The following is a 52,426-nucleotide window of genomic DNA, read 5'->3' as shown; positions in this document are numbered from 1 at the left end:
TGCACACACTAAACTTAATTTACTCTAACTATTAAAGATCAGAAAATTCTACTGCTTAAACGCAGACAAGCTTTGCACGCCCGTGCACACAAGTCGTCTCACGGGCAGAGTCACAGAGTACACGATAAGGATACATACAAGTAGAAAATGGGTAGGTGCGGGCTCCGTCACGCCCGGCATGATCGGAAAAATTTGCAAAGCTCTCTTCCTGAGCAAACTCCTGCCGCTGGCCAGCGGGCTACTAAGGAGAGTCTCTTGAGCTACTCGGAAGGTAAGTACCGATACTCCTTTCTTGGGGATCTAGCTACTATTCCCCTTCTCCCCTCCTTCACCGTCCGTCGCTATAACACTACGCATCAGGAGAGTCTCGTCACGTCTCTCCGCCTCCCCGGTGTAGCGGGTTACGAGCAGCACTACGGACTACCTCCAAGTAGTCTACTACGTAGCCTGCACCGCTCCATCCGGGCTACTCGAGCACCCGGCTCCAAGCAGTACTAACGGGCTATCCTAGCACCCGGCTTCCCAGAGTACTAACCGCGGTGCACGCACTCTAACTCACAAACATGTTTTCCTCGCACTCACAACACGGCCTAGTGATTTTTACCCCAGCAGAGTTTCGTTTCGCTGAGCCAAAGCGACAAGCGAGGCAGACCCTATCGTTCGGGAGCTGACCCATAACAAGAGTGTTCTCGAAAGGCCCACAGCAGCCGGACCGGCGGCAGCAGGTAGATCAGCATCCTCCATACGGTTTCTCCATGGCGCCATTGGAGAATCCTGCAAGCAGCTAAGGGCCACTGAGTTTCTCACTCAAAGGAGTTCTTATTCTCTAGATCGGAATTCCTGCTTGACTGCGTGTCGGCTGATTAGGAGTGTCTTCGTCACTTCATCGGAAACTACTCGATAGCTTCAGAAGAGGGGGTATGGCCGGTGCACACATTCTCAATCTAGACGCACTGCAACTCGGGCTCGGCTTTTGTTCAGCCCGGCTGGTAAGAAAAACGCTCTCTTCTGCGATTCTATCCTCCGCTCATGTACTTGTCACTTGTGATGGCTTTTCCTCGGTTTTGTTCAGAGGTCGGCTGGAGCAGGCCACATTCCCGACTGTTGACTCCTGCCGACAAAGTGATGTTTCATACCGCGACAGTCCCGCCGCGCATCCCGTCAATAAGCGGAGCTGGGTTTCCCCTGCAAACTGAAGGCTTGTAAACTCACGGGCACTCCACGCTGCGGGCTCATTGAATGCTGAGCGATTAGCGGCCACGCCACCGAAACGAAAAGAATGACGGACAAGACAGAGCAGTCAGACAACCAGCCCACGGGGTGCACGTATTCGGGACAGACGAAAAGAGAGTGTTTCCTGGCATGTGCTTCATTTAGGCGAAAGATGACTCATCGGACGTGTTTTTCGTCCGCTTCCGTGGGACACGCGATTGCGGTAGGAGCATTTCGACTATACTCTCACGAAAACAGTTGTCGACGTACCGCCACCAGACGAAAGAATCGAGCTTAGTAACCTCTCCATTAGCGCACTAACCTCCACTGACCCGAGAGGCAGCAACCGGAGTTCCAGAGTGCGTCACGAAGAGCCCGGTGTATATCATTCGTCTCTCTTTCTAGGAGAGAAGTTCCAAAACACGCCTCAGCCGCATTTGCTCTTGCAGAGCAACGTCTTTATCTAGCTGATAGAACGGTTCACTGTCCTTCAGCGGGCTCTCCGTTACCATGGCGGTTAGCACTCGTTTTACCTGCTCCTTTGCCGCAGGTACTTGAACGAGAGAATGATTAGCTGTCACTAAGTCAACAAACAAATCCGCTGAAGCCTCAATTTCCTGCTTGTCTTCCCTCAGAGGGAACCTGTGGGTAGAAGTCAACAAGAAACGACATCAAAGCAAAGCGAGTGGTTCAGTGGGCTCAAAACGACGCTTGCCTGGTAGATACTGAGCATAAGCTCGAGAACAACAATGAATGCCCTGCCTCCGCGAAAGTAATTCTCCGAAGGCAGTTGGCACCCGCCAGTTTCCGGCCACTGCCACATGATTCTTTCTCTGTATCAAGCTTCCCAACACATACTCCACTCTATATATGGACAGCTAGATCGCATTCAGGAGAGACTCTCTTATGTCGCACACCGGGAGAAACTAGGACAGCGCTCAGGCTACCCCCACAAACGTGGCTGATTATGTATGCACTACGAGACAGCTCCTGTCCAAAGTAGCACGTGGCTGTTTTCTGGGAATTCATGTAAAAACGATGCCGACTAGAGAGCGCTATGTTAACTCCTCCCACGACTACCTTCTGAATGTGATTCATGACTCCGAGGAGTCGGTTCGTCGGTGGAAATGCAGCGGAGCGCATTCTACCTCTATAGGTTTAAGATGCCCCTGCAGATCTAACTTTGCCGCTGTTGCGTTCCCACCATGACCGTGTCTGACACCATCAAAGCGTCTCTAACTCAGGATAACCGAAAACACTTGGTGTGCGAAAACAGAGGCAAGTCCTCAGCCCTGTCCCTTGTCCTTCAGATGTGGAAATCCAGAGATATCCTGGATGAGGATTTTTCGACGTCTAGGCATGTGTCTACTACCAGCACATTGTGGTCCCTACGGGCTTCGCCGCCCTTATTCTTACCACGTCAACAAAAGCTCTGTAAAGATAGACGGGGTATCAGCTCCGGCCCCTTGGATTTCTTGGGTGTAGAAAACCAAAACCTTCAACAAAGCGCACGCTGCGCAATCAGCTGCCGCTCTCCCTTCCTCTGTTTGGAGTACCGGAGACTTCAACGCTCTCGACAAAGCTTCTTGGGCCCCAGCGAGACGTGATAAGAAGCATGTTCTATTCCTTACAGCCACCACACCTGCAAACAATACAAGGATCATGACAAATGGCGTACGTATGTTTTTCCCTGGACTCTGAACAGATGAAAGTGTCAACAACACAATTCTCAAGATTTCAAGCGCTGTCTCCTCATGAAAAGAAAAGATCATTCGAAATGCATTGGGCTCCACTTGGTACTGAACAGGTTGGAAACTTGAGAGTCAAAAAGCAGAGCAGGAACGAGACACCGCCACGAAACAATGCACTCGCATATATGAGCAGTCACAGCACGTTCTTTTCACCTTCATACCGTGGAGACAGACATTCACGCACACAAAACCGAGACTCTGCTCGAGAAGATGACGTTGTTACCAATGCCGTAGGCAGCTCCGGAGACCGCGAAAAGGTCGTCCTCGGTCAGAACGTCCTCAGGAGGACAGACGGCTAGTAGAGCAGCAGGCAAGTATATAGAGCTGTACATTTCTCCTGCTTCCTCTCCGCAGAAGTTTATCACATCAGCGAAGATGCACAGCGCTGCCACCTATACAGACAAAGAGAACGAAGAAAATCGAAACATCAGGATCTCAAGACGAACGCACGCAATACTACCGTCTGGTGTAATAGAACCCCGGATGCAACCAACAAAGTAGCGAATGCAACTCGCGTGGAGACAGGTACACGCGCACAGGGAACCGGACCAGTCACATAGAGAAGTACGCTAAGTCCAAAGAAAGAAGACCTCCACTCGAGCCAGCTAGAAAGGAGACTGAAGACAGAGACACAGCCCCAGAGAGAAACCGACAGAAACAGGCTGCTCGCAACAGAAGTCCGATAAACGAGGTTCAATACGAGTGCGCCTGAAGCAATGGTGATCACCACAGTCTTTACTTGAGGCGTGTACACTTGCTATAGTATCGTACATCGGAGAGTAATCCGACAACAAAAAAGGGAGCTCTCAATAACTCCTTTCTGATGCCACGGACCAGTCCGTCCGACACGAAGCTTGGGGTGTGTAAGAAGTGGACTGGCTGGTCAGAGCGGTGTAAGAAGTGGCTGACAACGAAGGAGTCACATATACACGTCTGCGTGTACCACCTGAAGAACGAACAAAGGACCTGCAGAGCCCTCAGGGGGACAGCGAAAAGTATGTATAGATAAGGGTATATACATACAATCAGACTCGCTTGTGTCTCCGCCGTCTGCAGCACCGGAGCGCCTGAAAACCGTTTGAACGGAGAGGTAGAAACGGGTGTACGTAGTAGATGCATGCACAGGTTTGACTGTACGGGAGCGTTCCCTTCCTTAACAGCACATCTATGACGACAGGGTGTGAGGAACACCTCCAAGGAGAAGTATAGGGGGGAGGGTAGACAAGAAAGCATTTAGACTCCCACTATATATCCATTGTCCACCTACTTTCCCTCCGGGATTAGCTTGCTCATGAGCAAGAAGCGCTCCGAAAGGTGTTTTTAAGTGAGCGTGGAAATGTCTTAGACACTCGGCTCCATACACCTGCATATCCAAGACAACAAAACTCGTGCAGAAACAAGATTCTTCGGCTAGTGGGAAGTTTGATATCAAGAACGCTGAAGCTTCCTCATCTCATACTGGCAAACATAGCGCACAAAAGTACCCCAGAGTACATATCGCTGATACTCACTAGTCAAAAGATTCTTCAACGAAAACGGCGTGCTAGTCCTTGGCATATAGAAGGGACAGTCTCGCGAGAATAGACTATACATGCGTGTTGGCTGATCACATAAGCAGTACGCCTCTCTCTGACGCCTTTTCTCAGAATACAATGAACTCCTCTGGTTCTCGGACAGGCAATCTCTCAAGCCGGATAGCAGCACACACCGCTTGTGGAGCCTCTATCATATACAAGGCTCGAGAAAGCAAGGCTCAAACTCATTACGGTTGCTGGCGTTATGCTCGTTCGAGCAGGGTGTTCCCTTTCTTCTCGGCCTTCATTCTCTCTTGACTTTTCCTACCTTGAACAAGACACCAGCGCACTGCATGGCTGCATCATACGCTTCTGACGCTGCCTCTTGTTCTTCTTCTTCATCTTCATCGACGTTCTGACAAATAAACTCACCGGGAAGGTAACACCTATCTCGTAAGTTTCTCTCTTGCCTTGCATGCATACATGTATTCTTTCGATGCGTGCTCTCATGTTTACACGTGGAATGATCTGTTACTGCAGGTACGTGTACTGAGATCTTCTTCAATGAAGAGAAAGGAACGCGGAGACCTTGCGAGACGACGTCTGTAGCTCTTCTTCCACTCAGAGAGCTTATCCGACAGACACTCTGGCCAGTCATAGCCCTTCATCTTTCTTCACTGGCGCAAGTAACAATATGCAGTGTAAACCCACATACCTACATCTATGTAGACAGATATGTATACATACACATAGGCGAATATATAAGATATATATATATTTATATATATATATATATGTATCCGTACACTGAAAGTATGACTACTCGGACTCAGGTAGGTGGCTAACACATACAAGAGAAGATGAACCTTCTTGACGCAGGGCACCCACAGGTGACTCACAGGGTGCGTCCCTTCTAGAAGGGAAGAGTACGAGCACGCACTTGAGCCGCTTGGCATAAGACGTCAGCATAGGAGAGCTTTCTGTACTCTCTCACTCACACTAGGCCTGTTCCTCCTACACAAGCATTTTCATCGGCACGGAAACCAGCATACGTATGACTTAGTATCATATTGCATACCGGGAGCAGTCCCAAGTACCTACTCAAGAGAAAGTACCTTACCTCCCACTCATCCTCTTCAACTTCCTTCTTTGCTAAAGACTCAAACTCTTTCCCTGCAATCCTGTAGTCGGAAGAAGAAACATGGCAGCTGTTCTTCCTCACCCTCCTGTCCAGCCTTCTCTTGGCTACGCTCCGCAGTGTAGAGCTGAGGTGCAGCTTTACATGTCCTGTGTGTGAAGGCATTACCAGCTACACATGCGGAAGTATGTAGAGCACGGGTACAGACGCAAAGGCAAAGTGCCCTTGGAATTACCCCTAAGCGGATACAGTATAACGCTCCCACACAGCTTCAACAACCTGATCTAAATACATGCATATGCACATGTACACCGTTTAGATGGGGGTCCTGATCTAAATACATGCATATGCACACGTACACCGTTTAGATGAATATATCCCGAGAGACATATACAAACAGAGCCGAGGAGAAAGCGGGCTGCACGATACACGCAAGTGCATCCACGTTCGTGAACCTTTCGCCCAGCATGAAAAGAAAGAAAGGACGAAAGAACGAAGGAAGAAAAATAGCAAGAAAGAAAGAAGGGTTTGATAAGATGACTGCTGTGTTTCAGTTGTCCGGTATCCTTACGGTAGAATGAATTTTCCGAGTCCTGCGAAGAGTTTCCCGAGAAACTCAGATCTCTCTTCTCCTTCTTGAAAGACAAGAGAGGCGGCTACCGGCTGTACAACAACTTGATTGATCGTTTGTGAAGACAAAGCTTTCTTTCTTTTCTGATCCTGAAGGAGATTCTCTACGAGCCGCGTCGTACAGGGAAGAAGAAAACTAGTGACATGGCGAGGATTCGGACTTTCGTCTAGAACCTCACAACACATCACTAAAGCATCCCGTGTACACAGGACGAACTGCTGGAAATCCGATCCAGTGAGGGACCCTATGATCGAGGGCAACGCCTGAAACCCACGGCACAGAACAAAGAAACCTGGAGGGTAGGTAAATAGCGAGAGAGAAAGGCTCGAAGCGAGGTCTCAAGTATTCATCCAGAGAAGACACATGGCTAGTTTTTACTTGGGTCGATAGAATGATACTCTTGATGATTATCGGTCGTACCGATGACAGCATAACTATTATTTCATAGCACACTATCTGCCTGCCTGTCTATTCATCTAGCTACCCAAGTATATCTCCAAGACAAACAAGACGTATGCAAAGCGAAGGCTTTAGGTAGGCGTAGACACACATAGCACCTTGTGCGGCTGTCCTGACATCTCGAACATAGGCGTAGACACGTCTGAGCAAACCACGTGTTCTTCATGTATGGAGATGCATTGAAAGCGGCGGAAAGAAAAGCTAAGGTACGGAAAAAAGGTACTTCGTTCTGAAAGCGTCCAATCCAAGGATAATGGAGATCACTCCGTTAACAACACTCAGAGACAAGATTACCCAGCAATCTTTGGATCAATTCCCCATGTGAATGTACCTGCGTCTCCTCACCCCAGCCTCCGCGCGGTCACCTCAAGATGTAGGCGAGAGGAACTGACAGTCTACACGGAAACAGTCTACAACACGAAGAATCGAAGGAAGTCACAACATACGGGCCCTGCGTATAGATTTACACGTACGTACACTTGAGTATGTAAATATCTACGACAGTATATAGAAGAGTCTAAGCTCTCACAAGACATGTCACCAAGAAGAAACTGACACTGGCCAGAGGCACGGACAGAAGAGAGGAGAAAAGAAAGAGATGAAAGAGACTTACCCCGTAGGCTTCTTTTCTGATCATAGTAAACTGAGCTTTACACTCTGCGAGAACGACAGACGTCCACTCCAATCCAAGAGCTGCGGGAAGATTTGGTCCTACGCTCTCTGCTAGATTACCTAGCAAATGTAAGGCTGCGACCTTCTCCTCTACAGCTGCCTAGAGTAGTAGTCGCATCCATCACAGCACAACACTTGCCATCAGACCTCTTCATATTCTTAGCATACACTACGCTCAGACACATACGTATGTGCGTACGAAGGATAAAGTAACTCATATGTTCGGAGAGAGAGAAGCACGGAAGACAGCAATTCAAGACAGGATACATAGAAGCCCACACTCAGGAGGAAGGCTACTGGAGGATAAATGCACCCCTTATGTGACCGATAAAAAGACAAGCTCTCGACTGTTCGCTACAATGGAGAATTGTTCGCCGACTGAAGATCCTTCAGGAAGACACATGGAATTTCAAAAGCAAAAACGTTTCAGAAGAGAGAAGAAAGCAGATGAACCTGACGCTGTAGTTATGTATAGGCGTTTTACGTACGTACACCTATGTACGTAGACATACAATGTACAGCTTGAATCATGACAAGTGACGAAGTTACTCTCCGCCTTGACTTACTCAGATCGAAGAGATACCTTCCTTTTCTATGCACTCGTGAAGAGGAGAGCCTCTGTCTTCTTTGCACTGCTCAGCAGCCAAGTCTTCCTCCTCGATGTATCGACACTCTCTCTCCTACTTACGGAATACGCCTACGTGTCACTGTGTACGCACTGGAGAGAGTACTACACACAGGCTCACACTTACGAAGCTCCATACATGGACGGGTCCTATGTTATACCCTAACAAAAAGATATACTCACGTAATACATTTACATGCACGTGTGACATAAGCAGACGCAAACACACAAGTGTACGGAATGATTACAGGAAGAATGGCCGATAAGAAAATCTACTGCATCCTGTACGTATGTTATCGATAGGCACAGTAAGCACTGCGGTAGGATGAAAGGAATCATGAGGAGTCCGCAGAGGAGAAGCACCTGCATGTACCACTGAACAAATATACATGAATATATATATATATATGTCTTCACATATACACCAAGAAGAATCAAAGTAGAGATAGGAAGCATCGCCCTGTTTACTTCAGAGATTTTTTTCTCACCGTATTGATGGAGATAAGAGTTTGCATCCCACTCTTATCCGTAATATTGACCGTAGAGATACGTCCTTCTTCACTGACTGTCGCTCCCGCATCTTCTCCACCGGTCGCTGATATAGCCTCTTGGTATGAGCACTGGAAAGAAAGGATTGAATACACAAGCATTTTTCCGTTTCGTCGCCTATGTTGTCGATCTTCTCTTTTGAGTCCCAGTGGGAGAAAGCTCTTTGTTTCTTCTCGAGAAGACAGAAAGACTTAGTCAGAAAAGAACAGATAAGCATCCCCGGTGAGGCAGGAAAAAAGAAAGGAGGAAATCGAAATGTCTCATCACACCAGACTGAAGAGAGAAAAGGAGACCAGATTCCATGACAAAATCGTAAGTAAACAGTGAAAGCTTCGGTAGAGTATGATGTAGCTACTCAGGTACTCCCTTCATGTAGGAATCCCGATGGTCGGCATGTAGACCAAGTTCGTCTCTTGTGAGTGGCGACGGCGAACATGTAGAAAAAGAGATCTCTATATAGCAATCTCACGCGTACGTGGCATCTGTATAATATGTATGTACACCTTAAATGTACTTCGTGTAAAAGAGAGGTGAGGTAAGCGGACCGGACTCTCAGCAGCGTTCCACAGATAAGCATTCATCATAAGGTGGGTTCGTGGTAAACACTTTACATGGGTGAGATCGATCGTGTATCGTGAATACTGAGACGAGCGAGGCTTGCACACATGTAAGTATATATATATGCCAAGGGAAACACATGTTTTCTACGCGGGTATTAGCCTTGTCAGCTACCCACTGATACATGCGTACGGATTGCAGCACGAAACCATACAAACAAACATACTTACATCAACATGCTGTCGAGCCCTAGCGATGACAATAGGCGATATAGAGCTGAGATACGGCACAGACTGCGCTCTCATAACTCTAACAACCTCTCCAATAGCTTCCATGGCAGTCGACTGGAGTGACGCTCCGGCCGTCGTCGCTTCCATCGAGCACACTCTTTGAAGTTCTACTAATCTCTCTAATAGCCATGGGGCCTCCTGTATTCAAAGAAAGAAACATATACCAGACCTACATATATGCATAGAATTTGTTGGACTAGGGGAATAGGAAAATGAGGAAAGAGAAAACAGCAGGCCATGTGCAACAACAAGAACGCATGCTTCCCCTTGCGTCGAAGTCTTAGCCCCGCGACTAGGGCACGAGAAAACGGGCCGACGTGAATACACATCTGGTAAGCTGGGCCCGTATCCACCTGCCCGTAGACAGAGAGACAGATAGATATACATATTCATCCTTACACGTGAGTCACACATCTCTAAACGATCTGTCGCCTGTTTTAGAGCACAGCCCCACAATCCATCAGTGAGTGAACTGACTGACGACAGCAGACGGTACCCAGATAGTTGAATGAAGTTAACTCGGCTATGGATGCAAACTTCGGTACATGCGCTTCTATTCCACTGGAGTAGCTAAAGGAATGAACCGGAGAACCACAGGCCAAAGCAAACCGGTACGTCCAGCATTCGTTTCAGAAGCCGGCCACTGGCAAACTGATGTAATTCTCATAGATATGGCAAGCAAAGTCTTTGGCATCATTCCGCAAAAAAGTAGATCACACTCCTACGCGACCTCCAGATATGGGTACAGCTACGTACATGTCTATACACATGTAGTCGTACAGCACCTGCCGCATTCTAAAGACTCACGTGGAAGAAGACAGTGAGAATACATCAACGGATGCCCCGCTGTGTGTACTATCCAGTCGGGAAAAAGAGTGAAGAAACATCAAGATATATTCATATGTATATGCATATATCCCTGACGAGAAATCTTAGCATCACAAGGAGGCTTAAGCCCACTCGCTGTGTATGAAGCCTTTCAGTGCTATATAAAACACGCAGGCCGACAACGTCATGAAACTTCCTCATTCCTCAAGGAACCACCACCACCTCGAGGACGGGGATCTACAAGAATGTACACTTTGCCCGAGCTCTCATGACTCACAGGAGCAAAGACCTCCATTCCAACAGCGGCCGCTAGAGCACCTGCAAATTCGACAACTGTCTCTAAGAAGCACATCATGTGTCTCTTCTTATCCTGTTGAAGTGCCTGAGCAAAGTCCATCGATAGCTGGTTTCGTACAGCACCCATGAAGAAAGAGAAAAATTTCGTGAAGTGACGCCCGCTGACCTGGGACACCGAGATCACAGAAATCCAGAAAAAAGCCATGAAGATAGAGAGATCTCCGAGGCGCACAAGCAAGGAAGGAAGAGCCAACCCACATAACCAGCGAGAGGATGTCTCCGTACAATTCTTACGGGTTACACGGAGAGAGTCTTTGTAAAGAAAGAAAGAGAAAGAAAAGGATAACCTGGAGGCTGGCCTATACACGGACTAGCTGCGGTCATTGAAGGATATTTATATCGGCGTCCAGTAACTCTATATGATTGCATATATACATGCATATATGACTATATGCAGTTTAGAGATACGTGTTGTCAGAGAAGAAGACACGAGCAACCCAAGTGAAAGAACGCTCAATCCAACAAGCTTGTGAGAAACGTGGAAAAAGAGACTGCCCCTTTACACTCCGCATATCTATCCTGGGCACCTAATAAGCACGCGGAACCACCTTACGGCGGAAAAGAGGATAAGGTGACCCCAATAATACTGAGACCGGCAGAGGATGCTCCTACCTCCCACTCTGCTTCGTGTAACGAGAAAAAACTTCCTGGGTTCACGCCCCCAAGTCCGCTGCTCCCCTCGATCCTCATTCCGGACTCACTTGAGCGAGGACCGAAGCGACGGCAAGTGCAAGCTCTTGGGTCTGTGCATCCGGGCTATCACAGAGGGGGATAACGGCTGAACGGAGAGAGAAAGGACACAAAACAGTGGCAAAGGAGAAGTTTTGGGACGAAGAGAAAAAGAGAAGAAAGAGACACCTATGCATAAGGCAAAAGACCTCTTGCGCCCTGACTCAGGGTTGATCAGAACAGCCGAGGACGGAGAATTCATGGACAAGAGAGAAATCCGTCTTAAGGGACAAAAATAACTGTCGGACACATGCTACACCAACCGTGTATGCATGAATATGCATGTGCGTGTGCATCTATTTATGTTATATATACATATAAATAAAACAAAAATAGATGCATCTATATATATACAGATATATACGTAGGTACGAATAGAGGCGCATCGACTGACCACGGCTATAGAGCATTGTTTCCGTTCATAAGGTGGGTGTAAGGAAGAGAAGAAAGAAAGAACGACGATCTTTCTTTTTATAGCCACGTACCTTTCTGGAGCACTTCGTCGATATATGGAGAGAGCTGGAGATACACAACGATAAACAGTAAATGAACAACATTACCCATATTCTCTAATTCGATGCAATATGTCTTCTTTTAACCTTAAACAAATTTTCCTCTCACACTCAGTCATAGCAAACGAAAGAGAAAAGAAACGAAAAAAAAACCTCAGCCCCTGACAAAACGCCTGCTCAGTATCGAAAAGAAGAGCAAACTGGAGACCCAGCGAGAAGAGGGGAAGCAAACCTCCTTCGAACAAGAGCAAGAAAAAGAGCCGAAACCCAACGTCGAATCGACAAAAACTCGCCTTAGGAATCGTGTGTAGAGGCCGGCCGTTATGCACCTCGAACCCAAAAATGTATACAAAATGTTGCTCGTACTCTAGAAGTATGCTCCTTCAAAAGAAGATATATGGTTTCGCTATGTTCGTGCTCCGCTCAGCATGTGAGCTGCTCTGCACTACTAGTATGTATGCCCGGCGCATGAGGGGTATTAATATACATATATATGCGATTTTTGTATGTATGGGCAGTGACGAATTTCTGAGGGAGGAGAAGAAACGTCGTTTCTCAGGGTTCGAACGGTTCCGAAGTGTAGGCAGAGGGAGAACAAGAGAGTGTAAGGAAGAGAGAACAAGAGCAGAAGAAAGAACAGAACGACAAACAATCAGAATGCTGCAGCAAACAAACCCGATATAGGGATCTGTGTTTGCCACGGCATTCCAACCCATGGGTATGTAGGTACATATGGACTCACCAAGTACTTGTACATATATATATATATAAAGCACATTTGTAAGGACTATTGAGACATTCGCCGAGTATGCGTTGCCAGACACATCGCTGAGTGACTGCATATATATATAGATATATATGTATATACTTCATAGGAAAGCATGCAACAAACTTTCCCGGGTACTACAATAGGTCTGATGCTCTTGGTTCCGTCCGGAAAACGTCCGAATCCCCCCACCCAGTATATAGACCTACGGACAAAAGAAAAGACAAGAGAGAATCTAGCCCGACTACTATCCATCGTGCAAGTACAGATGGGTGAGAACACTCTTCTATCCGAAAAAGGAGAAGTTCAGTGAAGGCACAAGGTGGCGTGATGACAGCGAAAGAAAAAGAACACAGAGAGAGAGTGTTTCGTCCTTTGATTTTAGCGTCAGCACGACCGCGGTCGATGAGTAGGTTTGTTTCTACTGCGACGAAAAGGACAAAGTGAGTACCTGAGCAAAAACCTCCTTGTTCATTTCCTTTGAATCCTCTTCATCTCCTGCGAAATTTGAGAAGAACTCGGCTATAGCTTGAAGAGCTTTACGCCGACACCTATGAACTGTCTCTCTTTGTAAAGCTTCCATGAAACATGTTAAGAGCTGAATCTCTTTCGGGGTCACGACTGTTCCTTCACGCGTCTCCTCTTGAAGGAAGGAGCAGAGACAATTCAGAGCTGCCCATCGTAGACGCGCTTGAGGTCTTTGCAAAAGAGATACACAAACATCAACGACCTGAAGAAAACAAGGGAAGCAGAGAGAAAGGCAGAAAATGCCGTTGGCCTAGCAGATACGGTGGTATGAACTTACATGAGAACCGGGATAGATAAGAACACATGAAAAGAATTCAAGAATCCTAGAGGTCGATGCAGAACCTGTAATGTAAAGTAAGAGCGAGTCGTGGTAACTGCGTTTTGAAGACAAGAAAGATACGCTGGAGATATAGATACACAGCGTGCAAGCGGGTGCATGTGTCGCTCCTATCCTTAGTAATTGTACGTATGCGCGATCTAAACTCGCAGTGATGTAGTCCATGCTTTTTGCGTCTTATTCAACCTCTATGCATATGCCACCACGGCCGACTCCTCCGCCATGGGGCACTCCCCTGGAAGACTCTATACACGTGTATGTACACTCAAGAGTTCAACACTTGAGTGAATATAGTTTGCTCATGATCAACCCGCGGGGTAGCTCAAGTTATTAACACGTATCCTAGCTCTATCCAGTTGCGACCGTCGGTTGTGAGGCTGCGATCCGAAAGTCTCTGGGAACGGGAATCGATAGATATACCTACACCTGCGTAAGGAGCCGTCTACAAGGAATGACAGAAAGAGTTCCATCAGGGTTGCTTTAAGGTCGCATGAGGAGGAAGAAAAGGTGATTCAATCATTTCTCGTCCGACGTGGTTGTCTGGTTGCTTGCGTGTGCCTCACTGTGTCGGCGTGTCTCATCACTCCTTGGCTGCTATGCTCTTCCTCCAAGAGAGCAGCTAGGAGTAAGAGAGCGGCTAGCTGTCTACGCCAGTTATCAGAGGCAAGAAAATTCCTACAGATCTCTAGGAGCTTCTCCAAGACGGCGCTTGTATCTGCAGCAACGTACAGACACATTCGTTTGAGAGACTCCATAATAGGGAAGCGAACCTATTCTATCGACGCTTGATTCTACCCCGGAAGAGCCATGATTGTCACATCCGAACTACTCAAGTCTTTAAGCCTTTCTCGTGAAGCTTTGATGTGTATAAGCTGTGGTCATATGCACGAACTCGCTGGTCGCTGGTATACACTCCGGAGCGACATGTTCAGATGAGAGACAAATCGTCGCCGAGGGTTATATACCGTTTGCAAAACGAGAAAGTCGTTAGTGTGTATGTGTGGGAATTCTCACAAATTATGCAGACACCTGTATTTGCTGCTGGAAATCACATAGAGACGTGGAGACGGGAAACAGAGAGCACAAAAAAGAGAAAGCAGACCGAGTGATGCAAAGACGAAGGTACAACGACCTGTCCCCTCGTCACGCCGAATAGAAAGGTCTCTTTTGGAGAAGAAGAACGTGGCATCACGAGACTTCTTCTCACTTAAAATATCATTGTTCAGTAGTTCACCTGAGAGCAGACCAATGGAATCTTCTCCGTATCTACAGAGCATATCATACAGAAAGACTTATACTGACAGACAGTTTATGGAAGTGTCACTCAACGCTTAGCCTCGACGTTCCGCCCTCTCCACGGTGTGTTCAACGGCTTCTTTGCTCCAAGATAGAACTCCCTCGCACGACAACAAAGAGAAGAGGAATGCTTTCAAGTCCTTTACCTAATCGCCCCCCCTCCTTACTTTCCCTCATGACTCCCTAACAGGTGAGTCTATGCCTGCTGCTTGGCGATGCAGTAAAGTGCGCTACGCATATATATAGGGAAGTAGAGACGAAACAGGCCATATCCTCTACACGAAGATGGCGTCAACAACGACAACACCAACAACGGCTCACTGAGTCTTTCCGCGACGCGGGTAGCAAGAAGGAGAGCCTCTTGGGAGAGATCATCTTCGTCTTCCTCTTCTTCTTCTCGCTCCTTCATACTCCAAAGTTCCTCATCAGCGCTCACCCATCCACAGCACTCCGCCAACATCTCAAGCAAAGGTTTCACCAGACCCAAATTCTGAGTGAAAGAAGACAGGAGAATCAGAAAGTCTTTCCTGACAAACTTCCGTACCGCGAGTCTCCAGGGAGAGCAGGCATTACTCCGCGGGCGGCAGCTGCGACGACCAAGAGGACGATAGGAAACTCTATTAGAACGTACACTGACATATATATATATATAAATGTATATATTTGTGTGCACAAGCGTGTATATATATACCATGTACGGACCTCACTTCAAGACAGGCGGCTGGATACACGTCAGGCGAGCAGAAGCGGAGACACATCTCTCACTCATTCACATGAAGAATACGATGGAAAGTTCGTCACGCAAAATGCGAAAAGCGACAATAACAGCGTCTTGTTGTCCACGTGCCTTCTTCGCCCATTTAGGGGCACTGATCAGAGAAGCGACAGCTAGCTGAAGAGCGGCTTTCTTGAGCTCAAGGTTTTTCAGTCTCCCATCTTCTCCATTGTCTCCCTCCTTTCCGTCAGCCCCAGGCGAGGCGACGGAGACAGCGATCTCAAGAATATGCCGATGATGGTCGCTGAAAAATTTCGGCCGAGATTCAGCTAGCTGTTGAGCCAAGTTGAAGACTCCGGGTGAGGCACAAGGCATCAAGACCCCTACAACAAGAGGCGCAAGTAAAAAGAAACCGGGGAGGACTGGGGAAGACGATGGCAACCTAAGAAAAACACACAAACAACCTCGCAGAAGCATTGCTACGGCGAGCCATTTGGATAGCAGGAAAATGGTACACAGGTTCTCCCTTTATGCGTGAACAGCCTCCGTATCCCTGTATTCGTTACATATAGATAAATATGTATTTCTTTATACGATGTATAGCTATATATCGGTATGCAGTGAATACAGGAATACATGGGAAAGCAGCTTCACGCGGAATCTATACAACATTTTTGAAGAAGGGCTACCAGGAGAGGAAAACGAGTAGATAATCTAAACATACCTGGACATGCAAGTAACTAGAGCTTGCAAACAGGCAACGACAGCCACCTGCAAAAAGAGACACGGGAGAGGAAATGAAAGAAACTCTTCATATCTACGCTTCTCAAGTGCCCCTTATATTTGATGGAACCTCCACAGATACCCATGTACACATTCCCATATATACATATATATATGTATATATCCACAAATATATAGATATATGGGTAAACTGATATACGTGCAGGCACACACAGATCAGTCGCAAACTCACTAAGGACTACGCTTTCAATGTTTTCATTCTTGGTGGTTGCCCGGATTCTGCCGGAAAAGAGCTTGTGTGTACACCTCGAATTGTGAGAGGCCGGCAGGAATCTTCACATACACTCGCGTCCCCTGATTCGACCACGCGGCCTTGTGGGGACGACAGGTAACTGGCACACCTTGGTAAAGACAGAGAATTCCCCTGAAACCACCCTAGCTCGTAAGAAGCGCCAGCATGCTGAGGTACAAATATTCGTTTAACAGCTGCCTACCGCAGTTTAGAAGCGTTCGACTGTTTGAGTGGATTCCGAGCGCCAAAGCCAACCCGATGTAAAGGGGAAAGGGGGTCACATAAAAAAAAGCAGCAAAGAGGATAGAAAGGTGTGTAGAAAGTACATTTCTTGTTCTATAGGGTCTTTAGTGTGAAATACTAGTTAGCTGGAGAAAACAAAAACGACGGAAAGTAAACATCACTTCATTGCCTTCCTCTTACAGTAGTACGCAGATTAATCAGGTCGGACGCCGGTTACCTCAGCATTCTGTCCAGTCTGAGAAAGATGCTGTCGATGCTGGAGAGTTGCTCTCATTTTCTCTATGATAGCTGGAGCATTTCTTTGTACAAAGAAAGCCCCAACCTCCTGATCTTCACAGAGGCGATCAACTAGTCTCCACCACGCTGCTGCTGTTTCTGGTGTCTCCTGTGGTTGTTGTTCAGCCAGCCACCGCCCCACCAAGACACATGGGAGATCTTCTAAGCCTGATGATTGGATAGATACACAAGAGAAACGAACTGACTGGAGAGCAAAACAGGCGATGGCATCTGATTTGCACAGCACCCATTCTCTATCCTTACCTAGGACCATTCTCTGTCCCTTCCTACTACGACTCTGACTACAAGGAGCGCCTCTCCGTCTCAGCTAACCGACGTAAACAAAGAAGAAGGCTTTTAACCCCAGGTCGCTTTTTCTAAACGTGTTTCCTGACAACATGTATAAATATATATATGTATATACTGGCATTCAACACAAGTGTATGATGGCATTTCATAGTATACAGAATGAATTTTTATGAAACAACAAGGAGAACTGTCCATACACCCAAAGGAAGTAGAAGGCAGTCGCTTGTTCTGTCCCGGTGATGAGAGGACTGAAGAAGAAACGAGAGCTATCTTTCCCGACCCAGGCAGCCCTCTCCCAAAAAAGAGGAAAAGGAAACCTTTCTGAGCTGTCGATTTGCGCAGTAATCTAGCTGTAGAGATGCGCCACACAGGAAGAGCTGATGCTGTCTCCACAGTCTCACGAGAAAACGGGACACGGTCAACTGAGAATGTCTTTTACCCAATAGTTGTATACCTCATCCTTTCTCGTCTATATGCCTTTGAGGTGTACTGCCTTCGAGGACAACAGGAGTTAGGACGTGCCTAAGTGCTGTAGGCCTTCTCATTTGCAACGGCTATGAGCTTCCTCGACAAGAGAAGAACAAGAACAAGCTCTCATTCCGCACATGTCACCGGTTGTCGACTCGCCTTTCCGCTCTGCTTTGTGAATGGTGACAGACTACACAGGAACTGCCGTTGAAGAATACTAAGACGGGACCATACTCGCAACGTTCGTGGACTCCCAAACTCCGCGTGGGTATTGCAAGTATCACTGTATCATTCGTGAAGAATCTGCGGACGAAGATTCTATACACTTTCCTGCGCTTACTTCGGGTTTTCTTTTTTCTCCATACTTCAGCAGCAGCATCGACAGAGCTGTTCTTCACTATTCCTTCTTCATCACCACTGACGACGCTTTGTAAAAGGCATTCAAGTAGACCTTGAAGGAGAGTATCGAGTTGTTTGGCATCTTGTACTCCTCCTGACTCTAACTCACTCCATCGTGAAAGTAGACACCGCCTCACGAGGACAGCAGCTAGCTGCTTATCCTCTTTGCTTGGAGCTGTACGTACGCTCTGCGCGAGAGCGGGTAAGAGCTGGGGAAGAGGGGACGATTGAAGAGCTGCTTCACTCGCCTGTCGTACGTTGTTATCTGGAGACTGTAACGCCTTCAAGACCTGTACATCAAGAGTACCGAAAGTAGAGTCTACAGGGAGGATACCCAGGAAGCCGAGGCTACAGAGTGGTAAGCAGAGAGGTCACTGTCTCGTGTACTCTCCGCCTACGACCACCAGCACTAGGTGGAAACAAATAACGAGAAGAAGGAACAAATCACGCTGCCATGGAGCAGAGCTTCTCATAAACACTTGGCAAAACCACTAAAACACAGACTCAAGAAGAAGTAGGGACGCATCGAGAGAAAGGTGCAGGAGAACATGATAGAAGAAACTGACACAGTTTTTCAATAGAAACTGCGCACAAGCCTGTACATGCAGCAGAGACCAAAGGCGAGTCCCCAACGACGGCTGTGTCTTTCATCCAGATGATACAGGCCTTTACAGAGTTAGTCACAGACACGAAAGATAGAGACGAACAGAGCCTTTCCAGAAGGCCCCGCGGCAATATCCACGTGTGTCCTTCAGTCGAGTTACAGCGACCTGCCCATCCTAAGGTATGTGTCATAACTCCCGGTGCGAAAAGAGACGGGGCAGGAGCCTTCACTGTTGGGAGTCAGTACAGTACCTCGAAAGGCGGTGTGATACTCGGTCTGTAGCACCCTCCCCACTGTTGCGATTGTGTGCTGATTGGTTCTCGTGCGGAGACGAGCAATCCAAGTATCCGGGGATGTCCGTAGATATATTCTGTTGGACGGATATACATACATACATGGGTTTAACGATCGAGCGCAAGACAGAGCTCACCTCCTCAACGCGGAAAGAAAACAAAGAAAGAGGCATGATACGTGCTTGGATGCATAGCATCCGGGACCTTGACTGAAATGCAAGCAACACACTCGCGTCTGCATTGGAATCCGTACCTCAGTCATGGCTGGAGCACTCCCGGAAGCCATCGCGTTCTGAGCGGCCGGTGTAGTGACAGGTGGCATTGTGTGTTCAGTTGTTGTCTAGACAGGAACGCTACCGAAATACACCTTGGCGACTGCTTTATAGTGACAATATAGAAGGTTAGTAAGACAACTCCAAAAAGCTTCGGAGCATGCCAGCTGTTTTCTTGTGTGATTCCTAAGGGAGAAGCCCACACGCGGCGTGCCGTAAGAACAGTCCCCGGTACACCCTGAGGATGGTGCCACGAGTAAAAAGAGTACAAGACGCCACAGGGAAGTTGAAACAGTCAAGTTCAAGAGTTTATGGGTTAAGGCGGTGAAGAGAGCCTCAGGAGTATCACGTAACTGAGAGAAAACAAAATCTTGAGGACCGGGATGGTATACTTCGAGGCGTTGACAAGAGAACAGGAAAAGCTACGGTGCGACTAGTCGCCGCAGGGCAAAGGGAAGTGGAAGAAGAAGTTTGTAAACGAGGAACGGGACGAAAGAATGGCATTTCATGGGCCCTTTTCTGGGGGCGAGCACTTTCTTGGATGGAAGACGGATCGACAGTCGCAAAACCTCAGAATTGTCTAGGATTTCACAGGCGGCCAGAGGGTACAATTCTGTATAAAGCCGCAGATGATCATGTGGAGAGAAAAGCAGAATGTCCATGTCTCGCGCGAAGAGGAACTCATAGAGTCTTACAAAGAAGGTGCACGCGGAGGGCAGCAAGCATGCGGACACCGCGTCATGCTTGAGGCGGGAAAGGGACGGGGGACACAGATGAGAAAAACCTAAAAGACAGCCAGACACAGAAGATCACCTTAGGACCAGTGTAGCGCCTAGTACCGCAGAGAAGGCGTTCACACATGCTGTTGGATAGTGGAGCCAAGGACTGAATGACTCCTGTGAGAAGAGAGACTGAAAGCAGACAATGCTATCGAGACAGGAAGTGGATCTCTGTCTCCGCAAGCACTCGATGCGGTGTGCAGACAGGGGGGTCATACAACCCCACATAACAGTGTTTATCGACAGTGTTCATTTCTCGCTTTTCAAAGTAAACGGGGAGGCTATGCAAATGACACGGACACACTTGCTGTTTTCTAGATAGCTCAGCACGGCACGTGTGAACGTGGTGTGGCAGACCACGCGAGTAGAGAGGGTCCCAACCTGATGACGAATGTGTAGAATCGTCATTTTCAACTAAGAAACACACAAGTATGACTCATAAGATACATCCGACGTCAAAGAATCTGACGGTTTCGTTACTGCAGCCCGGGAAAGATCTCTCCGTTCCAAAGTGTGATTGAAATAGGACTAGACGACGAACACGTCGCAGTGAAAAATGATGCAAACCTAGTCAACGTACAGCAGCTGCGTTCCCACCGCAAGTTTGTACCCCCTTGTTTTTCTCCCCTGTGGTACTGACGTTGCTGGAGTCATCGTAGTCCTCGCGAGGTTGATACAGTCGCCCCGGCGGAATACGGTCCCTCTCAAATCATGGGGTGTTGTGATCTACCGAGTAGTCTGCGGGGCAGGGCTTCCCTAAGAGGAAACCGCTGTTGCAATCCAAGGCCACCCGTTCTGAAGAGAATCTCTAAAAGTATGAAGCAGACTGAGCTTCACAGTGATCTGGCCCAACAACGGACGTGGCTCCTCATGGAAGTATGGATCAATACGAATCGAAGAACCGCAGATACTTGCGTAGGTGGGGCTAGGCCCATTTCCAATACCACGGAGCCTAGGCTTGCAACCTCAGTCCGGACAAGAGCGGCGCAAGGTTAGCCCATGGTGGCGCTCCTGTCATCGAAGAAAGTAGGGAGAGATTCTGACCAAACGGATGCACGAAAACTTAACGGCGCTCTGCTCGGCAGGCCTCGGGTTACGTGGGCCACAGCGGCGGTTCGGCCCGGGTACGCGCGCCTCGATGGTTTTGCTAGGCGATTCTGCAGTGCAAGCAGCTTGTCTCATACCCACTTAACCTTTCAACGGGTTATTATCCCTCACGCTCTTGGTGGACAGAAACGCCGGTTACAGGGCATCCTCGTGGGCGAAGCTGCCACTTCTCTTATTTTGGGCCGCTGCGAAGAAACCAGTGCGGTGGCCAGAAATTCTGTTGGCCAGGACGATCCGTGACTCGTGGTGAACCACTAGTCAACAGTTTCCGAAGATCCGAAGGCGCGGGTTGATGGCTGGGTTGGCCACTCTTGCCCTGGTGCCAGACTGGAAACGCCCTGCTGGTGATTTCACAATCGCCAAGCGTGAAAGCTGCACGTCCCCATCCGGTCTACACGGATGAATCATAGGAGCTTCTCGGAGAACCTGGTTTCTGTTGACGCCTTCCTGCTACCTATAGCCACAGCGAGCCCCGGCGCGAAGCTATCAGAGACCGGGGACCAACAGCTCTCACAGCAACGGCTTTCGAGCCAAGCTGAGCTCCAGCCAGCGTTCAGTTGGGTCTCCTGCTGCACAGTCTACTACTTTTTTGTTTTGTTCGCCCGTCCGTTGTTTGTTGGGTCGTGCATTCGACTTGGCTATTCGGTTGCTTTTTCGTTGGCTTTGGTTCGAAAAGCTGGGTTATTTTTTGCGACTTGGAAAACTATTTGGGCATCCCCCGAGCTGCTCTCGCGTTCTTCGCGTTTGTCCCATCCGTGTTTTCTCCAACACTACTCTTCATCGAAGCCGTTCCGTGCGTCTTTTGTCCGGCCCTTCGTCTTTTTTTCACCATGCCGCTGCCTGATTCGAAGATCCAAGAGGCCTTTATGGTCTTTGACCGAGACGGTGACGGCTGGCTCACGCTACAGGAAGCCGCGAGCGCTATAAGGTCATGCGGTGTCGTTGTTAGCGAAAAGGAAGTGCAGAATCTGCCGTCCCAAGTCGACTGGCAGGCTTTCTACGATTGGATGCAAGCCCGCTTGGTGACGTATGACCCAGGACAGGAGCTGACCAAGTTGTTTTCGATGTTTGATCGTTCACGGGACGGCACTGTGAGCTCTCAGGAACTCGTGCAAGTTATCAAGTCTTTATCCACCTCACTGTCAGAGGACCAGATCAAGGAAATCGTGAAGGATGCAGACCCGGACCAAACTGGGTCAATTCGCTATGCTGATTTTGTGCACCGGCTTCTTGAGTAAAAAAGGGGGTTCTCGTGTGGCGGCATCAGTACCGTCTCAAGTATCCATTTGGTCCCGCGTGTGTCCGACAACTTCTGGGAAACTACTCGGAGCCGGAGCTGGCGGAACTGCTTTAAGGGATTCTCATGACGCGTCCATGGGACTGTTTTCTTGGCATATCCGCCAGTCCCGGCTATGATAGTTTCCGTGCGTCGCTGCTGACGCCGATGTTCACGAGCCCAAGGCGTCCTTGTATGGCCTTGGCCCTGTCGAATTTTTTTGCACTCGCTCTCGGAATACATATGTGTAGTCCATACATGCAGTATGCACAAGCAGAAATCTGGCTTAAAGGGATCAAAGGCAAAAAGCTATGTGACGCTCTCGGAATATATATGTGTAGTCCATACATGCAGTATGCACAAGCAGAAATCTGGCTTAAAGGGATCAAAGGCAAAAAGCTATGTGACGCTTGAATCTGGCAGGGACAGCGTGCGGATAGTTTGGTGAAAGCACGAAACTAAAGGGCCGATTTGCCACTAGCACCTTATCAGCAATTCCAGTGCTGCTCAGCAGATCCACGCAAACAACACTCGCTAACTGACGCGGTCAGCGAGAGTTCATCTTTTCGTATATTCTTCCGGGTGGCACACGTTGCCTACCTAGAGTTCCTCGCGGCAGTGGTCGCGCACTGCGGCTAGAGGTATACTGTTACCTTGTGGCCGACCCACACTGCCTCTTGCCTAACAATTCCAGTGGTCACCATTATCATCGGACCTCAAATTCAAGTTCGGACGTTTGGTACCCTTGTTTCAGCGCTTCCTGGGCTAGCGGCACACCCTGTACATACACATTTCGGCGCAACGGATGTAGTTGCGATCGGTGGACCGTGATGCCGTTCTGTCTACTACTAGCATCCCGACATCTGTTCGACACACGTCCCATTTTCAGGCAAATTCCCAATCTTCGTCAGAGTTACCCTGATGCAGATTGGTAATCTGAGGGTTGCGCCGTGTTCGCGCCAGCATGTGACGTGTCAGAGTGACACAATGGGCCAGTCGCAATTTGTGAAGTTATCCATGCAAGCCCAGCTAACTACGTTTTCTGCTGCCTGTGTCCGTCCGGCTCCTTTTGAAGGTTCTCATCACGTAGCCGAAAACGAAACGATAAATCAAGACTAGAAAATCTCGTCTTCCTTGTGACGAGCACAAAACCACAATGGAGTACTCTGCTTCGTCAAACACTTGAGAAAGTTACAGCTACATACACTGAGAAACTTTGTTCCTGTTCTTTGCTCATCGTTATCACCTTCCAATCACCGCTGTGTTCATACAAACGGATTGCCTCTGGAGCTTTCTACTGCAGTACACAACTAAGGCTGCCTCTACGCATACAGAACTAAACTGTGATTCGCCACACAGGTGCCCGCCACACACTCAGCGCGTCAGTCGTATGTGGTCACCGGGTGACCCTCAAAGAGAAATACAGAGCGTACGTTGTTATTGTCGCCGGAATGTGGAGACGCGGACGTGGGATCAGTGTACCGACACACTGGGGCCCGATGTGCACCGAGCGTCACTAGGTCGCCGTTATGCCTCAGTACCGGCCATCTGTATTTGAACCGTTATGCTTGGCATGAGGAAACGGCGTATATAGAATCAATCAGCGCACACGCAGACTTATTGTTAGCATGCTCCAAAACAAAGGGGGAAAAAAAACTCCGCTCGCAACCGTACCACCAGCTAACCCTTCCGTCCTGCATACAGACCGAAGAGAACGTCTTGAAAAAAGGAGAAAGGCAGGGCCTGCGTCTGTTGTTTGAGTTGCTCTCATCACCACCACAACTACACAAAATGGAACAGAAGAACACTTTCTACAGTTTCATCTGAAATCAACTCGAGAGGCACTTTCCTTGTCGGGGCTCTCTTCTCCAAAGGAACGAAGAGTAATCTTCTTTCCTGTCCTCCTCTCTGTCAGAAGCCACGCCGACCCCTAATGCTAGAGTACAAAGGTTCTGCCTTTATATCTCGTCAAGAAGATCAAAAGGATCTAGGGGTGGAAAATCGCCGACCTCGACTTCATCTAAGCGCCCGAATTCCCCGTACTTTTCTCCATTACATTCAAACAATCGTGTCGTGACTCCCTTCTCTGCTGTTCTCCCCTTCTTCCTATCTGTCCCGTCTGTACTTCCCACAGGCTCATCCAATGCGATCCCTACACAAACGCGCACACACAAGAAACTTGAAGCTGTTCCTGACCTCACTCAATCGTCCTGGCCACCAACGCATGCATCTACACGCGGAACGTCCCCCGGGGACTGCTATACATCGATCTGTACACGTGTACACACGGTACCTGACTTCTCACGTACGCTGGTGCGTCTTTGGCGTGCAACGGCTGAGAGTACATACACGCAGCCCCCAAACACACAGAAGTATACAAGCACAGCTTCGATGTACAGCCCTAAACCCTACCCCTGAACTGCAGTGTGACGTGTCTTTCTTGAACTCCCCCAAAACTTTCCAGGCTGAACTTCTTTCCGGAAAACTTGAGCTAGTCGGCCACCTTGCCGTCTCCACGGCACCACTAGGTTAAATCCGTTTCTACTGCATCGTCTTTGAGTATCAGAAGCGTCTCATGGTCCGTTCTTGGCACATTAACCTTCGTTGTTGTCCGACAAGAGCCTCCTACTTGTCACGTGTGTAAGTTAGTGAGCCTTTTTTCCTACTTTCTGGTGTACATACTGAACTGATTTACATGGAAAAAAAAAGCGTACATAGAATAGGAAAGCCGATGCACTACGTTCCTTTGTTGGGCATGAGAGAACTTGAGGAGGAGGAGGAGCGAAGAGCAAACAGACGGTGCACGCTGGTGAAAAAAAAGGGAAGGGAAGTTCTGTTCTGACCTATCCAAATCTCCCGGCGATTCATTGAAGGCCTTGGGCCAACATAAGCGATGCTTCCGCGTCTGTCTCCAGCTGTGATCTGAAAAAGACAGGGAGCAAAACACGACGTGAAAGAAGACATCTGGCACAAATGAGACTGCGAAAGGAACAACGCGTGCATTCCACAACGCACACACGTACGAACAACCGTATCCGCTCCCGTCAGACTCTCCACAGAAATCACGTATCATCACTGTTCTAACCACATATTTCTATATAAATATAGTCAGTCTTTTACAGTGCAAGACGTAACGCAAGACATGCACGTCGGCATTTAACCACTAGCCCTACCAGAAAGACTGAAGATGTCACCAGCTCACTCCGAAAAACAGGCTCACAGTATGAAAACATCGGTATAGATGAGCGCGCCACCTCGGCCACACACCTCCTTAGGTCTTGTAAGGAAAGAAAAAAATTATCTACTTGAAAAAAACAGGCCCTTCCACAGGGCGTAGACGCTTTATGTTTTACCACATAGAGAACTCTTCATATGACCAAGAAGACACTCGCTGCGGTACAAAGTACATAACACCTGTGTATACCTGTGTACCACTGCACTACGAACGGAAGTAGATGACCTCCGGAAGATCAGGGAGACGGTAGACGTCATTTTTCCTCCCTTCCGTAGCGCTACAGATTTCTTGCGATAGATCTCCGTTTTACGATGTAGGCAAGAAAAAGAGGATAAATCATGCTCCTAACCTACCCGACACCTGTCACCCAATTTGAACTTGGCCCGTGCCTCTTCAAGTTGAGAAATCCACATCTTCTCCTCTTCTTCTGCTGTCATAGATGTCGATGATGAAACGTCCTTTGAGTGACTCTCTTTTCCCTGCTTCTTTTCACAGAGATCAGGTCTCTCCTGCTGAAGTTTTGAAAGAAACTTGCGCATAGTATTCGGGCGTTTATCATACACCTCATCATCCATAACATACTTCGCTACTAGATCACCATCGATACTACCGTTCCCTTCGCTACCTGCTCCACCCGCACCGCTAGTCTTCTCTTCTCTGCTCGTGTCGACGATATGCAGCCTACATCCATCAACACAGCCTGCTTCTCTGCGTGTTTTGAAGAACATGCAAAGACAAAACCGACAAGAAAGACAAAAAAGAACATCTTGAAAGTTCCTAGTGATAACTGGCCAACCCGGAACAGAGACCCCTCGCAGGTACAAGACTCTATATCCAAACTATACGTGGAGAAACTCGAGTACGACATACATACCCTCTAACACGAAAGCGCACGGACAGCAAAGATCTCTTTCATATGAGTCAAATTTCATACTGCACTATCTAACTGCCTCTGAATTCATCACAGCGGAGTATAAACCCAGTAGCTCAAAGAGCACGACACTGACACAGACGACAGTAGCAGCAGTAAGCACATATGATATGAAAGAGACAAGGAAGGCTTACAACAGGGTACACATACAAGTGTCCCGTCTACTTGTGGGTGCCTCTATACTTAATAACGCAGCAGATGCACACTGCTTGTATGTAGATACACATGAACAGATAGTCCTGTATGCATACATATGTGTATATACGTATGACACCTCAAGCGAACGTACGTCCTCACCCACAAGTACATTCTCACCACATTCCTTCTTTGACCGGGGCAAAATACGCAGCCACACCATCAGCATCCATCTCTTTATCTACACAGACGCACACACACGTATGTACACGTGAGCATACATATATAGATAGACTAACAGATGTGGATGTAGCTGGAGAGTCCGAAGACTATCCAGCAATGCTTTTACTGGCATAAAGAACAACCGCCTGTATCAGTACAACTACTCCACGACCCCCTCCTTGTATGCTTACCCTAATGTCATTGTTGGACTGGCTAGTAGAAAACTCCCTCCCCCCCCACCTTCTTCACAGCCAGCAGGAAAACACAAGTACACCTGCATGTTCTCCGGTGAAGTTCCTGTATGCTTATAGATTTTATCCTTCGCCTCAGAGATCGTCGATCCCAGTCCAAATACAATCTCAGCCCATCGTCTGCCTGGGTACAAGCTGTGTGTTAAATCTAATCTTGCATAAGCCCCTCCGCCCGACGCTATTCGTAAAGCTGATTGAGATGAAGATGCCGCCATCTTGTTGGGAGATGTGACACGAAAAACGGGAAAAGAAAGAAGATGATGGAGATGATGTCACCCGGAGAAAAAGAGATAGTCACGAACAGTACACCGAAGAGATCCCTTTGTTCAACGGTCGAAAATGTCAAAGGTTAACATTCAAACTTTCTTTCTTCCTTTCTTCTCGATCCAGTGAAGAGGATCTATACATACGAACTAGATATAGATCAAGATACACAGAGGCGAGTGTCTCTCTCCACGCAAGGAGAAAACGAGGAGTGCATGAGCAGTAATCAAAAGGAAAAAAAGTCAGTGCCTCCTGGGAGGGTTTGAAGCCTAGAAGACCATGCACTTGGAAAAATAGAGTGAGAGTGGAGGTAGATACAAAATATACTCGAACCTATAGGCACACAGGAGACGCATAATGAACGCGTACACATCCAACTCGAACTTCAGAAGAGTGCTTGAAGAGTGAGCAGAAGCCTTACTTCAAGCCTACTAGTACTGACATGAGACCAAGTATAAGGCGAAGATGCCTTTGTCATTGGCTGGGAAATAATATTCGCTTGATTCTTCGCATGTCAAAGAATGCTTCACATGATTCCCAGGTCACACAAGACGAATGATGATAGACGGGCTAAAGACTTCACAACTGAAAGCCTCTCACCAGTGCGACACACCTAAGAGAAAGAAACTGAAGAAAGAGAAGATGAAAAGGAGAACGGAGAAGAACCCACGAAAATGAGAGAACAGAGAAAAGACTGGAACCCGAAAGATATCGAACGCGACTCATGTCAGCCGTCAAAACCCATAAGCAAAAACTGAGAGACAACAGACGAGAAGCGCGATGAGAATGAAAGTCGCAGGTCACAAGAAAGAAGCCAAAGTTGTTTTCGTTCTTGAATCGAATCGCACTTGGCAACGATCGATTCTCGACCTGCCGACCATGAAACACGAAGTTGAGAAAGCAGCGCCACTGTACGAGCAGCTAAACCTATAGTGAAGAATGGCGAAAGAGAGCGAGAATGATCCGATCGCCGAAAACAGAATCACCGCCTCATCTCATACTCTTACCATGAATCTATACATGTGTATATATACGTGTGTATAAACACACATATTCATAAGACACGGCTACTCATCTATCTACCCCGCAGAGTCCCTAATGAGAAACTTCACGGAAAATCTTTCTTCAGGAACAACTCCTCGTTCCCCTCTCCTTCGCTGACTTCATTCCCTTTTGTCTTCTCGATCATTCCGTAATATACTCCTCCTCATATGGGAAACTTGAGTCAGGAATGTCTTCTTCCTTACTCTCACGAATCACACTGAAGTGATCTTGGCTCAAAGGAAGACATTTCATCAACAAATACAAGTGAAGGACGGACGTCCCAGAAGACAGAGAACAACAATAATCAGTTTCTGTTATGGTTCTCCTTCTTATCCTGTGTCTTCTTCTATCTGTTTGCGCCCCCCGTCATTCTCTTTTTTGTCTCAAGTCTCCCTTTCCTGCGCTTGGGTTCAAGACTTCTTCTTCCTTTCATCCGTCAATCCTTCACGCTTTCTTCTTTTCGTTTCTCAACGGAAGAATGCAAAATTTCTCCTCATCTTGGTAACGCCTCACAATGAACCCACCCTATCATATCGATCATAATCTCTCCTTCACTGTTTTTGAAGTTGCTCTTCCAGTCGGGCATTCACTTGCTCCATCTGAAAGACTTCGAAAGCATGAGGTCTTATGCCTGTTAGGAGTTGTTCGAAGGCTTCAAAAGGCGAGCTTATAGAAGCACACGATGAAATTCTCTCTTCTCCTTCAGGCGGGCTGGCTGCAACAGCTGCTTCTGGGTTTAAAATCTGAACACAAAGACACATATGCAAACGAAAAAGATAGATACACTCCAAGGATAGCCAACAAAAAAAACAATGTTGAATGCATATACATGTCGCTCTCTATAGTGAGACGGTAACCGTAAGAGAAAAACCGACATCTATCACTCGGACAAGTGAGACTGAAAAAACGACTCAGGTGATGAGGCTCGCATATACATACATATAGATAGAGCGCAGTAAGTAGATGGAGACAGAGGTGGGCGATAGATAGATCAGGACGTTCAAAAGGCAGATTCAACTACATACACAACATCCGAGCAAAGAAGGAAGAGAAGAAGTTCCAGAGTTTCACTAATGCGATAGGGGGGTTGCTCTATCTATGCCTCCTCAATCATCCGACACGCTCTTCCCGGAGTACGTTGATGAATTAAGAAAGACAGATTTTCAGAAAGAAATGCTTGCCTTCACTCGCATATACAAAACTTCTTTCTTCTGTGTGTACGCGATGATGATACAGTGAGCGCAAGCAGTCATAATACATAGATACAAACAAAGACCCAGACTGAAATGAATGCATATACTTTTACTACACACACCCCTACAGCTGTCCCTGTCATCTTTATAGACATATTTTGTATCTCATCTGGGGCCAACCAAACAGCAGAACGTACATACAAACACATACACACGTACATAGGCATGCATACATCCATATACTGTGTAAGAAGTATTCCGAGTATGAAAGATGCTATAATACGAAAAGAAGGGAAGGTTCTCTGTAAACCGACCGACTCTCATGTCGCTCCCACTATCCTTCTTGATGGTGAAGTACCCCTGCGTTCCCCCTATCTTTTCTTCCTCCTCACTATCACTATACCATGAGAAAAAGAAGGAAGAAGTGCCACAAAGATCTTCACCGGCCCCTTCACCGTCCCCCATACACACAAGAACAAGCTCGGACACAACCCTTGCTGGAACGAAAATCGTCGAGAGAACAAATGCGTACATATGTACAGAGAGATGCCGCAGAGGACTGAGAGACAGGGAAGTGCGGAAGACAGAGAGAAAAAAGAACCGAACATCATCATCCATTTAGAAGAATTGAGCTTGTCAGCCAAGAACATCACCGGAGCACAGTAAGAATGTGTTTATTCCCAAGCCGGTGTACCAGAGAAGAGAGCAGCACTTACAGTGTATCCCCGTGTATCTGCGAGAACGTAAAGTTTCATGTGAGGTTCTCCGGTGAAAACGAGAGAGAAACATACACTTCCGACACCTTCAGCTAGTGTGCCGACTTTCTGCGAAAAGCTTTGCTTCTTGATATCCTCAGGAAGCTTTTCCGCGGGAATTTCTTCGATCACTACGAGCCGTAAATACTCTTTCTTCAGTGCGCTAACATCATGCTTCAGGGTCTTTTCAAACTGACTTGTCGCTCCCTCGTTCTCAGCCGAAGCAGATGACTTTCCTTCGTCCGCCGCTTGACTCATTTTTCCCCGGTGTAGTAGAAAGACGATAACAAGAGAAATCTAGCTAACTAGGCTCTCAAGGTCTAAATGAACCAAGGCGATACTGGATAAGGGGCAAGAGAATAGAGTCGCGTGGAAGTAGACTCGCAAATGAAGGATACTGTCAAGTCTCACCGCAGTGACACGAAAAAAGGAAATGTAGAGATTTCGGAAGAAAATGTCGGGTCTCAAGCAGATTTAGATGGCCGCGAGACGGACGCGTGCCATTGCGATGAAAAACCGAGGACACACCAAAAAGGCGAGCGTGTAAACATGTATATACATATATGCGTATGTACATACGTGTAAAGAAACAAACACGGTGCTCACTGTATGCTCCTTGCTGGCTTAAATAATGAAACTACCTCCTGAGAGATATCTCTGCTAGTTTCCTTCTCTACATGATACTCCGTTTCTCACTCTTCGCCTTTTCGTAAAGACCGAGATGATCTCTCTGAGTGCACTTGACTCTCTCCTGACCGGTCCGGTGTATGCCCGCGAGACAGCGTTGATTCGAACTTAGTACGGATTGCTAATTGTTAGGCCGCAGGCGCAACTAATCCTACTTCTCCCTCTCTTGCATGGGCTGCCGCTTCAGCTTGTCTTGCAGCTGCAGCCGCTGCCTCAGCTGCACTCGTCGCCGCTGCCGCGGATAATCTCGCTGCTGTTTCTGCTGCCGTCGCTTCTTCATAATCAGCTGCAGCCGCTGCCGCTGCTGCAGTGGCAGTGTCTAAGTCTTCTTCGGTAGCTGCTTCTGTGTCTACTCTTGCTCTCTCAGCTACAGCAGCAGCCGCCTCCGCCGCCTCAGCTGCTGCAGCTGATGCAGCCTCCTTCGCTGCCCCAGCAGCAGCTGCCGCCTCAGTCGCCAGTTGAGCACTTCGAGCAGCAGCTGCTGCAATAGCTTTTGCCTGTCCTACAGCCGTAGACAACGCACGAGACGCAACGGCAACAAGACCTTCTGCTGCTTCAGTAGCGGTGGCCTCGGCCGCAGCTGCTGCTCTGGAGGCCGTTGTAGCTGCTTCTGCTGCAATAGCCGCCCCGTGAGCTGCTGCTTCAGCTGCCTTTGTCGCGAGCTTGGCTTGCCTGGCCGTCTTCTTTGCTGCTGCCCTTGCTATGGAAGAAGATGAAGGACACACGCTTCGACAGTCTGAGGACAAAGAAGGCACCTCGCTTCGTGATGACGCGTCGACCGCAGTTGCACAGGATTCACCAAGTGACGTTGACGTCGAACAAGAAGGCCGAGCCGTTGGTAAAGACAGCAGGGACCGGGAAGGAAGAAAAGAAGACTTCGGGCAAACAGAGCTACTTAAGCTGGAATGGATGCGAGCACGTGCCGGCGCAGTCAGCGAGGATGGCGGAGGGCGCCTGGGAGGTGGAGGGATGAATGGCATGAAGGGCAAATGGAAGAAAGAAGGGGAAAACACAGAAAACTAGAGGGCGACGGAAGGCAGCACCCATGCACACGCGGATATCGGTCTTCAGGACAACTCTTTCAATAATTCAGAAAGCCTCTATTCTACTGGCAACCCCAAACAGCCTACAGTCGCACGCCGGGATACATCGTTTGAAAAAACTAGCGAATATTACGACCGTCATACGCAAAACAACGGTCCTCCGAGCCGTCCACCCGCATCGAACAAGAGCTCATCAGCAGCCGGTCACACGAAAACCAACCGTTCCATCTCGAGGCTGGAAAGAAGGGGTGAGGGAAGACGGGAAAAGCACCTCAGGGACGAGCAAACGACAGCTCTGCCGATGGAACTGTCGACGCGACAAGCACGAAATCGGGTCCGACGATAGGAATGAGGGAGAGTGGAATCTCAGCACAGGAAACAGCCAACACCGACAGATGAAACGAAGTGAACCAGCGCAGGTGGAACAAAAGGGAAAAGCACATGGAAAGGTACTCTCCTTGGAAATCTTTCGAACTGCAGAAATCACTAATCTGCAAACTGGTTTGTCTTCCCGTAGAAAAACGCTGCCGCCGGCCCGCGACGGACCAGCTTACCGTTGCCAAAGAGGCGTCGGACTCAAAAACGCCTCCACTACTCCAGCACAGCTGGCAACGAAGGCCGCTGAACCACTGGTGGCGTGCTGCTTAGCTAAAGGAAAACTCAAAATCAGTCAACGAAAGCGAGATACTCAGGATTACGGAGTAACGTGCGGGCGTGCATACTGTTTGTAGGCAACAGGATTTACCCTCATCTTTCTCCGTTCAGCTCCCAGCCACGTAACCCTTTTCAACTCCTGTTGAGCGAAGCTGTCGCCTTATACTCCGAAGGCTGGAAGGTCGACACAGTGCATGTGCTACTGCCCGATTGTCCGAGAACTGCCGATGTTCTGGGCACACGGGAACGCACGGAGGTTCCAAGCAGTTTGGCTGGGGATGCCGCTTCTGGTATCCCGGCAGTTGGGTCCTTGCATGGCTGTGCCTCGCAGGAGTGGTAAACCCACCAGTCCCAAGTTTGCTTGCCAGTGGTGGTACAGCTTCAACGAATGACAGCTCCTCATGTTATTGGAAGGCTGAACTTTGTATTGTCGGGTAGTGACCGTCGCTGCCTGCGGCCTGAGTGCCTGAGTGTTGAATGGCGCACCAGTACAGTTTCCTACTTCCGTCGCGAGACCGCACGCAGTCGCACTGGAGGCGTGACGGTCGCGGCATCCCGGCGTCGGTCCCTCACGGGAGAGGTCGGTAGCGCAGCGATTGCCGTCTTTTTGTTGTCTCCTAACGTCGAAGCTCCGGCCCGACAAGAACCCTCATGTGTTTCGACCGAGTGTAGTCCTCACAATCTCCAAAGCTTTTTACCGACGAGAGTGTGGATTGCCTGGTGGGATTTATTCTGCTTCGAAGGCGCTGCCGGAGAGGACGGCGCAGTCCACAATCGAGCTCGCCGTCATCAGTCTCGCTTTTTCTTTGTTCTCCCAGCTGCTTGCTCTGTAACGGACTGCGTCAGAGCGCATGCACTTTCCCGCGGAACCTCACCAGCCCTCGTCGCCGTTTTCCTCTATGTTCCCTGAACCAGGCTGCACGGCTGCTCCCACAGCTGACCGTCCGGTGAAGAAGCACGATACAATGGAGCGGGTTGAGCCGTACGGTCTGGTAACTTATCGGCTCGCGCCCCTGAGGCCCGACATCCTCGTGACCATGGGTCTTTGCACTCATGTCCGCAACATGCCAGAGGTGTTCGAGAGAATCATTCAACGGCCCAGGGCACCAGCAGAGACGGTCAGTCCCCGTACAGGCAGCAGTACATCTGAATGCAAGGCACAAGGTGCCCATGTGTCTGTAGGCTACGTACCCGCAGACTCTCCCGGGTCGGAGCTCCAAGCGGCGCGTACCGAACCTGAAGCAGAGTCGGGTTCCGTACATCGCCCAGACAAACCCGTGTCCACGTGGTTGTGCATGAACCCTGGTTCGTTAGTAGGGGTTGACCAAGTTCTCCTCGGTGTGCTGCGAGCGGTGGAACATTACGAAGACGGCAAGATGAAGACGAACGATTTAAGGAAGGAAATTCTTTACTGCGCATCACCGAGCAGAAATATAGCACAAGCTTTGAGGCATATCGGTCTGCGGCCAGAAATGCCACACTTGGTGTTAGTCATGGTACAGATGAACGAGGATGAACAGAAAGAAACATGCTCCGGCATTCACGGCCAATGGAGCGACTTGTCGAAACTCGGAGAACTCACGGATACACAGTACATCAAGAGTCTGGTAGGCATTACTGAAGACGAGGCTGCATTGCCGGGAGGGTTTCCCGCGGCCGTCGTAGGCAGACTTGCCTCCAAGTTTATTTGAATAGTAGCTGCTCCGCTGTCTACCGGAAATAGACGATGCTCCGGTAGACAGCGGAGCGCTTACCGTCCCCGAGAATCTATCGGATGATACGAAACAACGGAGATCAAACTCCGGCAGTCGACAAGCAATGTTCTGGCTTGACTCTGATGCTTAGAACTTCCGTTACGATTGCGTCGCTTGTTCGTGTGAGTGCGAGTGATACATCGAGGGTGAGACGCCGTTTTCTGCAACTTAACAGAAAAGGCTTCCTTCGACTTCACGTCAAATCACTCTCGGCGGCAATCTAGAGCACTACGAAGCCTGTCGACCCAGCTATTTTTGCCCAGCAAGGGACGAGTTAAGAGTTCCATGGTGCGAGAACGTAGGAGAACGGTGCAGTTCCGTGTCAGACACGCGAAGCCGAGGTAGGTTTAGTCCTTTTCCATCATTCATAGGCATTGGAGACAGTCCGTTGTACATCAACACTAGGCACTGCTAACTCCGATACAGAGGCACAGTACATGATACGTGCTCGGTACACGAATGTGTAAAGCGCGTCTGTATTGTGACGGTCCGAAAATTGGAGAATCCCAGCTCGCGTCCAGCCGAGTGTATGTACACACAAACTAGGACGCCAGTGGCTTCTCACTCGCTCAGTTGCCGTTGTGGAGTGGCCACTACCGCCCTCAAGTCGGATCCTGAGTATGACAGGTTCCACGCCGCCGTTCAAACCACGGAGTATGTACCCGTTGAAGTTCCAGCACGAGTGTGTCTTTAAATGAGGAATGACTGGATACGGTTTCGGTGTTTCATCGCCACCAGTCTCTTAGTCGAGCCAAGAATAAAGCGTTTGTGGCTGGCGGTCGCCGCGTAAGTCGTAGCTGCGTGGCGTAACTTTCGTTCTGGACCGAGCGACCAGGCGTCGCTCGAAACAGCCTGCTTGTACCCCGTTACAGCCAACACGCAAAGGCTCGCGTACAACTTGGTTTCCGAGGGCGATTCAAATTTGCCTGTAACCGCGCTGTCTCACGTTCCTCGCAGCCTAGTCAAAAGCAGCATTCCAGAAAATTACCCGGCCACGGTCACGAACTCAGGCCCGCGGAGCCGCCACCCGAGCGAGACGCACAGACCGCCCCTCACCAGCAAAGGGCAAGAGACCGACCACGGCCGCTAAACTTGTGCGCTGACACGGCCCTTCTCCAGAATACAATAGGAAGTTGAAAGGCACTTCTCAGTAACACTCTCTCGGGTCTCCCCCGTTGCACCCAACAGCAAGCTAGTGTTGAAGCATGCTAAAGGGTTCGTGCTAGAACTCTCACCCCGTCCAGTTGACACCGAAGGCACTTAGCTGACAGAAGTTCGTTCGCGGGAGCAGCTGCCGGGCCCGAAAGAGAAGAGAAAGAGTTCAGGGCTGCTAGTGGAGAGTATGCTTCCGCACCTTAGTGGCTTTGTGTAGATGGGAGAGGTTATGAGTACACAGGGTCAGGTGTTTTTTTTCCTGTTAGACTCGTGCAAAGTTCGGGGGGCCTTTCGTTGGCAGATCCACTTGCGGGCCCGGCCAGTACGGAGTAACAGAGAAAAAGTTCCCAATGCCACCCTCTGCTTGCTGCAGATTCAGTGTGTGAATCAGCGAAGGAGCAGGTTGTACCGCACTCAATTTCGATCGAGTACGTGCGGAACGCAGATCGACACGCGCTCTCGATGTCTGCGGGGCCCCGAGGAGAGAGACTGCAAGCCCGCACACCCATATCGGGACGTCTCGCATGCGCGTATAGCTGAGCTCTATCTCGAGCGGAAGCCAAGGCTGAATCTCTTGCTGATATACTACGTGTGGCAAGCTTCTCGCAGCGACTGGGCGAATCCTTCACTGGCTGAAACCAGGGCAGCCGTGCGGCCCTACCCCAAAAAGAATACTAAGCAAGTGCTCTGCCTCTACCTACAGCCGTTGCAAGAGCCGCCGAGAGCCCTGCTGGACTTCCGTTCTACTGGTAATCTCGTCCCTTAGATCATGGAGGAGAGTCCCCCAGGGCTTAAGGCGTGCCGGAGACACCTGCGCGATCTCAGGTTGTTGTGGCGATATCGCCTCTTTGGCCTTTGTGGTTTCCTCGCATCCGTCTCGCTAGCGTCTCTGTCAGTCGGACAGCCTTCTAGCTCGACTTCACCCACATCGGAGGCCCCCGACCCTGCCGACCAAAGAAGAAAGGAGACAATAACGACTCCCGGCTTGACGAATGATGGGTCCTTGTTTGTGGCGCTGCTGAAGTCCGGCGGACCCCCGCTACGTAGGTTGGGCCCCCGACCGCTTCGCGGCGCCGATCGCGAAGACCAAGCATTGCTCGACGGGCAGGAGCCGGGGGATGACCCCATCAGCCTTCCAGATCACGTTGCTCATGGCAGAGATCCGACGGACCAAACGGAAGAAGAGTGGGAAGGGGAAATGGAAGCGGGTACCGAGCCGGCTGCCATGGCCGAGGTGCTCGCAAAGCTTCAGGACCAGGGTAGAGAGCACCACCAGCGCGCAGACGCTGAGACAGCTGTCGACAGCGTTTCTGAGCCGCCGCAGCGACAACCTCAACTCATCCAGGCAGTGCCTGGGGGAAGGCCACTTTTCCCTTCGCTACAGAAGAAGGTGGAGACACGCATTCTGCCGCGTCTTCATGATGCTGAGCAGAAGTTTGCGAAGCTGAAGGACAGAATACTTGAAAAGGTCTGGCCTAACGGGCCCCCGAGAATAAGCGCAGGTCCATCGGAGGACTCAGTGTATGATATGCGGCCGACCGGCAGGCTGTTGGCTGCTCCACTTATCCTTGACACTCCTAGCGTTTCCGCGCCTCCCGCGATGTCCCCGGTACGAGCGCCTCACGTGATGGCTACCCCTGCGCCCGTACAGGAGGAAGAGCAGGAAGACTGGACCGAGCAATTCAAGCAGCGGTCAAATGACGCGAAGGGGGACGGGTATCAGCAGCCCCGATTCACAGGAAGTGAAGGATGCTACAACGGGGAAGACGGCACGGGCCACTGCGATCATAACACGCCTCACTTCGTGCCCCCCGGCGTGTCTTCCGCCGAGCTGAGAGAGCAGCTTTCACTTATAGAACAATTTCTGGAGGACCAGCAAAGTCTCTCCTCGGACAACCACGATGATACACCTTCAAGGACTTCCGTCTCCCCTGTTACAGGAAAGTTGGCAGGCATCGCCTTTCAACCCTCTACGCTCTCGTCTATCAAAATAGCTCCCCGGACAGGACGGACATCGCAGGCAGCTAGATTGAGGGTTGCCCCAGGCAGTGATCCGGATACCTGCCTTCGCTGTCAGAAGGCCGTGGTGTGCTACCTGTTGTACCCGGGAGTTCACACACTGCAGTCGTGCACACTACTCTTTTTTCCAGAAGCAGTGAATGATCCTTACGCCGCTTTCAACAATGAGTGCAACGTCTGCCTCTTCTCTCAGCCTCGCAACGCTCGCAAAGTGGTTGCTGCCGCCGCTACAGCGGCAGCCGAATCTGGTGCTGCAGCTGCTGCCGGAGCGGCGAGACACGTGATCGCGGCGGCAGCTGCTGCCGCGGCCAACGCTGCTGCAGTAGCAGCTCTAGATGCAAGCGGGAACGAAGACAGGCCATATTACACCAAAGTCGAGGAGTTTCTGAACGACGACTTGAGCGCTCCGCAGCGTCACTTGGCAGCGGTCGAAGAAGACCAGGGGAAAGAGCAAGCGCCACAGGGCGCGATACACGCGGCTAGGCCAACGAGCACTGAAAAAGTAAGTGCTCTAGCAGTGACCTTCCGACCATGTATACCGAGGTGATATGGTCACTGTCCAGAAACACGCGTTTGCGAGTGGCGCGGCGCTTTGAACTGAAGGACATGAGAAGGGGAACGAACCAGGCCATCGACCCGAGACAGTTGATACCGAGAGATTCGCTCTTCTAGCAACGGAAACCCCAGTCTCAGGCCGCACACTCAGAAAGCAAAAGCTATCGGCGTTCAACGTGAAGGGATAACAGCAGTGCTTCTCACTCACGAACGGTGCTGCTAGAGAACCCAAGTTGCTCGCTGTCGTTGATAATTCGGCTGCCGCGCCCTACCTGCGCCGGTCTTCGGTAGGCGGCGCCCATAGAAGCGGCTGTCGGGTCAGAGGTTCTCAGGGCGTTCTGCCTTGCACAATCGTCCTGACTGATGACGCCGTCGTCTCGGGCGCCGCGGGACACCTAAGACGTTCAAAGAAAGACAGTTCCGCTACGTTCAAATGCTAGCAGAAAAAAGACCGAGCACAGCTGGGGTAAAAACATGTGTGCTCCCCGTGCAGGAGAAAGCGAAGACAGAAGCTGAAACTGGGGTGCTCCCAGGCGAATGCGGCGCCGGGGCTGCCCACCCCACTGGGCCTCGTTCTGCAGCTACAGATTGTTCTGTCGAAAAACCAACGTCGCACGCAGTGGGATCGACGTCAATGGCCGCGTCAGGACTTCGCGTATCGCCGATATCTCACCATGGGAAACAACCTGGCGAATCCCAGCAACGTCTTCATCCTTCGCTCGTGCTCAAGCAAGCCCGCGATCACCCTTTGATGGTGCGATTCCTTCTTGCCCTTGCCTTCCTGGCTGGAGGCAACATTCAAAAAGCTTTCGCGTTGGAGGCGAGGACTCGAGACCTGCGCCTAAGCGACTCAGAGCCTCTCCTAGTGACGAACTTCCCGGAGAGCCCGGCCTTGGCCGAAACAGCAGCAGTGCAGCCAGAGGACGCAATAAGCAGCTCTGGAAGTGCAGCGGAGCGTGAGAAAAGGACCGACCTCCTCCTCCGCATCGCGCGGCAACATCCGCACCTAGCCCGTTTCTGGGAAGCTGCTGCTGGCTTGCTTCTAGGAGCGAAAGAGGAGCAAGTCATGAGACTTCGTGAACAAAGAGAGAAGGAGACTATCATGCGAGAGGGCCGCTCAGCCGTTCCTACTCCCGCGTTCGCCATCAAAGACACCACGAAAACGCCTTTCCTAAGTAGCAGGGCTGGCCTCATGCGCCGAGTAGCGCGCCAGAACCCCAATATCGCAAGCTTCTGGGAAGGCGTCGGTGCCCTCTTGACGGGGAAATTGAGGAATGTAAAGAAAATGCAGAAGGAACGTAGAAAGCCAGAATGACTTTCGAGGGGTTCCTTCCCGGCCGTAGGTCTCCCTTTGCGCGTTTTGAGGTATTGTCGGCTCGCCAGATACTGGTTGCTGGTTTCTTACAGCAAACCACTCCGCAAAAGTGCCCTAGGGCGCGGTTCTTACACGTTCGTGACCGCTAACGTGTTCAGAGCAGATTGAGGCGCTTCCGGAACCAACATCAGGTTCGCCATCGTTCAGTAGGCTTTGTATGATCACTCTTACGTCGGCCGTTTATGTCTATGCACCTTTGTCACCCCAGCCGAGGATATAGATTCACTTGTCACGCGCGCCTGTGCGATTTGTCGATCTGCTTTCAAATCGTTGTCCAGCCGAGCATATGAAGCACTCTGAAAGTACCTGTCCACAATATGTATCTCCATAGACGCCTGGCTTCACTCCTACGCGCTGAATGAGAACACACACCTTAGCCTAGTTGTCTGCGACAGACGTGGCAGTTGACTGCGACGGAAGCTCCATGCAGGACGTAAGTCTCTCGACCTCCCACAAAGGCACACACAAAGCCGAAACTGCTTTTTTTTCTTTTTTGGGAGCCTGGCAGCGTTGTGATGGCCAGAGAGGGAGGATAACAATCTCCCGCATTCGGTACCCGATCTCTCCGTGCCGCTCCGCAGTCGTGCGTTTCGACCATCAGGGAACAAGTGCAGGTGCACACCTGAGACGAAGCTACAACTGCAAACTAGACATACAGGCCGGGACGGCCAGCTCACTTCTTGCTTGATGACTTGTTCACGTCTCCGGCACTATGAACTAACAGGACACACAGAGAAAATCAGGACCGTTGTACAGAGAGTGGCCCGGTGCCGGGGCCTCGGCGGCGCGCAAACGAGCAGTCACCAGCTGCATCGCGGCGAGACCGGAGAAGATTGCCTCCGGCAGTCTACGCCGTAGACACGCGACTCCTCCCGCCGATACACTGCGAGTGTGGCTCATCTCTAGAGAACAGATATCAGCTCTCAGTAACAGCACATGGAGCACCTGTGAGGCCGCCTGATCTCTTCGGACACAAACAACGGCACACTGTATGATCTCACTGGTACCCCTTCCATCCTCCCAGGTAACAGCAAGAAGAAAAAGAAGCACTCTCGAAGAAAAACGCCAGCCCTCTGTNNTCTTATAGGCCGTAGCGAGGAGAAGAAAAACGCCAGCCCTCTGTGCGCTGAATAACTAAGGCTCCTGCAATACACCACCAGTATGGACAGAGTGTCCGCTTCATCAACTTCATATCGTAAGACGCTGCTGGAAAACAGACGCCTGGGCTGTCGTTTCCGGTGGCGTACTGGCACCCGGCGCTGCTTGCTCGCTTTCCTTCAACCACAACAGAACCTGCGTCTGTGACGAATCTTCGGAGAGCGTGAGCAGGCGGGCAGACTCGCACTTCGATTATATTTGTTTGCCTCAAAGCACGGGGTGAACTCTACCGGTACAACCAAACCACTTTGCAATGTCTGGCCCTGGCTGCGCGAACAACTAGGGAAATGGCTTCCCCTTTTGTCTCGCACTGAAATCTAACTAGTATTTCGTCCAAAGAGCTACCGCCATTGCACATGGCCGCAATCTTAGCGATGGTTTCCGCACTCAACCTTCCGCCGGCACGGCTGCTGCTGCGTATGTCACATTCCTCAGCGGGCTGCTGGAGACACTTGCCACTAAACGCATCCCTTCCGGAGAACTCACTGAATCTCGCTGCTGTCGCCGCGACTTCTTCTGATGCAAGTAAACGACCAGTGTTAAGATCGAAGCCTTGTGGCTTTGCTTCTCCTTTTGTAGACCTGCGCGCTGTCGAACCCGCGGCTTCGCGTGCGCTGCCGCAGATGCCAGAGCTCTTCAGTCGTATATCAACTCCAGCGGTCTGTTTCAGGTTGGCCACCCCCCCGGTTACCCTGTCCGAGGAACCAGCGGGACAATCAGCGCGAGGTGTTTTCCCTTTGTCTGGCGCGAACCTAGATCGTTCAATCTCCGCGTCCGCACACCTTCGGAAACGGCACGGGTCTCCCGCAAAGGGACTCTCATCAGAAAACCCTGCATGTCTTGCCGGCTGGTGGTCAGTCCCTCTCAGCCTAACATACTTGGGAACACTCTTCCTCTCCCGTTCTTCCGCGGGGCTGCTCAGGCGTCTCCCTTCCTTTCCATCCACGCTGTGAAACTTGTCTGCTTCGGTCGGAGTGGCGTTCGCCTTGCCTGACATCTTGCGAAACCCGCCACCGTCATCTTCTTGTGTGTTGTACGAAGAAGAGATCTTGACTGCCTTCCTGCTGTTCTTCAGCAGTACGAAGACAGGATGCTCGTGGACTCTCCGCACAAAACCAAATATACAACCTAACACAATGAAGTGTGCAACAGAGATTTTCAGCACGTTCAAAACAGTTCCGTACCGCTTCAAAAAGACCATTAGCGGACAGCCTGCCGGTTGCGGAGAACAACCGAATTCCGTTAACCGAGAATAAAGGAAAACCAAAATAGGCAGCGGCACTGGTTGCGGCTTTATGCCACTTCGGACAGAGCTTAGGCTGCTGACGCGGGAATCCGAACCGCTTGCAAGACGCTCTTCGGTCATGACCTTTGAGCTCCGTTGTGATTCATCTCTCTCGCTGTACTTTTCCTCCCCTAGTGACGGACAAGCATGTAACACCCCTTGGATGATGTTAGGACTTTCCGCCACACCGGAATAATCAGGCAAACATACGCCAGTTCCATGCAAGATTGGCCACGTCGTGTGCGGAGAGATTCCCGAGGCTACTAAAGATGGTGTATCCTTTCCTGAGGACCAAAGAGGCGACAATCGAGTCTGTCTCTTTAGCTTGTCGTTTTTCTCTGGGAAGAGTCCCTTCTCCGGATTTTGACTCAACAAAGAACTATGCACGTCACAATACACCACGAGAGATTCAGAGTCCGTGCTGCTTCGGAGCCCACGTCTTCGTCCTTGTGGAACGGGCACATCGTCCTGCTCTTGTGCCTTCCCAAAAGCACATTCCGATCCTCGAGAACGAGAGGCATCTCGACAGCAGACGCGACTCGAGTGAGAAGAAAAAGTATCTACGTCCCCCTGGTCTGTCGCAGCATTCTGCGGTGGACATCGCCCCGTTACGTAGTATGGAGCTAATCGTCGAAACTGACTGAGCCTCCACACGGCTCCGAAGCGAGATGTAAGCCGATATCTGGCACACGAAAGTGGTCCACACATGTCAGATAGCGACAAGCTTTAACTGACAGGAACAAAGGCGAATCACATCCAATCCAAACTGAACTAGACACTATACGAGCACCTTCTAGATGCGGATACACCACAACTACCGCGCAGTTTGGGACGTCACCGGATAGATGGTCCGTAAGTCATGTACGACTGCCCAGCTGTATCCGCACACTAAAGAGACGAGTGACAAACGATAGCAACACGGGACCAGCAAATGCGCGCTCCCCCTTAGAAAGGCAGTCGCTCTGACAAGAGTGAAGACGACGCTGTCTCAAGTTCCTCAAATAGAGCGCAGCATTCTAAGCATTGCGTGAGCTTACCTATTGGCCATATCAAACTTGTCCACGAAGGCCACCAGGCCCTCCTCCGCCAGAAAAGTCATGATCGTTTTTACTAAGCGCTTGGGAAGCGAAGCTTCTGCTGCGATTTCATAGACGGACCGTGTGCCATCAATGAACGGGAACAGATGATATAAAGTCCCATCCATTAAATAAGAAGCTGGGTCCGGGTCTTCTCTCCGCTTCACACCCCGACTGAGGTACATCGAAGTTCCTCGAAACATATTGTCTTCACTATCTACCTCGTTTGTTAGATGACAAGATGCATGTGGATCATTTTGAAGAGCAGAGCTACTTGCCGAGGTCTCAGCGACTCGGTGTCCTGTTTGTCCGCCCCTCGGAGATCCGAGACCGTCTGACGCAGCTGTTATGCCTAGATCCTTCAACTCAACGGACGTTGTTTCCCTTTTGCTTTGAACGGTGCCTGCATAACGATACGGGTTGCTGCATGTGACCACAGACCTCTCCGTACCCGGCAAGCTATCGCGAGTCTGCGGATCCCCCTCCCTCAGCCTGTCTGTCCTTTCAAATCTATGTCCTAACTCCACGCGCCTCAGACTCTTAGCGCCGGTGAGGCTCGAGTCTTTGCATGCCTCCTTTTCTTGACTACCGAAGAGGTTTCGTTCGCACGGGGACAGCAATGAGGATCTTCTTCTTTGTCGACCTCCGCGGAACTGCGGACGGAGAAGATCAGATGGGAGAGGAGACAAAGGAGCATCATGGGAAAGAGAGACAGGAGACTGACGCGAAGAGGTGAGGGGAGGAAAAGTAGGAGACTTGGGAGAAAGAGAAAGAAGGGAGCTTTCTCCACTCGTACTGCACAGTCGCGTACCGTTGCAGGGATCGGAGTTCCGAGCTAGTCCGCTCTTCGTCCTTTCTAGGTGATCACCCGGTAAGGAAGAAGGAAAGTAGGAATATGCGCTCGATTTCGAGGGATCGCGGATGCGTATGTGGGCTCGAATCAACTGAGAAAATAAAATGTGACAATGCAGACCTCCCCTGCCCCAGCATTACAGACGATGGAAACTCATCTTGTCTCCCTGGGTGGCGCCTTGCGCAAGCAGATGAGGTATAAGGAGAGTAGAGGGGTGTACATGGTTCAGAAGGAGAACGAGCTGAAGGAGACGAGCAGCGGTAGGGTGACCTGGTGGTTGAAGATGAAAAGCAAAATAGAGGACTGAGCAGAGGAGACTGAGAGACCGGAGCTTGTTCTGCGTAAGAGCGGCCGCGATAGTCCGTCGGAGGCAGCATAGGAAGCATCATTGAGGACATCACCTGGTACGCAGGTAGTGCATCGAAACAAACGGATAACGGTGCGACCGGCGTTAGGCCACTAATCTCTAAGAATACACGCTTAGTAAAAGCACCGCGGGGACGACTCAGAATGCATATTTAGGAAAAGCTGCGCAGGGGGAGCAAGACCGCGCTCAAGAACGTTCTGTGGACTTTTCGTAGTGCTCAAATGGGATACGGTGGTACCATCGCTATTCTTTTTCCGCTGTCTGCGTTCCAATGTCCAACAGCATAGATTCCCACAACACCCGGACTGCCACGAAAGAACAGAATGGAGCGGAAAACTTTTTCGCTTGTATTATCGTTCCTGGACAGCGGTTGGTACGTATATGTAGAAAAGGATGCAGGCTCATGCTGGCTTATCCCGATGAAAGGTATTGGCAATTCTGTCCAGGTCTGAATATTCCTAAGATAGCGTCACACTCCGCTGTCTATCGCTTGTTCCAACTGCTTTACGGCCAAGACGACACAGCACCCATATCATACAGCGCACGTTCAGCTTGTGTTTCTCATAAACCCCTAGAGTGCGTCGGCAGAACGGATTAAAAAGAGAAAACGACACGCAGGTATGTACACGAATACACATGTAGTCGGTGTTCGGACGAGAAGCACGAACGGCGAAAGTACAGAGAAGTTTTTCTCACATCAAGAAGCAAAAACTGACTCCTTTTACTTCTCTTCGGGCCAACCACGTACGGCCATACAAGTAGTACGGTTGCTTTGAATTTTTTTGACAAACGCCTGGAGATACCTTTTCTGCGGAGAATCGCACTCTGCGATGTGGCGACGAAGAAGAAAGCTTACTGAATCAAGACTTGTGTGTACCAGGGATACCCAGGGTACCCTTAAGCGGCACCAACAAAAAAGGAGCACCGCACAAGTCCATTTATAGCGAGCAATCCACGTATCTAGCTATACCTGCATAAGCCGTTTTAGATCTATCAATGGGACGGGCACGCGAGCCCAGAAGGCCCTGCCCCTCTGAGGGGGTAAACATGCTGGATTGAGCCGCTTGAAGTCTATTAAAGCACTTTGGCGTAATTCAGGAGAAGGCAGTTTTTTCATTTGCGGTTCCTGGAGTAAAGAACGTGACGGAAAGGGTAGGTGGATAGCGAGAGCCCCGCGATCTTCTAAGCCTGGAAGAAGAAGACGAAGACACGAAGCCCCGGATCCTCTTCTCCCTAATGAGAACCCCTGTACGTTTTGATGCGGAACAGCTACTAAAGGGGGTAGGACCTGTTCTATTCGGCAGTTCTCCTCCTCCTTTCTACCTCTCTGGCCAAGAGGAAAAGGAACAGAGCCTGCCTCGTGCCTGCGTTGCGAGCCGCTGCTGCTGCTTGGACGGATCTTCGCACCCATTTCACCGCCTCCAAGCTCAAAGTGTTTGACAATACTACGGACAGTGGCGACTAAAGTAGGAACGGTGGCGGATGAAAGCCAGGAGCACTTCTCCTCCACACTCCGAAAAGCGCGATTGACCTGCAGCGCACCACCCCGTTTCACACATGTACAAACAGACCGACGCTGTCACACCTGTAGACTGGACCAGGCATCTAGCTGGGTAAGTATGTATGCGTCCTGGCGGGGGCTTTCCGGATGTGAGTACACTCCACGTCAGCGACTGAGTAGATTCAAGTAAACCTCCATGAAGAGTTCGAGACTTGCCTTCTAGGCCTGGTATCGACGAGTGCAAGTGAGGCCCTCGTGAACAACAGAAAAAGAATGTATAACAACAGCAAAGGCGGACTAAATATACACATACATACCTACGGAATGCAAGCCTCTGATATGCCTCGACCTGGGTCAGCTGCCACACCCAAAACCAGGCGGACACACTTTCCGTGAACCCAAGGGATCCCCGACGATGTGAGCCGGTAGCCGCTCACGCGCCGCATCGCGCCCTTTTAGCACTCAGTGTGTCTCATACGAACACATGGATGTCTTCACCTACGCGTGTGGCCTACATGGTCATACATGAGGTACGGCTAGGAGAGCGTACGAGCATACGAGACCGCCTTCGCTCAGACAGCAAGACCAAATAAACTACCCTACACAAAGAGATACGACACACTCGGGCGCTGGCCCCGTAGACAGCTTAGCGCCCTCAACTTCACCCACGAGTCCTACAAGAACGTCTCTTACTCGTTCAGCAACTTGACCTAACATGGAGTGAACCTGACGCCTGCTCGACATCATAGCCTCACGGCCCCCGCTTTCTGCGGCTGCCTCTCCGCTGCGATCTTCTGGCCTGGTAAGCAGAGTCGATTCCTCATCATACACAAAAGCAAAGCAGAACTCGAAAGCGTTCCGTTCATAAGCCTCATTCACAATCAGCTGAGGAAGACCGACGAGATGCCATCTCCCCATCTTCACTCGGACCAGTTTCTCTGTAAGATGAGCTGGCGGAAGAAAGTACCTGTACAGACACCTAAACGGGGGTACACGCCACCCTTCCACATCCCGCCCGTCGTCATCCCGGCAGTCGTGTAATGCCTTCTCTCTAGTCTCCTCTCCAAACTTAGGTTGATCTTGGGGTACATCGACCTGACTGGACCTCGAAACCCTTTCAGTGAGTCCCCTTTGATGGCTCCCAGAGCACCTAGATACCTGACTTTGGCTATCCGCCAGCTTTCCTCTTTCTTGCAGGTGTCTCCAATAATCCCCGGCGGCCTCTGGCGACTCGCCAGAAACCCTGCTGTCTCCTCTTCTCTCCGCTGTACTGCTCCTTTTCTCGAGAGTGTTTACTCCGTGAACGAGCCCTGTAGGAAAGAGTGTATATGCATTTTCATGGTCGCAGAGCGGATCTCTGCGTTCTTCCAGTCCACCACTCGACAAGCCGAGGGAACTTGAAAAATTGTACTGATCGCTGCCCCCGGCCCACCGGCCTCGAGTTTCGTCCTGGTTCACTCCAAGCAGCTGATTAGCCTGGGTTGCAGTAGACATTGACACAAGGAAACTGCTCTTCTTCTGATCCCGTACGGAGCACGGACGCGACCACGCGCTAGGCAAATCCTGATGAGGATCTCTCGGCCACGTGCGTCCGGCCCCCCCGGTTGTTACCCCCACACCGAGGGCGTCACCGCTACCTGCCACGCCAGCCTCACTCCGTCTTGTGGAAGACCTAGAACCGCAGTCCGCAGCGAAGCACCTTCTCCTTCTCCGTGGAGTATCCCCAGGAGTATCCTGACTAGTTGAGGCTCTCCGAGCAGATATGCCACACTCAGAAGTTGTCTTACGAGAAAAGCAATCATCGCCCGGGTATTCAAGAGCACGCCAGAGCGAGGGCGGATAAGCCGCGCGGACAGACGGCCCTTTCGCCGAGTCAAAGACACAATAGAGAAGTCCGTGAATGGGAAGCCAGTGCTGAGTGCCGTTCTGCTCTTCCACGACACCATTACTCCGTGCTTGCCCCGGCAAAAACGAAGTAAGAGAGGACGTCACGGGAAGAGTATCGGAGTTGCAAAGAGTGTCTACGCGTCCTTCTGTTGGGTGTGAAGAAGATACCAGGGTTTTAGGGAGGAAAGTCTCACATTGGCCCTCGTCCAGAGAAACTGACGAGCAGTCTGAGAAGGAAGTCAATGGTGAGAGAGGAAGGGAAGAAGTAGACAGAGAGGACAGTGGAGAAGACCAGCCTTGAGCAGCGTAGCCGCTACTATCCGTACTTGACGCAGACGGTGGGGAGGAACAGCCAGAAAAAGACGCAGGAAAACAGCTGACGAAAGAGTCTGAGACACAATGAGACACGTGTACGCACTCTTGTGACTCCACACGAGGAGACCCAGCAGGGAGATCCAGACACGGGAAAACACGTTCAATAGGAGGGGCACGAGACAACGCAGGATGCGAAAAACAACCACCGCTTGAACTCCTTCTCTCTCGAAGGAATCCTCTTCTAGGCCGTCGGCCCGAGACTTTCCCGAGAGGCGAAACGCCGTAACTCGGCCGAGCCAAAGATAGAGGGTGACGCTCGGAACAGAACAGACGTTCTGCTAAATCTTCGCCTCGTTGGTCAGTCCCTGTTGCACCACGAGCCCACCGTCGGCTCATGCACGGGGCAGAACGGCATCGAAAACGAGTTGCACCCTTCCGCTGTGGTCCTCTCCGAAGCCGCGGAGGGTACTTGGGTGCTGTGAGACTATCCCTAGGCGATCTTTGCCTTTGGGCGAGAGCGCTATTTCCCACCTCCATCGAGCCACACGACGGAATTTCGAGACGAGAAGCACCCCGCGCCGCAAGACAGGCCAACCCGATGCACATTTCAAGCTAGGTGGCCCTCCCATCGAGCGAGAGACTACTTCGAAACAACCGCGCACACTTCCAAAACAGCGGCGCTTCTCCCGCCCTTCCCGCCTCGTCTGGAGTCAGTGTGAGAGAAGTACAAAACGAAAACGGGTGCAGTCGCAGAAAGCTGACGTGGGCGAGCTGTGGAGCGATAAAAGACCCTCCTACAGACGTGGACAGAAAGGAGGCGTCAGAGGTGGAAACGCAAGAGAGTACGGAGAAGATACCGGAATCAAAGGACTGCATTCCTACACAGCAAACGTAAAAGAGACGCACACGTGTAGCCAGAAGGATCCCTTTTGGGATCGACGAATCCCGGGTTGCAACATCTTCTCTTTCACAAAAGGCGCACAGGTTCATTGGCAGGCCAACGCGCCCGCAACCCTAGCCGTCGGCCTTCGCCGTCAGGGAGGCGGCGGTGTTGCTCACTTCCAGCAGACAGAAACTAGGGTGGAAGGATCCCCACCACCCTAGGTTCTGTCGAGTAAAACCTATCTGGAAAGTTAAAAAGATGGCCATGCAGAAGAAAGAGACGCTTAGCGGACAGGAGTATGGTTCGGCGAAGACTCGCACACACGGCACCGAGTAACCTCTGTCGCCAAGCCGGGACCGGGAAGAACGACTAATGGTCCGCGCGTTCTAAGCTCAGACTTGTACATGGTGAGTGAGCTGAGCAAAGGCTTGAAAAATAACAAATGTACGAAGCGTAGACCAACCCTTCTGCTTCCATTGCCGTGGGAGCTAAAAGAAATGCGGGAAGAGACTCGTCCTATTCCAAGAGGCCATCACATCGAGGCCGTCTCGCTGCACACGAGGCTTTTGCAGCAAAACGCCGACGACGAGGAGAAGGACCCTAGAAGATCTAGAAACCGTCTAGGAGAAAGAAGGCATAAACTTAATGTGAAAGGACCGCGTCCCACCCTCACCGACTTGCCTAGCTGAGCTGCAGCATCGACGAGCGAGGAAGATGTCCCGGGCACTCGCGCACAAGAGCTGACCCCTGCTGTCTACCGGGTAGCATTCAAATTGACGAAAACTGCCTACAACAGCAAACGGCCATATCGCGCAAAAAGGATGGAGAGGCGCAAGAAGCACGAGGAACTGGGCACATCCCCAAATTGTAATGTGTCAGGGCAAAAATACGAGGCACGACAGGTCGGGGCCCGCGGGCCACCGCAGAGACACGGCAGCTGAAAAGAAGGCTTTTTAGAATGAAGGGGTGACAAAAAGTGCGAACGACGACACCCGAAGACACCTCGGAAAAAGCTTCATCCCCTTTTCCTAACTCTGTGTCGTCGTTCCCGCCAGCATGCGAAACTGGAGCCAAGCGCACATGCGGCTGACACGTTAGCAGACTTTCGTCGCCGAACCTAGTCGGGGCCTCTGACGAGATTGCCCCAAGTAGCTTACAAGATAGAAGCCCCGACGCAGAAAGCTCAGGTCTCTCGAGGGCGCGGGACAGATGGGAACCCTGCGGGTCAGGCTCTTCACTGTGTCTTCTGCAGCGGCGTTCGGACGCTCACGGAGCATATTGGGAGGCGCGGATTCTGCGGCAAGGAGCAACGCTGAAATGATCGGAAAGAACGAGCCTCGCCCAATTATGCTCAAGCCGATCCCAACTGGCTAACTGGTCACAATACCCTTGTACTGACTGCATCGCCTGAACAGCATGGTACCTCATCGTCGGCGTCACCCGGTTCTGTCACCGCTGCAGAGTAGCAGGCTAACTCCGTACTGCATGGCTTGGTAAAACTACTTACACATCACTTCGTCTTCCGTCTTACCAGTAACCCGTGGGGTAGATTTCTACGTGCACGGTATGGATGGCTCACTGATAAAGCCATGCTAATTTCGCCGAAGTAATTTAGCTGGGTGGTTGGGAATCGCAGTCTCGCAATGGCAGAATTCGCCCCGAAGCCGACCTGAGAGCGCTATCCAGGCGGCCCAGCGATCTGCGACACGACTGTGGATCGGAGATGTATCGAATACTCCTTCCGATCCACTATCTTCGTAGGCAACACTCTCTATCCTGCAGTAATTGTCTCGGACACAGTTTTGAAAGAGATGTTGTTGCAGGTGAGTCGATTGAAAGTTCCTCCCGCGCACGTCGCGGACGTGCTTACATTTTCTCTACGTAGCAGGCCCAGCTCTTTCCGGCACCCCTAGCATGTTTGGTCACCCCTCGTTGCGGATTCTCCACATGCTGGGAATCCCTGCCGTCAACAGGAACAGTCGCAGCTGCTCGGGCGGTGTTACGCTAGCACTTCACCGGCTGACTGTTAGCCGATTGAACACTGTCGCCTACGCGGGCATAACAGGGTGGTACGGTAGTCCGCGTGTTTCATGTCTGTGAGCCGCCCAGGGCTTCGTGATATTCATAGTGCCTCGTGCTGCACCGTCTCAGTTGCCAGCGCTGCATACACTGTGGAATACGGGTGTAATGCATGTCTCAAGGACGCTAGTAGCAGGGCTTTTCGGAAGTGGATGGGCAACAAGGTGTTTCTCGGGGGTACAGCAACGGCCAATGAGTGCACTGCTTCAGAATGCGCGGAGCGTCAGGAAGCGCTGCCTGCTGACCAACGGGCAGCAGCACGCTTCCTTCCGTAGGGTGAGAGTACGGGCCGCGTGGATTGCAGTGTCGGACAGAGAGAGCGGAGGAGCAGCGAAGAGTAGTAGCTGACGTAGCAGCCGCCAACAAAACGGTGGCAAAGAGAAGTCACCGGGAGGGGCGGCACGAGAAGGAAGCAGAAAGGCCGGACCAGGGAGACGAAGATACGCTGGAAGGCACTGGGTGAAGGACGCATCAAAAAAAGAAGGAAGAAAAGGAGATAGAAGAGAGAGTTCGCTGTCCTTGCTCTTGCGAGGCGGGCTGAACGTTGTTTCTTTTTTTTCCTTTTCCTCTTCTTTTTTGTTTTGGGGACCTATATGTGTTCCAGAGAAGGCGAGTAAGAGGGACCATCCAAGCGAGCTTCCTTGGGTACCCTTTTTCTCTCCTTCCTTATTCCTTAGTGGCTACTGACCCACGGAGAGGCGAAGCACTGAGAACTGTGGCGACAGGTGGTCCGGGAAGCGACGAACTTTTGTTGGGATGGGTGTCGTTGCAGGTGGAGCATCAAGTTTTCGTTTTGAGCAGCCTTGCCTTTCACGACCCAGGGTGGCCTTATCAATCGAGTGCGGAGGAAGAAAACCGGAGTGTTTGTGTTCGCGTGACCCAGGCTTGCGAGAACGTTGCTCGTGCGCGCGTACCGTGAGGTGAGAACGGCCGGGACCAATGGGTGCGCACTGTGTACGTATTCGAGTGTCTCTCGACTGTGTCCAAACTTACGAACCTGCTAACGTTTGAACAGCGTGGAACTGGCCGCGGACGTCTTTGTACTCCGCTACGCCGGGGCGAGATTTTCTGGTGTAGCGGGACAGTTCCCGACGCACGATGGAGTCGCACGTCTCTTCACATGTACCAGTGTGGCACGGAGTGTGGACAGTCGTCGCCACTCTGGGCGGGGAATCAGCACGCTGACACTTGATATGCGCGCCAAACCCTGCAGTGCTCACT

At 50.5% G+C, this 52,426-nt stretch overlaps 5 protein-coding genes across 5 annotated transcripts; 2 read left to right on the top strand and 3 right to left on the bottom strand.

Moving 5' to 3' along the window:
- Positions 1-1,156: 1,156 nt before the first annotated feature.
- Positions 1,157-20,310, bottom strand: CSUI_000540 (heat repeat-containing protein). Its single transcript, XM_068060774.1, has 21 exons — positions 19,349-20,310; positions 18,140-18,488; positions 16,964-17,190; positions 16,192-16,238; positions 15,600-15,909; positions 15,074-15,242; positions 14,020-14,171; positions 13,043-13,321; positions 11,799-11,832; positions 11,286-11,362; positions 10,505-10,690; positions 9,340-9,537; positions 8,491-8,622; positions 7,319-7,477; positions 6,187-6,509; positions 5,598-5,658; positions 4,806-4,892; positions 4,231-4,326; positions 3,187-3,355; positions 2,629-2,854; positions 1,157-1,854 (listed from the first exon to the last, which is right to left on the bottom strand). The coding sequence occupies exons 1-21, from the start codon at positions 19,415-19,417 to the stop codon at positions 1,614-1,616; spliced, it is 3,591 nt and encodes a 1,196-aa protein (XP_067927254.1). The 5' UTR covers positions 19,418-20,310; the 3' UTR covers positions 1,157-1,613.
- A 1,809-nt stretch (positions 20,311-22,119) lies between these two features.
- On the top strand, positions 22,120-22,491 carry CSUI_000539 (calmodulin; the record flags this gene model as incomplete). Its single annotated transcript, XM_068060773.1, has 1 exon — positions 22,120-22,491. One exon carries the CDS (start codon positions 22,120-22,122, stop codon positions 22,489-22,491), a length of 372 nt encoding a protein of 123 aa, XP_067927253.1.
- Positions 22,492-24,487: 1,996 nt separating this feature from the next.
- On the bottom strand, positions 24,488-33,154 carry CSUI_000538 (cap-gly domain-containing protein; the record flags this gene model as incomplete). Its single annotated transcript, XM_068060772.1, has 5 exons — positions 30,521-33,154; positions 27,244-29,354; positions 26,118-26,472; positions 25,373-25,451; positions 24,488-24,681 (listed from the first exon to the last, which is right to left on the bottom strand). The coding sequence occupies exons 2-5, from the start codon at positions 27,516-27,518 to the stop codon at positions 24,488-24,490; spliced, it is 903 nt and encodes a 300-aa protein (XP_067927252.1). The 5' UTR covers positions 27,519-29,354; positions 30,521-33,154.
- Positions 33,155-33,185: 31 nt separating this feature from the next.
- CSUI_000537 (kinase binding protein) lies at positions 33,186-34,751 on the top strand. Its single transcript, XM_068060771.1, has one exon. The coding sequence runs from the start codon at positions 33,795-33,797 to the stop codon at positions 34,632-34,634; it is 840 nt and encodes a 279-aa protein (XP_067927251.1). The 5' UTR covers positions 33,186-33,794; the 3' UTR covers positions 34,635-34,751.
- A 3,476-nt stretch (positions 34,752-38,227) lies between these two features.
- Positions 38,228-50,103, bottom strand: CSUI_000536 (uncharacterized protein). The gene is made up of 6 exons (XM_068060770.1): positions 46,735-50,103; positions 45,511-46,071; positions 43,282-44,574; positions 39,100-42,528; positions 38,699-38,821; positions 38,228-38,468 (listed from the first exon to the last, which is right to left on the bottom strand). The coding sequence occupies exons 1-3, from the start codon at positions 48,847-48,849 to the stop codon at positions 44,185-44,187; spliced, it is 3,066 nt and encodes a 1,021-aa protein (XP_067927250.1). The 5' UTR covers positions 48,850-50,103; the 3' UTR covers positions 38,228-38,468; positions 38,699-38,821; positions 39,100-42,528; positions 43,282-44,184.
- Between the last annotated feature and the right edge of the window lie 2,323 nt (positions 50,104-52,426).

Source organism: Cystoisospora suis (genome assembly GCF_002600585.1).
Source record: "Cystoisospora suis strain Wien I chromosome Unknown contig_201, whole genome shotgun sequence".
Taxonomy (NCBI): Eukaryota; Apicomplexa; class Conoidasida; order Eucoccidiorida; family Sarcocystidae; genus Cystoisospora; species Cystoisospora suis.
This window is presented reverse-complemented; position numbering and strand designations above follow the sequence as displayed.

Excerpts from the sequence above, each read along its gene's own strand:
- CSUI_000540 (XM_068060774.1), bottom strand. The coding sequence starts at position 19,417 with ATGCCACCTGTCACTACACCGGCCGCTCAGAACGCGATGGCTTCCGGG. Across the intron at positions 18,489-19,348 it reads GTGCTCCAGCCATGACTGAG|GTCTTGAAGGCGTTACAGTC; the intron begins GTACGGATTCCA and ends CTTGATGTACAG. Across the intron at positions 15,910-16,191 it reads CTAGTTACTTGCATGTCCAG|GTTGCCATCGTCTTCCCCAG; the intron begins GTATGTTTAGAT and ends TGTTTTTCTTAG.
- CSUI_000536 (XM_068060770.1), bottom strand. The coding sequence starts at position 48,849 with ATGTGCATCGGGTTGGCCTGTCTTGCGGCGCGGGGTGCTTCTCGTCTC. Across the intron at positions 46,072-46,734 it reads TAGGTCAAGTTGCTGAACGA|GTCAATCGCGCTTTTCGGAG; the intron begins GTAAGAGACGTT and ends GGTGCGCTGCAG. Across the intron at positions 44,575-45,510 it reads ATCTAAAACGGCTTATGCAG|GTGATGTCCTCAATGATGCT; the intron begins GTATAGCTAGAT and ends CCTGCGTACCAG.
- CSUI_000537 (XM_068060771.1), top strand. The coding sequence starts at position 33,795 with ATGCACTTTCCCGCGGAACCTCACCAGCCCTCGTCGCCGTTTTCCTCT.